Here is a 58,689-nt window from a genome sequence, read left to right as displayed (position 1 = left end):
CTTCCATATAGTAGACTGGTGCAGAAGTTGTGAGAGGTAGACATCCGGTGAGCACAAGTCATGGAAGGAGAGATAAGGACAGAGTCAGGGTCACTGCACTGTCCAAAACGGTAGCCACCAGCCACACGTAGTTATGGAGCCTTTGAAATGTGGCTGGTCAGAATTGAGATGAGCTGTAAGTTTAAAATACACACTGAGTTTCCAAGATGTGGTATGAAAATCAAATATATACAATAGCTCATTAATAATCTTTGTATTGATTATCTATTAAAAATATAATATTTTAGATATATTGGGCTAAATAAAATATATTATTAAAATTATTTGTGGGAGCCTGACCTGTGGTGGCACAGTGGATAAAGCGTCAACCTGGAATGCTGAGGTCGCTGGTTCAAAACCCTGGGCTTACCTGGTTAAGGCACATATGGGAGTTGATACTTCCAGCTCCTCCCCCCTTCTCTCTCTCTCTCTCTGTCTCTCTTCTCTAAAATGAATAAATAAATAAAAATAAAAATAAAAAAATTAGTTGTGCCTTCTTTTTGCTATTTTTAATGTAACTACTGGAAAATTATTTTTTTTCATAGGTACATAGAGCTCACAGTGTATTTCTATTGGACAGCACTGATTTAGAGGGTAGAATAGACAAGGCTTGGTAGTCAATGGACTGTGGGGGTTTGGGAGACCATTGTTCTAATTGCAAGTCTCCTCTCTCTTCCAATTGCTCCTTTGTGCTGACAACATGGTGTAGAGGCAGAAAGAAAGGGCTATGGGGGAAAACTAATAGAATTAGTTTTCAGCTCAACATAAGCACACACAAAAAATTCATATGTTCATAGTAAGAACTATTTAGAAATAGGTTGATATGGCCTGACCTGTGGTGGCGCAGTGGATAAAGCGTTGACCTGGAAATGCTGAGGTCGCCGGTTCGAAACCCTGGGCTTGCCTGGTCAAGGCACATATGGGAGTTGATGCTTCCAGCTCCTCCCCCTCTTCTCTCTCTCTGTCTCTCCTCTCTCTCTCTCTCTCTCCCTCTCCTCTCTAAAATGAATAAATAAAAAAAATTAAAAAAAAAGAAATAGGTTGATAGAATAGGCAATGAGACCTCTGTCTTGGAGATATGTAAGAAGAAACCTGAAGACCATCATTAACCAGGAGAAAGGAAGTTGAACTAATTAGTTATTCTCAAAATGTGGTCCCTGAAGCACCAGCATCAGCAGCACCTTCTAGAAATACAAATTCTCAGGCCCTATCTCAGTCTTGCCGAATCACAAACTTTGAAGGTGAAACCTATAGCCCCCAAGGTGATACTGATACCTGCTCAGCTTTAAGAACTACTGGACTAAATAACACTTCCTACTATATGAAGGTGTCAATGACTAGCACATAGTAAGTGCTCCAAAAATATCAGCTACTACTTCCTGTTGACCTTCTAGTCCCAGTTTAAGATGCTTAAGGTACTTAGCAAATGCAGAGTTTACCTCCTGCAGCACCCGGTTGTATGTGAACTTGGCAAAGGATGAAGGCATAACTCAAGACTTTTCCAATCTCTGCCACAGGCAGATCTCCAGGGTATGACAAAGCTGCCAGAAGCATAAGCGAGGCCCTAGCTCAGCTTCATCCCAAAATGAATTCACTGCTGTGTGTGTGTGCGTGCACGTGTTCACACGTGTGTGGGGTACGGCAGCGGCTGGTAGAGGGTGATTCATAAGACAACTTCCCACTGTCTTGTGGGCACAGCTGACAGCCCTGGGGAGCCAGCTCAGCAGCTGAGCATGGCATCCGGCTTCCCTGCATTCCAGAATTGCCAGTCTGGTGCCCATCTGGCTCAGCAAGCACGTGTGCTTTGGGGAAAACAGACAGCTTGACCTCAGTTCCCACATCAATAAGAATGGGAAGAAGGTAGCCCGTATCTACAATGATATTATCTGTATAAAGTGTTCAGATCAATGCCTGGTCAGTCAGGCCTCACAAGCTTGTCATTCTTGTGATGAGGACACGGGGTCCCCCAGGCCAATGGAAACTCCTCAATGACTTTTTAGGTCTGAGAACTATGCCCTGCAGATGTAAGGGGGAAAGAATATGCACCTCCAAAGAGCGCTCATTTCCTGACAAAGACCTCCTAAAATCCTTGTAATTTACTTAGTTCTTTCTGGGTAACGCAAACCTCTTTTGTTCTAATGAGGTAACTCTTGGTGGGATCTTGGATAGCTCTAGGATGAGAACTGGTCACCAGAAAGACCAAGCCATGATTAGAAACTTGGAACTTTTAGCCTCTAGGCATGGGAGAAAGGCTGGAGATTGAGTTGACATTTATTCACGCCTATGTGATAAAGCTTCCATAAAAATCCCTAAGCTGCGGGGTTCAGAGAGCTTCGAGGTTAGTGAACACATCCATGTGCCAGAAAGGCGGCGCACTGCAACTCCATGGGGACAAAAACTCCTGTACTTGGGGCCCTTCCAGACCTCAGCCTATGCACCTCTTCGTGTGGTTGTTCATCTATATCAGGGGTCCCCAAACTACGGCCCCGCGGGCCACATGCGGCCCCCTGAGGCCATTTATCTGGCCCCCACCACACTTCCGGAAGGGGCACCTCTTTCATTGGCGGTCAGTGAGCAAAAGCGCAGCATCATTCACGTACAGTACTACTTCCGGTGACGTGAGACGCACGCCTCACGTCTCTGGAAGCAAGTCACATCACTTGTTATGGCTAGCAGTGACAAATATGGAACCGGACATTGACCATCTCAGTAGCCAAAAGCAGGCCCATAGTTCCCATTGAAATACTGGTCAGTTTGTTGATTTAAATTTACTTGTCCTTTATTTTAAATTTTGTATTTGTTCCCGTTTTGTTTTTTTTTACTTTAAAATAAGATATGTGCAGTGTGCATAATGATTTGTTTATTGTTTTTTTTTATAGTCCAGCCCTCCAATGGTCTGAGGGACAATGAACTGGCCCCCTGTGTAAAAAGTTTGGGGACCCCTGATCTATATCCTTCATATCTATGTAACAAACCAAACCAATAAACATAAGTAAACATTTTCCGAAGTTCTGTGAGCTTTTCTAGCTAATTATTGAACCTGAGGAGGAGATTATGGGAACCCTTAATTAATAGCAGGTCTGTCAGAAGTATGGGAGGCCCAGACTTGCAATTGGCATCTGAAGTGGATGAAGTGTCACGGAAATACACCCTTAACCTTTGGTGCCTGTGCTAACTATGGGTAGTTAATGTCAGAATTGTTTGGTGTGAGGAAAAAACCCACATATTTTATTTCACACTTAGAATACTAAGATTGAACATGTAAGTACATGTATTGTAGATAGTGAGAGCAAGATTTATCCCTGTTAAAGAAAGAAATTACAAATAAGGAAGGGGGGAGGGGGAAAGCTACAATGAACCCTGTGGTATTGGATTGAAATAAAAAGTATCAGTATGAACTTCCTTGTGGGTTTTATTATAGATACAGCATCTTAGTCCATTAGGGTTGCTGTAACAAAATACCATAGACTGAACAGTTTATAAACAATGGAAATTTATTTCTCACAGTACTGAGGGCTAGGAAATCCAAGATGAAGGCGCTTGTAGATCTAATGTATGGTGAGAGCCTGTTTCCTGGTTCAGGGACAGACAAATTTTCACTGTGTCTTCAAATAGCAGAAGGGGTAAGGGATCTCTCTGGGGTCTCCTTTTGGGGGGAGTCTCTTGTTTAAGGGCATTGATCCCCTTTGTAAGGGCTCCACTCATATGGCATAATTATCTCCTAAAGGCCCACATTTCCTAATACTATCACCTTGGGGGTTAAGATTTTAACATATGATCTGGGGGGACACAAACATTCAGACCACAGCATATAGATATGAATGTATGTATGTGAAGGTATAGATATATATTGTCTATATATATATATATATATGTATGTATATCTCACACCTCTGTCTTTTGAAAGGTCTTAGAAGAAATAACATCCCAGTAGCAATGAACAAACCCAACACCTGGATCTTGGTTTATATAAATGTATTTATTTATTTATTTATTTGAGAGAGAGAGAGAGAGAGGGAGGGATGAAGAGAGAAACATTAATTTGTTGTTCCACTTATTTTTGCATTCATTGATTATTCCTGTTTGTGCTCAGACTGGAGATCAAACAGCAACCTTGGTGTATCAGAATGATGATGCTCTATTAACTGAGCTACCTAGCCCCAGACCTGATTTCTTTTTTCTTTTATTTATTTATTTATTTTTAGTGAGAAAGAGAGAGAGGGACAGACAGGGACAGAAAGAGATGAGAAACATCAACTTTATTGTTGTGGCACCTTAGTTATTCATTGATTGCTTTCTCATACATGCCTTGACCAGGGGGCTCCAACCAAGCCAGTGACCCCTTGCTCAAGCCAGTGACCTTGGGGCTTTGAACCTGGCTCCTCAGCGTCCCAAGTTAATACTCTAACCATTGTGCCACGACCTGGTCAGGCCAGATCTTGGTTTCTAAGCACCATTCTTCAGTAAAAGAAACCAGCACCACTTCTAAAATAGATAGTTATAGGGTTGGGATAGGGAGGATAGAAGATGAGCCTTGAACATCTTTTGGTGCCAGGGAAAAAGGAAGTACTTAGAAAAATATGGAGGCTTGTCAGAAGAACACAAGAACAAACCTGAAAAGGTCCCAATGGCCAAACCTAGGACAATCTGAGCAAATACATAACAATAGTATTAGATTATAACCCATCGTATAAAATGAATACACATGAGACCATGGATATAAATAAATAGTTGGAAAAAACAAATGAGGGAGAAGAGATAGCTCTTCCTTACAGAAGAATGCAAATTAATAAATGTAAAAGGAAAGAGGGAAATAGAAAAACACCACTTGGCAGTAATGATCATAACAGAAAGATCCATTAATGAATGCTAAAATTAGTGGGTGCAAGTTTGAAGAGAAACAGAACATTTGCATAGCCTCAAAGGATCTCCCTCAAGATATTTATTAAGTATAATGGATAACATTTCATAAATTTAATTTTAAATAAATAAAATACAATTTAAATGCAAATTAACAAAATTATAAGTGTTTCTGTGTTCTTCCTTTGGTACACTGTGTCCAGCTAGACATAATTTCCCGGACTCCTGTGCAGTTAGAGTTAGCCATTTGTCTTAAGTCTGGCCAATGGCATGGGACTAGAAGCAATGTCTGGTGCTTAAGACACTGGGTATGAGTTCTTTCACACTCTTTCCCCTTCTGCTGGCTGGAACCCAGATATGCCTCTGATTTTCAGTTTCAATCAAGCAGTTGAGGACAATATCCCAGGAATGGCAGAACAGTAAGTTGGAGGGAGCCTGGGTTCCTGAATACCTAAAGAAAGCAAAGCTGCCTTGTGGGCTTCAGAATTCTTATGAGAGAGAGAAATTCATTTTGTTATTGAAAGCACATATGATTGTGGGCTGCTGGTCATAGGAGGTTTGCCTTTACCCTAATACATTAGCCTCACCCTGGACAAGAACCTCCCATCCCCCACCTCTGATAGTAACAGTTATTCCCCCTACCAATTTTTTTTTATTGTGGTAAAATACACATAACATAAAATTTACTATCTTAACCACTTTTTTTTTTTTTTTTTTGTATTTTTCTGAAGTGAGAAGCAGGGAGGCAGAGAGACAGACTCCTGCATGTGCCTGACCAGGATCCACTCGGCAAGCCCACTAGGGGGCAATGCTCTGCCCATCTGGGGCATTGCTCTGTTGCAACCAGAGCCATTCTAGGGCCTGAGGCAGAGGCCATGGAGCCATCCTCAGTGCCTGGGCCAACTTTGCTCCAATGGAGCCTTGTCTGTGGGAGGCAAAGAGAGAGATAGAAAGGAGAGGAGGAAGGATGGAGAAGCAGATGGGCACTTCTCCTGTGTGCCGTGGCCGGGAATTGAACCTGGGACTTCCACACACTGGGCTGATGCTCTACTACTGAGCAAACCAGCCAGGGCTATCTTAACCACTTTTACAGTTCACTGATATTAAATTCATTTATATTATTGTGCAATCATCACTACCATCTTCATAACTCTTCACCTTGTAAAACTGAAACTCTATACCCATTAAACACTAACTCCCTATTCCTGCTCCCCATCCTGCCAAAGCAACTGCTATTCTACTTTCTGTCTTTTTGAGTTTGACTACTCTAATAACCTTTATAAACTAGAGTCATGCAGTATTTGTCTTGTGACTGTCTTCTTTCACTTAGCATGAATTTCTCAAGTTTCATCCATGTTGTAGCGCATATTAAAAATTTTTTCTAAAGCCAAATAATATTCCCTTGTATGATTAGACCACATTTTGCTTATCCATTCATCTGTTGATGGACGCTTGGGTTGCTTCCACATTTTAGTTATTGTGAACAATGTTGCTATGAACACGGTTATACAAATATCTCTTCAAGACCCTCCTTTCAATTCCTTTGGGTACATACCCAGAAATGGACTTGCTGGATCACATAGTAATTCTATTTTTAATTATTTGAGGAACTGCCAACCGCTTCCACAGTGGTTGTACCATTTTACATTCCCACCCATGGTACATAATCAAATTTCTCTAGAACCTTCCAACACTTGTTATTTTCTGGGGGGGTTTTAACAGTAGCCATCCTAATGGGTATAAGTTTTTTTTTAGTAGCAGTTTTGTTTTTTGTTTTTTTTACAGAGACAGAGAGTGAGTCAGAGAGAGGAATAGACAGGGACAGACAGCCAGGAACAGAGAGATGAGAAGCATCAATCATTAGTTTTTTCATTGCATGTTTCAACACCTTAGTTGTTCATTGATTGCTTTCTCATATGTGCCTTGACCGCGGGCCTTCAGCAGACTGAGTAGCCCCTTGCTGGAGCCAGCGACCTTGGGTTCAAACTGGTGGGCTTTTGCTCAAATCAGATGAGCCCACGCTCAAGCTGGTGACCTCGGGGTCTCGAACCTGGGTCCTCTGCATCCCAGTCCGACGCTCTATCCACTGTGCCACCGCCTGGTCAGGCAGTAGCAGTTATTTTTTGATGTGTTTCAGGTACAGCCCTCTGTCTACTCATCTCAATGACTCCTTCCTATCCTTTAATAAGGAGTAATTTACATACAGGAAGTCTATTTTTCTTAAGAGCACAGCTTGATAAATTTTAACAAATGTATAGTCATGTATTCACCACCATAACAGAGATACAAAACATTCCTATCACCCCAAACAGCTCTCCCAGGCCCTTTTGCACTCAGTCTCTCCTGGCAACTACTGATCTGATTTCTCTCAATATAGTTTTGCCTCTTCTAGACATTTCACATAAATGGAAGCAAATAATATAGAAACTTTTGTGTTTGGCTCCTTTTTTTTTTTTTTTTTTTTTTTTTGTATTTTTCTGAAGCTGGAAACAGGGAGAGACAGTCCGACAGACTCACGCATGCGCCCGACCGGGATCCACCCTGCACGCCCACCAGGGGGCGACGCTCTGCCCACCAGGGGGCGATGCTCTGCCCCTCCGGGGCGTCGCTCTGTTGCGACCAGAGCCACTCCAGCGCCTGGGGCAGAGGCCAAGGAGCCATTCCCAGCGCCCGGGCCATCTTTGTTCCAATGGAGCCTGCTGCAGGAGGGGAAGAGAGACAGTGAGGAAGGAGAGGGGGAGGGGTGGAGAAGCAGATGGGCGCTTCTCCTGTGTGCCCTGGCCGGGAATCGAACCCGGGACTTCTGCACGCCAGGCCGACGCTCTACCACTGAGCCAACCGGCCAGGGCCGTGTTTGGCTCCTTTTACTTAGCATCGTGTCCTTGAGAACTATCGATTTTGTTGTGTGAGTCACCAATTCATTTCTCACCATTGCTGGCTAAAAATTCCATTATACAGATCTGTCACAATTCATTTCTCCATTCTCAAGTTGATGAACATTTGAGTTGTTCCTGGTTTTGGTGACTATAAATAAAGCTACTGTGAACATTTATGTACAAGTGTTAGTACATAAGTGTGAGCATAGGTTTTCATTTTTCTTAGGTAAATACCCATGAGTGGAATTGCTGGGTCATATGACAAGCATACTTTACAAGAAACTGTCCGACTGTTTTCCAAAGTGGTCTTATCATTATTTATTTAATTATTTAATTTATTTATTTTATTATTAATTTTTAAATTTTTTATTAATTTTAATTTATTGTGTTTACATGGATACAAGTTTTTTTTTAAGTGAGAAGAGGGGAGATAGAGAGACAGACTCCTGCATGTACCCCAACTGGGATCCACCCAACAACCCCAGTCTGGGGCCAATGCTTTGCCCATCTGGGGCCCATGCTCCCAACTGAGCTATTTTTAGCACCTGAAGCAGAGGTTCCAGGAATCAATCCTCAGTGCCAGTTGCCTATGCACTCTGTGCTCGAATCAATCAAGCCATGGCTGCAGAAGGGGAAAAGGAAGAGAGAGAGAGAAAAGGGGGAGGGGAGGAGAAGAAGATGGTTGCTTTTTCTGTGTGTCTTGACTGGGAATTGAACGCAGGACTTCTACACACCGGGTCCACACTCTACCACTGAGCCAACTAACCAGGGCTTATTTAATTATTTTTTACTTGTAAATGTATATTCACTGACTTCTAAAATTATTACAAAATATTGTTCAACAGAGAAAAACTTGTTAAACTGCATATTTATTTCATTTCCCTCTTTTTCAATGAGGCATATTTCCATGTAGCAAAGAACAGCTCAATAAATTTTTACCTAAGTATATACTCATAATCATCACTCCAAGACAGAATATTTAGAGCACCCCAAGAAGAGGTTACCTTTGACCCTTCCCAATCAGTTCCCCTGGTAACTACTATTCTGACTTCTTTCATCGTTAGACTAGTTTTGCCTGGTTTTAACTTCACACAAAAGGGACCACACAGTTTACATTCCTGAGTCTGGCTTCTTTTATTCAGTATAACATATCTAAGATTCATTCATGTTATTTTGTGTAGCAGTAGCTTGTTAGTTTCCATTGCTGTGTAGTATTCCATTTTTATGAATATATCATTGTTTGTTTATCCACTCAACTGTTGATGAATACTTGGGTTGTTTCTAATTTTTGGCTATTGTGAATAAAGCTGCTCTAACTAGTCTTTTGCTGAACACATAAGCATTCATACATCTTGAATACACATCTGAGAGTGGAATTGCTTATCTGAGCAGGTCAAGGTAGGTACATGCTTAGTTTTTGTAGATATTGCCAAGCAGTTTTCCAATGTAGTTGTGTCAATTTAAAGCTCTCCCCATAGAAGAGTTTTGTTTTTTCCATATCCTTAATAATACTTAATACTGTCCATCCTTGTACACTTCCATCACTTTAAGTACTGCTCTGTGTGAAGACCTTCCCTCTGTCTCTATCTCCAATGCAGTGCTCTCCCCGATGCAACCAGTGTATACAATTGTCAATATCATATCTCTCCTAGAATGTCTTGTTGGTATCTCCAAACTAACAGGCAAATGCAGAGCTCTCAAGTCCTCCTTCCCCTTAAAGGGTGTTTTTCTCCTGACTTCCTCCTCCCTACTCAGCTACTCCAACTAGAAACCTATAATTCCTCCCTTTTCCTCATCCTACATTCAATTATTCAGCAAAGCTGCTATATTCTATTTCTATATTATATCCAGAGTCTGTCCATTTCTTTCCATCTTCACCCCCTTCCCCTAATGCAAACCCCCATCATTCTTTTCTGCTCAGCAGCCAGGAGGATATTTCTAAAAAAGAAACCAACCAAGACACCTCTTTGCTTAATGCTCTCCAGTGGCTCCCTAGTGCTCTGACATAAAATATTAACTTCTCACCTTGACCTGAAAGGCTGCAACCCACCTCTCTGACTTCACCTCCTCCTTTAAGGGACTGACCACATTCCAACCAATTTTTAAATTAGGTTTGTTGTTACCTCAGGACCTTTGCATTTGCTATTCCTTCTATATGGGAAGCTCTTCCCTCAAATCTTTGCCCAGCTGCCTCTTTTTCATCTGTTTGGGTCTTTTTTTTTTCTGTGACAAAGTCAGAGAGTCAGAGAGAGGGATAGATAGGAACAGACAGACAGGAAGGGAGAGAGATGAGAAGCATCAATTCTTCATTGCGGCTCCTTAGTTGTTAATTGACTGCTTTTTCATATGTGCCTTCTCCAGGGGGCTACAGCAGAGCGAGTGATCCCTTGCTCAAGCCAGTGACCCCCTTGGGCTCAAGCCAGTGACCATGGCTTCATGTCTATGATCCCACGCTCAAGCCAGTTACCCTGTGCTCAAGCTGGTGAGCCTGCACTCAAGCTGGATGAGCCTGCGCTCAAGCCTGCGACCTTGGGGTTTCGAACCTGGGTCTTTTGCATCCCAGTCTGACACTCTATCAACTGTGCCACCATTTGGTCTGGCATCATCTGTTTGGGTCTTAGCCCAACTGTCTCTTCTTCATAAAAGGTCCTCCCTGACTACATTGGCTAAAGCTGGCCCTTCAAACCCAGGTACTTTCTATTCCCTCACCTTCTTCTATTTTATGAATAGATCTTAATTTTCCTTATCTAATCACTTACTTTTTAAATGTTCATGTCCTGCACTAGCATGTAAGGTCTCAAGGGGCAAGGGTTGTGCGTGTCTAGTCACCTGCTCTGTCCCTACTATCCAGAACTGCACTGTCCACTATGGTAGCCATTAGCCACAGGTGGCTAAATTTAAATTAATTAAAAGTAGAATTAAGGCCTGATCTGTGGTGGCACAGTGGATAGAGCGTCGACCTGGAATGCTGAGGTCGCCAGTTCAAGGCCCTGGGCTTGCCCGGTCAAGGCACATATGGGAGTTGATGCTTCCTGCTCCTCCCAGCCTTCTCTCTCTCTCTCTCTCTCTCTCTCTCTCTCTCTCTCTCTCTCTCTCCTCTAAAATGAATAAATAAATAAATAAAAATAATTTAAAAAAGACTAACATTAAAAAAATTAATAATAAAAAAATAAATAAAAGTAGAATTAGGAATTCAGTTCCTCAGCCACACTAGTCACATTCCAAGTGTTCAACAGCTACCTATTGACAATGTAGATGTAGAAAACTTCCAATATTGCAGAAAATTCTGTTGGACAGCACTGCTATAGAACCCAGGTACCCATAATAACAGGTACTCAAAAAGTGTGTTATAAAATAAAGATTCCTTTTATCTCCATCTTATGGTAAGAGAAACATAGGCCAGAGAGGTTGTCTCATTATCCCAAGGCCACACAGCCAGGAAGCAGCCTAGCAAGGATTTGAACCCAGGATCATTTTGCTTCAAAACACATGCCACTCCCTTTCCCAAGAGCCAGCTGCCTCCTGGCTATTTAGAGAGGGCTCTCCTTGTATATCCTTCCAACCTGAGCTTGTACTTAACTGTGGGCAGCTTCATGGAAGAATTATTGCCCAAGACATTAAGGGGGTTGGTGTCAGTTGTAATTCCATCCCAGATTCATTGGATGTGTGACCCTTAGCAAGTCTCTTTGCCTCTCTGGGCCTCAGCTGCATCGTCATTTTATAAAATGAAGAAACTGACCCTGATGGCCTAAGGGTTGTAGATGGTAGGCAGGGGTCCTGCAGTGACTGGGTACACTCTTCAGATCCTGTCTGGTTCTGGGGCAGGCCAGCATGAGGAGTGGGGTGGGGTGGAAGTGCTTTGGTAGGTTTGACCTACAAAGAGCAACTCCTGTTCCTTGAATGCTTACAAAGGAGAAAGCTGAGGCTCAGAGAAGTAAAGTAACCTGGCCAAGGCTACACAAGCAGGGGAAATGGCAGAAGGAGGATTCCAATCTGAGACTGTGATACCATGCCTATGCCACAGAGCAGGGTCGAGGGGCATAGAGGGCTGATCCGGGATCCCGGGAATCATAAGTAATTGTCCCGTGATAACTGGTGACCTCCCCGTCTCTGGGGGGTGTACAAGCCGGTGCTGGGCCGTTCACGGGCAGGGGCTGACGCCGGGGCCGGACCCTCAGGTGAGGCCGCAGAGCCTCTCGGGCCTCCTCCTGCCTTCAGCAGGCGGCGGCGGCAGAGGCTCCAGCACACGGCCGGCGGGCGGGGCGGGCGGGGGCTGCTATTTCTGTCTGTGATCGCAGCCGGTGCGGCGAGGCGGGGCAGGGGGCGCCCGCGCCGCCATATTCCCTCCCGCCGGCCGGCCCGCGGCGCGCAGCCACCATGAGCACCGCCGCCTTTCACATCTCCAGCCTCCTGGAGAAGATGACATCCAGCGACAAGGACTTCAGGTGAGCCCTGCTGCCCCGCCCCGCTCTCCGCCTCCATTGAAACCCCCAGCCTTCCACCGTCCGAGGCGCCGGCCCTGCCCCACGACCCAGCAACCCCTGTCTCTTTTTCCCGCGTTAGGCCCCGCCCCTTCCCGGAGACCACCTCTCCCTCCTGCCTCAACGCCCCCGCGGGAGCTCCAGCCTGGCCTCTCTCCGCATTGCAGCCCTTCCTCTCCCTGACTCTGCCAGCTTCATCTCCAGCCGTGAAAACTTCAGTCCCTGCCTCCTGTTCCCCCATCAAAGCCCCAGCTCCGCCCCACTCCACCTTCCTCGGCCTCTTGCTTCATTTATGCCCAGCCCTCGTTTCGCCCTGCAGGTGATGCGCCCATAGTGAAGCGCAGGACCCCAGCGCTGCCTATTGTTTCCTGCATTGAAACCTAGCTCTTTCCCGGGTTCGACTTTTTCACTGATAACCTCAGCACCCGACGCTCTGCGCTCTCCTCAGAATTACTCCAGGCCTCCTCCCTGCACATCAGGGCACCCTTTACCGTCCTCTCCCCTCCCAGGTTTGCTTTAACAAGCTTGAAAGAGGGAATTAGGCCGAGTGGCTTTGCAGATAGAGCTAGATAATGGTTGGGGTGGGAGTGCTAGATTTTGTATACCTATTCCCCTTCGAGCCACACAGGAAGAGAGCTGAAAGAAATGGAGGAAACCTGTGGCCCAACTTCCTCATCCTCCAGAGGAAACCCAGGAAGGTGAAGGGATGTATGTCCCATGGTCACACAGCCAATTCTGGACCCTCTGAGCTGAAAGGAGCTCGCAGAGACCAAAGTAGCTGCACCAACTTATTGAACATTCTATCACTTTATCCCCATTTTACGAAAACTGAGGCACAGAGGCATGAAGGGCCTAGGTGCAGTCACAGCTAGGACGTGGAGGACTTGGGGTCCAAATCCAGGTCAGTCTAACACAGAGGCTAAGATCTTGGCAATGCCATCTGATTCTTGCCCCCTGACAGGTGAGGAGATTCACCCCTCTGCCTTCTCCTGAAACCCACTCCTCAGTACCCTCAAGAACCTCTAATCCAGCTTTAGTAGAGCCTCTGAGCCACAGTCCTGTGTTCTGGTCCTGCCCCCAGCCACTTACTGGCTGTGTGACCATGGACAGGCTGCTTAACCTCTCATGAGCCTCAACTTCTCTTCCTCTAAGATGGGGATAATAACAACCTACCTCTGCGGGTTGGTGTGAGGATGAGAAATGAGTTAGTTAATCCATGTAGAAAGTTTAGCTTAGCGGCTGGCACCAGGTAAGCACTTAATAAGTGGACACTATTATGGTTCTGTGCACATCAGAAATCAGCCATGCCCTCTCCCCATGCTGGGCCTTTATCTGGAAGTTCTGTGTACCCCCTTCATTTCCTCCTTTCACTTTGCTAGCTCCTACTGAGTTGTCACCTATTTGGGATGCCTCCTGACACCCAGGCAGGGTTAGGCACCTCCTCTGAGTTCCTACCCATGTTTCTGCTGTGTCATATCTTAGCCTTGGGAGATATGCTTCCTTTTTGTGTTACAGAGCCTGTTCTGTGTATACAGTAGGTGCTCAGTGAATGTTTTTGTGCCCCAGGTTTCCTGCTATACTGTGCAATATAATCTCATTCTGTCCACTTATCCACCAGGGTGTTAATGATTGTTCTTTCTGTTCTCCAGAGGCTTGGAGAGGGAAGTAACTTGCCCAAGGTCACACAGCCAAGGGGATTTGCACCACTGCCTCTAGGGCCTTAGGTCTATTCTCCAGGAGAAGGAGTTGGTCCTGCCACCTAGAGCCCAAGAAGCCCTTTCAGCCTGCTCTGTTAGCGGCCTTGAGAACACTTAAAACCACCCAAGCACATGAGAATGGTGTCTATTTTTAAAGTCCAAATGCCAGAGAGGCTGGGTCCTGCTGACCAGCTGTCCAGGCACCCATGTGGCTGACTGGTCTCAGCTGCATCACCTCTAAGGTTTCTCTGGAATGACACTGAGACTGTGTCCTCTGGCTCCTGGAGGAGAGCAGTGACTGAAAATGGAGGTCCCAGGCAGGGTGGAGGAAGTCTTTGATCCCAGTTATTCCTGGGCCCCAACTTGGTGGGTAGGAGGCTACCCTATTGCCACTCAGACTCCAACAATGAAATGGCTAAACTGTGTGTGTGTGTGGGGGGGGAGTGATCTGGCAGGAATTGCCACATCATTTTTTATTTATTTCTTTTATTTTATTTCATTTTACAGACAGATAGTGAGTCAGAGAGAGGGATAGACAGGGACAGACAGACAGGAACGAAGAGAGATGAGAAGCATCAATCATTAGTTTTTCGTTGCGACACCTTAGTTGTTCATTGATTGCTTTCTCATATGTGCCTTGACCGTGGGCCTTCAGCAGACTGAGTGACCCCTTGCTCAAGCCAGTGACCTTGGGTCCAAGCTGGTAAGCTTTGCTCAAACCAGATGAGCCTGTGCTCAAGCTGGTGACCTCGGGGTCTCAAACCTGGGTCCTCCCCATCCCAATCCGACACTCTATCCACTGCGCCACTGCCTGGTCAGGCCCCACATCATTTCTTAAAAACACAGTAACACTGGTTGAGAAACCAGGAGAAATGATTGGTAGACTGATTTTCCTCCTGACTTGCTATATGACACTAGGAAGTTCCTGCAACCTCTCTGAGCCTAGTTTCCTCATCTGCCTCATGCTAAGAACTCATTGTCCTCTTAAAACTTCCCAAGGATGAGCCCTGGCTGGTTGGCTCAGTAGTAGAGCATCAACCCGGTATGTGGATGTCCAGGGTTCGATTCTAGGTCAGGGCACACAGAAGAAGTGCTCATCTGTTTCTCCACCCTCTCTCTTGCTCTCTTTCTCCCCCTCCTGCAGCCATGGCTCAATTGGAGGTAGTTGGCCTCAGGCACTGAGGTTGGCTCCATGGCCTCTGCCTCAGGCTCTAAGAAGAGCTCGGTTGCTAAGCAATGGAGCAATGCCCCAGATGGGCAGAACATTGCCCCCTAGTGGGCTTGCTGGATAGATCCTGGTTGGGATGCATGTGGGAGTCTGTCTTTGCCTTCCCTCCTATCACTGAATTAAAAAATAAATCTCCCCAAGGATGTTATAAAGTAGGGCAAAGAAAATTCCCTGGGACTCCCAGAAGAGTCAGTTGTTCAGGGTCACCCAATTGATAAGTGACAAGACAAGACCAGTGTATTTACTTGAAGCCAAACTTTAGTGTTCAAGCTCTCACTTATCAAATTAAACACTGTTGTACACCGCCACTATCACTACCACACATATATACACAATAGGGCTTTCTTTCTCAGAGAGCTATGAGTTTCCAGGAACTTGGGGGTGTCTGAATTGCTGAGGCATATTTCAGAGGGTTGATTTTGAGTGCAGATTTTCACACAGCTGTTTGGCTCTGAGCCCTGTTAGAGGCTGACTCTAACCTTTCCTCCCTTCCTGCCCTCACCCTGCCACCCCAAGTGCTCTTTAGACCTGTTCTTGGTTGGGCCTGTATGAAACTGGCAAGCCCCTGTCAACTCACAATTTAATGGGTGAGACACATTGGTGACCAAGTGTGCAGGGTAGTGTGAGAAGTGCTATGATCAAGGGGTGCAGAGTTCTCTTAGAGTTCTTGTCCAGAGGGACCCAGTGTGCTGAGAGAGTGTGGGTGGTGGATAGGGCAGGGTAGTCAGAGGATTCATCCCTGAAGCTGATTTGAGCTGGGCCCTTGACAGATGACTAGGCATTCAACAGATGGAGAAGAAAGAAGGGGCAGGAGGCCCATTTTGGACAAAGTAGCACATCTCTTGGGTTGCCAGGCTGCTCTGGGTCCCATGGACTGCAGCAGAAATGCAGCTTAGAGCTCCCGCCTGCCTTCTGAGAATGCCCTCTCAGCTGGACAGACCTAGGAGTGCATGTGCCTAACCCAGGCCTTGCCCTGGCTCAGATTCAAACCTCTTCCTTCACCTTATCTTGGCTGCTTCTCCTGCAGTGGCCAGGCCCATAGGTGGGCACAGTCAGCCCTGCCATGCCTTTCTTCTCTTAGTAGCTTAAGGCTTATCCCAGCTTTTAAAAATAAACAACTATGACATCGATAGGTGTCCTCCTGCTAATAGGGTGGTGTGGGACGCCATGACATCCAGCAGCAGGTCTGAGCCTGCAAAGATTCAGCTGACTGTGACTGATTTTGGGGGGTTGGGTGTGGGGGCTATTAGTTGACTGGCTCAAGCAGGAAAGCAAGGCTGGTTAAGGAGGTTTGATTGCCTGGTGTGTCAGCAAAAGCTGGAAGCTTCCTGGGACCAGCACTCTTTGTCCCGACTTCATGGCATCTCTCCTTGCTGCTCTGTCCTACTTTCTCCTCTAGTCTCTACTCTCAAGCACCTTCAAGAGCCTGTGAACAGGTAGGGTGGGTCTGGTGGGAACCTGGTGACCTGGATAGAGTGTGTCCCTCCTGAGGACAACCACAACTTGACTAGAGCCAGTTATTGTCACCAGGGACTGTAGGCCCAGTTGTATTCACATACTCTTTTTTTCAAGAGAATCTGGAAATAATACTTTTATGTCAACTCTCCCAATTTTAAAATATTGGTAAATAATTCAAAATTTTCAAAAAGCATTTGCAAGGTGGACACAGCTGAGGACTGCTAGTTTAAGATTCTGCCAATCTTGGCAGGAATGGTGTGCCATAGTGCCCCCTGCAGCCCCAATTTTCCATGACTTTCCAGCTCAGACCGCTACTGTGCTTTCAGATAACCAGCACAGGCATTTTATCTTCCATACAACCCCATGAGGCAGGTAATATTCGCATCCCCATTTTTAAGACAGGTAAACTAAGATTCAGCTATGTGAAGTGGCTTGCCCAAGTTCATATTTGTGTAAATGGCAGAAGCAAGAGCCACCGACTTTGAAGCCCTAAGCATTTAGTTAGTATGCTATGCTACTCCTAGTCGGTCACAATGTGGCAGTTGGTGTCTCTCACACACTGCTCTTCTTACAGTAGATTGTGACCACAGCCCAGATAATCTACTTACCCTTGAATCTTTGTGTTAATATCTGCTTCTGGGGGAACTCTAAGATACTTCCCAAATCACTGGGGCCCAGGAGCTGCTTGAAAATCCTCCTCTGCCCTCCCTGCCCAGGTTCATGGCCACCAGTGACCTGATGTCAGAGCTGCAGAAGGACTCCATTCAGCTGGATGAGGACAGTGAGCGCAAGGTGGTAAAGATGCTGCTTAGGCTCCTGGAGGACAAGAATGGCGAGGTGCAGAACCTGGCAGTCAAGTGGTAAGTGTCAGCCTTGGTGGGGACAGGGAGGCACCCTCTGGCGATGCTCCCTTAGTGTGGGAGCTCCCCAGGGGCCCCTGCCCCTTTGGGAAACAGTCTCTGAGAAAAGAATTGCTAAACAGCTCTTGGAGTCTCAGTGGAGTTGGACAGTGACTTGGTCTGGGTTCCAGAATTCAGTTGTAAGTTTATTTGAGAAGTGATCCCAGGAAAATCCAGTACAGGAATAAAGAAGCAAGGCAGGGAAGGAAGAAAGCCAATAAAGGCTGCATTATCAAGCAAGTTACTGCTGTGGGCAAGCAGAGCTCAACCCTACTGGGGGCACCTTAGAGCAGGGGTCCCCAAACTACGGCCCGCGAGCCGCATGCGGCCTCCTGAGGCCATTTATCCGGCCCCCGCCGCACACCCGGAAGGGGCACCTCTTTCATTGGTGGTCAATGAGAGGAGCATAGTTCCCATTGAAATACTGGTCAGTTTGTTGATTTAAATTTACTTGTTCTCTATTTTAAATATTGTATTCATTCCCATTGTTTTTTTACTTTAAAATAAGATATGTGTAGTGTGCACAGGGATTTGTTCATAGTTTTTTTATAGTCCGGCCCTCCAATGGTCTGAGGGACAGTGAACTGGCCCCCTGTGTAAAAAGTTTGGGGACCCCTGCCTTAGAGTGTTCCCACCTGCCAGCTCTGTCAGTCCTTGGCTGAGGGCTGCTCCTGGGGAAGGGTGGAGGGTAATGCGTCCACTGGTACCTGTAGTCAGAGAAAGCCCTCAGGCACAGATTCAGGCGCTGGCACTGCAAGGTCAGTCTGGAATGCAACAGAATGGTGAGAGCTGCAGGGACACAGCAGCCCCAAAAGCCTTTGCCCTTGGCGTCATGAGGCTGTAGCCCTGAGACCTTGGGCACTTACCTCCAAAGCGGAAAAAGCAAGATGGGGTATCCACAGGATGTGTGCGTGTGTGTGTGTGTGTGTGTGTGCGCACACACACACGTGCCAGGGTGGGCAGGGTAGGGCACTGAAGAATGGCTGGGGTCAATAGTCAATAGAGAATTGGGACAATCCCTTCTCTAACAGTACTCTGTGAGTTGGGCCCAGTCATTCTTGGCCATGTTAATGAATTCCAACTTGATCCCAAGAGCAAAGGGAATTCAGCAAAGAGTTTTATGCAGGAAGGTGACAGGGTCAGGTGTATGGTGTGGAGTAGAGATCCAGGGTGCACTGTGCTTTCCCACCAGCACAGCCAACATCCCTGTTTTACAGCAGGTAGTCTGAAATACCCTTTTCCTCTCCTGCAGTGAAATTCACATATATTATAATCTGCCTCTACACAATTTCAAAGCAGTATATATAAAGCCATCAATTGTAATATAAAGGAGAAATAGGAGGAATGTAGTTCATAGTGAAATAGTATGTGTTTCAGTAAGTGCTCAGGCTTGATGACAGCAAAGTGATGAAGTCATAGGAGGCCTGCAGCTCAGTGTGGGCTCACTGTGAGTGCCACAGCAGTGACAGGTGGGGATGTTGAGGACTCAGATACCACAGGCATTGCTCTTAGTGACAAGGTTTTCTGAAATAGTGACTATCTCTTGTAAAGTTTCCCAGAAAACAAAATACAGTCTTCCTTCAATTTACCTGGTAACTACATTCTTGAAACATTTAGGGTATATTAAAATAGTGCAAAAAGTACTTTGTGTTAATATGTAACATGAAATTAGGTTCTGGACTCAGATGATTATAGGAAGGCTTTTTACCTGTATCCAAAGGGATGTTAGAAATATGGGTGGAACCTGGAATGGGACTTGCTGTGCCATATTGTCTTTCTAGCATTCCTGGCCACCTCCTCCCACTGTCAGTAAAAGCCAGAAGTGTTGTCTCATAAGACCATAAAAATTTTTTTTTTGTATTTTTGTATTTTTCTGAAGCTGGAAACAGGGAGGCAGTCAGACAGACTCCCGCATGCGCTCGACCAGGATCCACCTGGCACGCCCACCAGGGGGTGATGCTCTGCCCATCCGGGGCGTCGCTCTGTTGCCACCAGAGCCACTCTAGCGCCTGAGGCAGAGGCCATGGAGCCATCCCCAGCGCCCGGGCCATCTTTGCTCCAATGGAGCCTTGGCTGCGGGAGGGGAAGAGAGAGACAGAGAGGAAGGAGGGGGTGGGGGTGGAGAAGCAAATGGGTGCTTCTCCTGTGTGCCCTGGCCGGGAATTGAACCTGAGACTTCCACACACCAGGCTGACACTCCACCACTGAGCCAACCGGCCAGGGCCAAGACCATAAATTTTTAAAACACTCTTGGGGGCAGGATCACCCTTACTGAGAATCAGTGCTGCAGGAGATAGAGTGGGAGAACCCATGATTGTTTAGATGGAGGAGGTGATGGAGAAAGCAGTCCGGAGAGCCAAGGTTCGCAAACTGGCATGAATTGAAGTCACTTGGGACCCTTGTTAGAACTATGTATTTCCCATCCAGGGGTTCATATTCAGGAGTGGGAAAGGTGGAAGAAGAGAGCTGAGGCGGGCAGGTGAGAATCTGCATTCTAATACACACGAACATCGGGGAAACCCTCATTTGAGTCAGAAACTCTCATATAATATTTGACTACATGTTAGAATCACCTGGGGAATTTTAAAAACACTCATCATTCATGCTATACCTGAACCCAATTACCTCAGATTCTGGGGCCAGCACCCAGGTAACAGTTTCTTAAAGGCCCCAGGCGATGGCAATGCAGTTAAGGCTGAGATCCAGTGCATCTAATGACGCTGTTTGTTTTTTTTTGTTGTTGTTGTTGTTAGCAGTAGAGACAGGGACAGAGACAGAGAGAGGGACAGTTAGGGACAGATGGACAGGAAGAGAGAGATAAGAAGCATCAATTCTTCATTGTGGCATCTTAGTTGTTCATTGATTGCTTTCTCATATGTGCTTTGATGGGGTAGGGAGGCTCCAGCAGAGCCAGTGACTCCTCGCTCAAGCCAGTGACCTTAGGCTTAAGCCAGAGACCATGGGGTCATGTCTATGATCCCACACTCAATCCAGTAACCCTGCGTTCAAGCTGGCGACCTCGAGGATTCGAGCCTGGGTTCTCTATGTCCCAGTCCGACGCTCTATCCATTGAGCCACTGCCTGGTTAGGCTCATTGCTGCTGTTTTTAAACATTTGAATCACTTGGGGACTCTGCTGAAATGCAGCTTCTGGTTCAGCAGCTCTAGGGTAGGACCTGAAGGTCTGCATTTCTGACAAATTCCAAGTGGTGCTGATGATGCTGATCCCGTGACTACACTTTGAGAAGCAAGGCTCTAAGACAGAAGTCCTCAAGTGTGGTCTCAGATCATTAGTGTCAACATCTATTGGGAACTTGCTAGAAATGCAAATTCTCGAGCCCCACCCAGACCTCCTGAATCTGAAAATCTGGGGTGAGACTCAGTGTTTGCATTTAACAAGTCTTCCAGGGGATTCTGGTATGTGCTCCAGTTTGAGAACCAGTCCTCTTGGGCACTCCCTGGTTTCCAGCTGAGGTTACTGGATTTGATGTTTTGGCCATATACTGAGTTGCAAAACCCAGGAGGAGATAAAGGTTTGGGAGTTGCCAGAGGATGCCTCTCCTTCTGGCAAAACAGGGAGTCTCCTGTTGATCTGGGGCTATTCCTCACTGGCTTGAGGGGACATAAGGGGTAGCCTGACTCAAGCTGAGCCTGGGGCTTCTGACCCCTTTCCTCCTTCCCTGCTCAGCCTGGGTCCTCTGGTGGGCAAAGTGAAGGAGTACCAGGTGGAGACCATCGTGGATGCTCTCTGTGCCAACATGCGGTCAGACAAGGAGCAGCTCCGAGATATCGCTGGCATCGGCCTCAAGACTGTCCTGTCAGAGTTACCCCCTGCAGCCACAGGTACCCAGGTCCCAGGGACAAGGTGCCATAATTACTTGTCCCAGTTTATGGTTAAAGAAACTGAGAGAGGTGAAGGGACTTACCTAAGGTCAACCAGCTGGTCAGTAGCAGAGAATTCAGACCCCTATCTGCCTGAGTTCATGGCTCTATGTCAGCAATGCTTTTAGCTGCAAGTTAGAAAATTTAACTCATGGCTGCTTGAAGAAGCAGGGAATCAGCCACTCCATTTTTGCAGTAATTCTTTTAGCAGCTCAATTAGGACAGGATTGAGTATCTGCCTGGGTCTCTTGCCTTTTATAAGGAAAACATATATTTTCTCAGAAGCCCCCAGAAGATATTGACGTATGTTTCCCTGGCCAGAATGGGATCGTCTGGCCCCTCCTATCAGGAAGGGAGTCCATAGAAGGGAGTGCTTAACTTTTCCCTTTGTCCTAGTGGAGGGTGGAAGGAAGGAGGGGTTGGATATGGGGTGAGCCAGCCGGCCTGCTGGACATCAGTTCTAGCTCCCTGAGCTGTCACCTTTAGTTTGGTTGGAACTCTGGGTCAAACCTGGTACCACTCAAGGCCTGGCTTCCCTGGTTCAGTAGAGCAGGAGCCAACCAAAGGTAGAGGTCAGCCGTATACCTCACCAAGCCCACCATGTGCTCTGTGCTGCAGGCTCTGGCCTGGCCACCAATGTGTGCCGGAAGATCACTGGTCAGCTCACCAGTGCCATTGCCCAGCAAGAAGACGTGGCTGTGCAGCTGGAAGCCCTGGACATCCTCTCTGACATGCTGAGCAGGTGCGGGAGGCCACCTCAGGCAAGGAGGAGTGGGGGAGGAGGAGGAACAAAGGGGACAGCAAAGTATTTAAATCCACAGAGCCAGCACCTACTGCACACCAGGCCCTGTGCTTGGGGCTCCTTAATTGTCCCTGTAGCCCTGCAAAGGAGAACTCGTTTATCACAAATTTATAGGCTATGAGAGGTGATGTGGCCTGCCTGAAGTCACAATGTCAGTAAGTGGCAGAATGTAGGATTTTTTTTTTTTTCTGAAGCTGGAAACGGGGAGAGACAGTCAGACAGACTCCCGCATGCGCCCGACCGGGATCCACCCAGCACGCCCATCAGGGGCGATGCTCTGCCCACCAGGGGGTGATGCTCTGCCCCTCCAGGGCGTCGCTCTGCTGCAACCAGAGCCACTCCAGCGCCCGGGGCAGAGGCCAAGGAGCCATCCCCAGCGCCCAGGCCATCCTTGCCCCAATGGAGCCTCGGCTGCGGGAGGGGAAGAGAGAGACAGAGAGGAAGGAGGGGGTGGGGTGGAGAAGCAAATGGGCGCCTCTCCTATGTGCCCCGGCCGGAAATCGAACTTGGGTCCCCCGCACGCCAGGCCGACGCTCTACCGCTGAGCCAACCGGCCAGGGCCAGAATGTAGGATTTTAACTCAGGTCTCTCCATAGCTGAAGCCCTGGTGTGTTCATCCTCTCCCTCTCCCCCTTCTTTTTTTTTCTTTCTTCTTTCAAACTAATATAGATGGGCCTTTGTTTTAAATTGTACTGTACATTTTTAAAGTATTCTTTCATTCATTCATTCAATCCCCCAAGAGTTGAGCACCTACTTTGTGGCCAGATAAATATCAGGTGCTGGACTAGTGCTGGCAATGTGGACTGGGTCAGTCTTGGTCATTCCTAGGAAGGAGCTCACAGACACATCAACTGTGAGTGCAGTAAGAACAACAGTAAGGATAAGAGCAGGGCCTATAGGAGCTCAGAGGAGGAGGCTCGAATCCAGCTGGGGTGTGAGGACCCTTCCTAGAGAGGATCCTGCTAGATGAGCCTTCAAGGATGGTCAGGATTTGGCCAGGCCTGAGTGGGCACAAAGGGGACATTGGAGGAGATTGCCCTTGGCCTAGACGCAGGAGAAGACATGGGGTCTCAGGGGTTATGCAGGGCATTGTGGGCTAAAGTGCACTGTGGAAGGGCTGATGTGGAGTGATGAGGCCCAACCACTGGGCAGAAACCGGGGGTGGATGGCTACTAAGTACACTGAAGGTGTGAGGAGCCCATGGAGGGTTTTTTTTTGATGGGCTGAGGGATGTCAGGTGCATATTTGTGAGTTTTGGACTGATCATCCTATCTTCAGTGTGCATGGTAGATTGGAGGGGGTGGAAGAGGCAGGGAGACTGGTTTGGAGGCTTCTGCAAGCAGGGGAACTCAACTTCTATGTATTCTGGAAGTAGACTCTACAGGGCTTGGAGTGGATGAGAGAAGCAGACACAGAATGATACCCAGGAGTCTGACTTTACTAACTGGGGGTACAGACATAGGGCCATTGCTGTGGTGGGATGCTCTCTGGGAGTGGAAGCAGGTGTGAGGAAGAAGGTGATGGATATAGTTTAGGGCATGTTGAATTATGTTGAAGTTGAGGTGCCTGGGAGGCCTTTACTCAACTGAAAACTGCATTGGGCAGGTTTTGGGGTTTTTTTTAGTGAGAGGAGGGGAGGCAGAGAGACAGACTCCTGCATGCACCCCCACCGGGATCCACCCAGCAGGCCCACTAGAAGTGATGCTTTGTCCAAACAGTGGCTGTTGCTCCATTGCTCAGCAATGGAGCCATTTTTTAGTGTCTGAGGCAGAGGCCACAGAGCCATCCTCAGCGCCCAAGGCCAACTCACTCAAACCAATAGAGGCATGGCTACAGGTAGGGAAGAGAGAGAGAGAGAGAAGGGAGTGGTGGAGAAGCAGATAGTCACTTCTCCTGTGTGCCCTGACCGGGAACCGAACCTGTGACATCCACACACTGGGCCAACACTCTACCACTGAGCCAACTGGCCAGGGCCAGCAAGGGGCAGGTTCCAAAGGCAGTCTGTCTTGCTCACCTGAGCCCCCAGCACAGGCTATCACATAGTAGGTAAACACATAAATAAGTGAAACCCAGAAGAGAGGTCTGGGCTGGGTGGAGAGTTATAGGAGAGTGAGATCAATGTGTTAGTGTAGAGAGAGAGAGAAAAGGTCTTAGGACATGTGTGGGATAGAAAATGCATGGGCCTGGTCTGAAGGTGAGGAGAGAAGCTGCTAAGATGGGCATGGGCTGCCTTCTCCCTGTACTTTCTCTTGTGTTGACTCTTGCCTTGAGCCCAGGGCTCAGCTTTTCTAAAGGGCACTAGGGAGCCATTGAAAGAGATCAAAGAAGATAAGCAAAGGAGTGACCAGATCAGAGATAGATTTTAGACCACTCTGGTCCCAGAGGGAGGGGAGGGGGCAGGTGGATGTTAAAGCAAGGCCCAGACTCCCAGGACATCAGGACAGCCCCACTGTAGCCCCCCACAAGCACTACTATTGGGTTTTCTTACCAAGCTAGAAGCCTGGATACCTGAATTCAAGTTCTGGCCTTGCATTTCTTGGCTAGGTGGCATTGAGAATGTCCCTTCCCCTCCCTGCTTTCTTTGTAATAATAAATAGTCATGCCACAGTTACAAGGAGTCTTAACGTTTACCAAGGGCCACTGGGTTGTCATAATTCCTAGGAGGAGGCCAGGAGAGAATGGGGAAGAGATGAAGTACCTGGCTCAGGGTGCTCTCTTGATGTGCTCGCCTGACTTTCCCTTTTGCTCCCCAGGCTAGGCGCCCCACTGGGTGCCTTCCATGCCAGCCTCCTGCACTGTCTCCTGCCACAGTTGAGCAGTCCGCGCCTGGCTGTGCGCAAGCGGGCCATTGTGGCACTAGGCCACCTGGCGGCCGCTTGCAGCACCGACCTCTTCGTAGAGCTCGCCAATCACCTGCTGGACGGGCTGCCTGGCCCACGCACACCTGCCAGCCCCGCCACTGTCCACACCCTGATCCAGTGCTTGGGCAGTATCGGCCGCCAGGCAGGCCACCGACTGGGTAAGAGAGTGGGGTCCCAGGGCAAGGAGGTGGGGTCTAAGCGAGGAGCTGCTGGGGAGAGGGGCGGGGCCCAGGCAGAAAAGGCGGGGCCTCGAGGCCACCTCTAGAAGTGGGTGGGGATTAAGAACTTGGATGGGGAAGACGGGCCCTGAGAGCCATCTGCTTCTTATCCTCAGATAATTGTAAATCATTCCACCAAACTTAAATAAAATATTTTTTAAATTAAAAAAAAAGAGTAAGTGCTCGCTTTGGCAGCACATATCCTAAAAATTTTTAAATATATACTGCTCACAAAAATTAGGGAATATTTCAAAATGAATATGAAGCAATAAAAAAAAGAAGCATTTGATTTTTATTAAACAAGAATATCAGAAAAGCAAACAATTCAAAGAAAATTGTTTGATTATGCAAATTCGATCCAAAACCAACTTTATTTCATTGGTGAAAATGCACTATGCAAAAGGCTGAAAGTACTGGAGTATCTATATGCATGCTCCCTGACCCCCTAATTTTTGTGAGCAGTATATATTTCCACCCTACTTTGACAAATGTACCTTAATAACAGCCTGTAAACCAGGTTTGAATTTTTTAAAGTTTTTATTGGAAATAATGTATAAACAATAAACCACATTAAAGTGTACAATGCATTGTGTTTCAACCTTTGTGTACACCTATGAAACTACCACAGTCAAGATGTAGAACATTTCCCTTACTCCCAAAAGTTTCCTGAGTCTCTTTGTAGTCCATCTCTTCCTTTGCCCCACCCCAGGCAACCACTGATCTGTTTTCTGTGATCATAGATTAATTTTATGGAAATGGAATCCTTCAATCAGGTTTGAATTTATTCTCAAACACCTTGAAGTTCCAGGCTAGAGAAAAGCAATGTGGGTAGAGTTGGCCATGGTCTGCCCCTCCCTTCCCTATGGCTCTCTCATTGAAAGTGACCTTACAAGCCACACCTGGGGACTCCAGCCTGCAGTTTACATTCTATTTACTTCTCCCACCATTCCTCTTCTCCACCCTCCCATGCCAAACAGCAGCTACCCCATGGCCACTCTTGGGAGCATGGACCTGGGAAAGAGGCCTGCATAGGACCCATACAAAGGTTCAGAGTAATTGGGCAGGAAAGTAGGGAAGGGTGTGGCTGGAGAAGGGCTAGGGTGGAACTCTCTAAAGCCCAGGGGTCAGGCAGGAGCCCCTCTTTTTGGGTAGTACCTGCTTCTCCCCTTTTTCCATCCAGGGCTTGAACTTAGTACAGGAAATAAGGCCAGGACATAATTAATAGTTTCAACAGCAGACGTTACTTACTGAGTGCCTACTCTGTGCCAGGACCTGTGCGAAGCTCTTTATCTGCATCATATTAATCTTCACAAAATCTCTGTCTGCTAGGCATTTTATTCTACTGTGAAGATGAGTAGACTAAGGTCAGAGAAATGCTTTGACATGCCCAATATCCCAAAGCTCATAGGTGGCAGAGCCAGAGCTAGAACCCACATCTGCTTGATCCTGAAACCTCTTGAGTTGAATTTGCAGTGGTCAGGGCTGCAGGTTCAGGGACAGACTGAGCACTGTGGGCTAGGGAAGCCTGGGAAAAGTTCTAGCCTGTCAGTGATCCACCTGGCCTTACAGGGGCCCACCTAGACCGCTTGGTGCCTCTGGTGGAGGAGTTCTGCAACCTGGATGATGATGAGCTCCGGGAGTCCTGCCTCCAGGCCTTCGAAGCCTTCCTGAAGAAGTAGGTGCAGTGGGATTTTGGAAGGTGGAGGCCCCAGAGTTTCTTTGGGAAGTTAGTGGGGACAGGATAAGAGGCAGTATGCTGGCCTTAGAGCAATAAGATCTCAGGACTTGCCACTGGGCCCCACTGCCTACTCTGTCCTGCCTACCTACCTCCACCAGAGCCTCCCTATCTCACCCCACAGGTGCCCCAAGGAGATGAGCCCTCATGTGCCCAGTGTAACCACACTGTGTCTTCAGTACCTGAAGCATGACCCCAACTATAACTACGACAGTGATGGGGATGAGGAGCAGATGGAGACAGAGGATAGTGAATTCAGTGAGCAAGGTGGGTGACCAACTTGTCATTGGTGCTGGAGGGTGGAAAGGAGTGCTGCCTTACTGGGGACCTCCCCCCCAACCAAAGACAGGAGCCATATTTAGTGCCCTTATCCTGATCCCAGCTGTTCTTCAGGCTCCAGCCCTGCCTTCCATAATCTGGATTCTCTAATGTCCCCATCTTTTCTGACTGCACAGTAAGGATGGTAGTAATCACTAACATTTATTGAGCTTCAACTGGTGCCCCAAGCATTCTCTTATATCATGTTCCTCACAGTAACCATAGAAAACCAGTATTTATTGTTATCCTCATATTTCAGAAAAGAAAACTGAGACTTAGAGAACTGGTTTAGCTGAGATAACACAGCTAGGAAGTGGCAAAGCTGGGACTTGGAGCCATGTCCGTCAGGTTCCCTGACCTTTACTCTGCTGTCTCTGCCCTTTTAGTCATGGCTTCCAAGAGCTAATACTTTAACCCAGCACAGGGAAGCTCTAATGGTAGAATGGTAGGCACTGACCCAGGAGATAATCTGGATGGGGAGTGGACTCAATGGCTGAAAGGAAAGCCTTCTGTGCTTGTGGTGGGGTTTGTCACTCGAATGCTCGTGCGTTCTGAAAGCAGGGCATCGATGGAGGCAAGGGATTTATACTCTTATGGGGTACCTGGAACAAGATGGGATGGTGGGAGACGAGATTAGACAGGCATGGCAAGGCCTTAGATGCCACGCCAGGGAGATTGGGCATTTTCTTGTCAGTAACAGGGAGCTATGGATTTTTCTTCGTGGATGGCATAGGGTGGAGGTAACAAATAATGGTCCTTCAGAGGGGACATCTGCTAAGCTGACAGGATGCATCCTTGGGACTACCCATGTAGCCCACTGTGGCTTGTCCAGATGCCAGCTCTGAGAGTCTGAGCTGTCAACAGAGTGGCGTGAGTAAGAACTGGCCTCTGAGCCTGTGATTGGGGTGTCCTAGTTAGGGCCATCCTCCTCAGAGCCTCATGTGTCTCCAAAGGTAATATGGGTGGGCCTAATGGACCCGAATCTCAGCTTTCCTATTCCTTAGCTATGTGTCCTCAGGATAGGCTCTGACCATCTCTGATCTTTATTCTTATCATCTGTTCATCTGTAAAATGAGGCTCAAAACACTTTGTGAGCTTTAGCCTCTTGAGGGAGCTGGGAGAGTGGGAAGTCATGCAAATATAGTATTTTCTGCTTGGAACCTGAGGAATCAAGATCCTTGAGAGGCTGAGTTGGGGTGGGATGGGGCAATCAAAAGGAGGCCTTAATCCCTCCTCCTGCTGAAATTCCAGTAAATGAAACATTACACAACCAGTCCTGAAAACCAAGGATGGGTTTTGTGCCCCAAATGGATTCTCTAGGTCCTCATTGAAGTCTTGAAAGTTTTTTCCCTCATATAGTCAAAACAGCAGAGGCCATGGAGGAAGAAGGAGGACTCTAATTTAATTCTATGTCCCTGCTCATGTAACTTAGGGCCAGTCACTTCCCTCTGAGCCCCAGTTCCCTCATCTCTACAGTGGAGAAATAATCCCTGTCTCACAAGGCTGTTGTAAGGCTAAATGAGGTTGTGGCTTTGAAGTGCTGGGTGCCATCTCCAGCACACAGTAAGTGTTCACTAAATGGTAGGTAACATTCCCAATACAGGGGTGGGCAAAAGTAGTTTTACAGTTCATATGGAAAATACAATAATTAATAAGTAATAATATAAGAATAAACTGTTTCATGTACTCACAACTGTAAACTTACTTTCATCCACCTGTGTAGTGTATAAATAATGATCATCAAAAGATTAATCAGTGGCCCTGGCCAGCTGGCTCACTGGATAGACTATCAGCCAGCATATGGATGTCCCAGGTCCAATTCCTGGTCAGGGCACACAGGAGAAGTGACCATCTGCTTCTCTCTTTTACCTTCTCTCCCTCTTCACCTCCTGCAGCCAGTGACCCAGTCGGTTTGAGTGTTGACCCCAGACGCTGAGGATGGTTTGACCGGCCCCAGGCCAGGTTGCTGGGTGGATCCTGGTCAGAGAGCATGTGGGAGTCCTGTTTCTCTATCTCCCCTCCTCTAAATTTTTTTTAAAAAAGGTGAAACAGAGACTTGGCTCCCTCTTCACGTCTTTGTCCTGGGAGATCACCTGGGTGGGACAGGCAGTTCCCTATCCATCTGCTGTAGAGCACAGGGCTCCATGTGTGTCTGGTTCCTGCCCCAGAGAGTGAGGACGAGTACAGTGACGATGATGACATGAGCTGGAAGGTGCGCCGGGCAGCAGCCAAGTGCATGGCAGCCTTGATCGGCGCTCGGCCTGACCTGCTACACGACTTCCACTGCACCTTGGCACCAGCACTCATCCGTCGCTTTAAGGAACGTGAGGAGAATGTCAAGGCTGATGTCTTTGGGGCCTACATTGTGCTGCTACGGCAAACGCGGCCCCCAAAGGGATGGCTGGAGGCTGTTGAGCCCAGCCAGACTGGCAGCAACCTCCACATGCTGCGAGAACAGGTGGGGACTCCTTCATCTCTCTCGCCCCGCCCCCCACCCCTGCTCACAGCTCAACCTCCCACCTTCTCACAACCCTTCCATCCATCCATTTTCCCACCTATCAACTCACCCCACCATCTATCCACTGAAGTGTGCATTTTGAACACCCACTATGTGTCCAACCCTGTGTATCAGGTGCTGGGGCAAGCAGAGAACAAGACAGATGAAGGCCCTGTCCCTGGACCACACAGTTTGGGGGTCATATTGATAGATTGGATATGGAGGGAGGGACAGGGATGTGGCATGTTAGTTTTAAGCTCTGGCTGAAGTATGGAGCAGTTCCCTTAGGTGGCAGAGTATGAAGAGGGCAATGTCTGGAGTTCTGTTCTGGACATTTGTATTCAAGGTCCTTGAATGTCCAAGTGGAGATGTCAGCCAGGTGGTCTTCACTCAAGTCTGGTGTTGACAGTGTAGATCGGGAGTCACTGCTGTGCTGGCACCTGAAGCTGGGAGAGTGGATGAGCTCATTTGGGAGAACCCAGATGAGGAAGAGAAGGAGCCGATAGGGTGAGAGCCAGACTGCCTATGTAATATTGAGCAAGCTACTTAATCTCTCTGTACCTATTCCCCCATCTGTAAAGCGAACCTAGGAGTAGTACCTACTTCAGAAGGTCTAAGTACAGAATCAGGTGTCTGATACAGAGCTAGTGATGGAAAGCTTGGATGGAGCGATCCTCTCCATGCTAGGGTCCTTGATAGGCACATGCCTGGACAGAGCCCCTCAGGAGTGGGTGGGGTGTGGAAGTTCCCTGGGTGGTCCCTGACCTCCCCTCACCTGCCCACAGGTGCCCCTTGTGATCAAGGCCCTACAGCGGCAACTGAAGGACCGGAGCATCAGGGCCCGCCAGGGATGCTTCAGCCTCCTCACCGAGCTGGCGGGCATCCTCCCCAGCAGCCTGGCAGAGCACATGCCTGTGTTGGTGTCAGGTAGGATGGACTGGAACCTGGTCTCTGCTGTCCTGGGCCTCTTCCAGAACCTGGCTCCCAGTCCTCAAGGGTGCCACCGTTTAGCAACATACAGTGGCTCTCCATTGCCAGCAGTGAGAACAAGAGTGGGATGCAGGCCCTACATCCAGGTTTTAGATGGCCTTGTGTCCCTCAGCTCTGGCCCCAGCCAAGCCCTGACCATTTAGAACCTGCTGCATAGGAGTCCAGGTGCCTGGATCCAGTTCAGATGCCTGTGAGTGTTCTCACACCCACACCCAGGGAGGGCTGTGTTGGGTCAGGGCCTGTGGTCTATAACCTTTGCACCCACTCCACAGGCATTGTCTTCTCACTGGCAGACCGCTCTAGTTCCTCCACTATCCGGATGGATGCCCTGGCCTTCCTGCAGGGGCTGCTGGGCACAGAGCCTGCGGAGGCCTTTCACCCACACCTGCCCACCCTCCTGCCACCTGTAATGGCCTGTGTGTCTGACCCTTTCTATAAGATCGCAGCGGAGGCCTTGCTGGTGCTACAGGAGCTGGTGAGGGCCCTGTGGCCCCTGAACAAACCTCAGATGCTGGACCCTGAACCATATGTTGGTGAAATGTCTGCAGCCATCCTGGCACGGCTCCGTGCCACTGACCTGGACCAGGAGGTGAAGGAGCGGGCCATCTCCTGCATGGGCCATTTTGTGGGCCACCTGGGCGATCGGCTGGGGGATGACCTGCATCCATCGCTATCACTCCTCCTGGACCGCCTGCGGAATGAGATCACCCGGCTGCCCGCTGTCAAGGCCCTGACGCTCGTGGCTGCGTCCCCACTGCGGCTTGATCTGCAGCCCATCCTGGCTGAGTCACTACCCATACTGGCCTCATTCCTGCGCAAGAACCAACGGGCACTGCGACTAGCCACACTGGCTGCCCTGGATGCCCTTGCCCAGGGCCAGGGACCCAGCCTCCCGTCATCTGCTGTGCAGGTTGTGTTGGCCGAGCTGCCTGCCCTGGTCAGCGAGAGCGACATGCACGTGGCCCAGCTGGCTGTGGACTTTCTCACCACAGTGACCCAGGCCCAGCCAACCTCTTTGGCTGAGGTCAGTGGCCCCGTGCTCTCAGAGCTGCTGCGGTTGCTGCGTTCACCCCTTTTGCCAGCAGGTGTGCTGGCAGCTGCCCAAAGCTTCCTGCAGGCTCTGGTGGGGACCCGGCCCCCATGTGTGGACTATGCCAAGCTTATGGACCTGATCACTGCACCTGTTTATGACCAGGCTGTGGACGGTGGGCCAGGCCTGCACAAGCAGGTGTACCACTCGCTGGCTCGGTGTGTGGCAGCCCTCGCAGCTGCCTGTCCACAGGAGGCAGCAGGCACGGCAAACCGCCTGGTCTGTGATGCCAGGTCACCCAACGCCAGCACGGGGGTCAAGGTCCTGGCATTCTTGTCACTGGCTGAGGTGGGCCAGGTGGCCGGGCCTGGTCCCCAGAGGGAGCTGAAGGCAGTGCTCCTGGAAGCCTTAGGGTCGCCCAGTGAGGACGTGAGGGTGGCAGCCTCCTACGCACTCGGCCGTGTAGGTGCTGGGAACCTGCCCGATTTTCTCCCCTTCCTGCTGGGACAGATGGAGGCTGAGCCCCGGAGGCAGTACCTGCTGCTGCACTCACTCAGGGAGGCCCTGGGGGCTGCCCAGCCTGACAGCCTGAAGCCCTACACTGAGGACATCTGGGCCCTGTTGTTCCAGCGCTGCGAGGGTGCCGAGGAGGGCACCCGGGGAGTAGCTGCCGAGTGCCTCGGGAAACTTGTCCTCGTGAACCCTCCATTCCTTCTGCCCCGATTCCGGAAGCAACTTGCTGCAGGTAGGAGTACAGTTATGGGCAGAGGTGGCCCAGATCACTATTTGGCAGTTTGCTCCTGAGCATTTGAGCTCTCCACACAAAGTGAGCTATTTCCCATGACTGGGTCTGAGAGTCATGGTGTGTGTGTATAAGATAAAGGCAGAGGAGCCATTAAAATGGTTCCCTGACATTTATAGGTCTCCTCCTGTGGACCCGTGGGATAGAGGGGACAGAATCCTTGATCTTCAACAATATTTCATGGTGCCACTTTCATAATCTTTGCTGTGGACAGCAGCCTTATGCTCCAGGCAAAGGTTAATAAAAGCAGTTCACTGAGGGGCCAGAAACTGCGGCCTGTGGAGTACAGCTCTTTTGGGCTAGCTTGAGCCAGGAGCAGATGGAAATGTAGACTAAGATTGGATGCTATGCCCTGGGGTTGGGGAGGACTGACTAGGTTGTGTGTGGCCAGATCAGGGCACATCAGGGTTTCATAGCTCAGGGAGGAAGAAATCAGATAGACGTGTCTGTGGGGTTATTTGGACTCCTAAGAACAAAAGGCCTCCAGGCAGCTGGCGGGCTGGTCCCCTGATAGGGTCAGTGGATGTATCAATTTACATAATGCAGGCTCTGTATAGCAGGGGTCAAGAACCTATGGCTCGCCAGCCAGATGTGGCTCTTTTGATGGCTGCATCTGGCTCGCAGGCAAATCTTTAATAAAAATAATAATAATGCTGGCCCTGGCCGGTTGGCTCAGCGGTAGAGCGTCGGCCTGGCGTGCGGGGGACCCGGGTTCGATTCCCAGCCAGGGCACACAGGAGAGGTGCCCATTTGCTTCTCCACCACCACCCCCCTTCCTCTCTGTCTCTGTGTCCCCTCCCGCAGCCAAGGCTCCATTGGAGCAAAGATGGCCCGGGCGCTGGGGATGGCTCCTTGGCCTCTGCCCCAGGCGCTAGAGTGGCTCTGGTCGCTTGCGGCAGAGCGACGCCCCGGAGGGGCAGAGCATCGCCCCCTGGTGGGCAGAGCGTTGCCCCTGGTGGGCGTGCTGGGTGGATCCCGGTCGGGAGCATGCAGGAGTCTGTCTGACTGTCTCTCCCCGTTTCCAGCTTCAGAAAAAAAAATAATAAATAATAATAATAATAATAATAATGCCTGACCTGTGGTGGCGCAGTGGATAAAACGTTGACCTGGAAATGCTGAGGTTGCCAGTTTGAAACCCTGGGCTTGCCTGGTCAAGGCATATGTGGGAGTTGATGCTTCCAGCTTCTCCTTCCCTTCTCTCTCTCTGTCTCTCCTCTCTCTGTCTCTGTCTCTCCCTCTCCTCTCTAAAATGAATATATAAAAATAAAAATAATAATAATAACGTTAAAAATATAAAACATTCTCATATATTACAATCCATTCATTTTCTACCCCTCATGTTCATGGTTGCGGGTGGCTGGAGCCAATCACAGCTGTCCTCCGGGACAACACTAAATTTTTATTGGATAATGCGTAACGTACACGGGTCGTTGTATGGCTCTCGCGGAATTACATTTTAAAATATGTGGTGTTCATGGCTCTCTCAGCCAAAAAGGTTCCCGACCCCTGCTGTACAGTGTGTGGTACCTAATTAACACTGAGTAACTGCTGCTGTTGCTATGTTGGTGATTACGTTAAGCCCTTGCTGGGTTGCTGGGTTTCTGGGTTTATAAGAAGCAACTACATGGCCCTCACCCCTGCATGGATGAGAAGAACATCTCTTGAGGACATTCCTTGTTACTCTCACATGGCTTTTCATGGGGACACTTGAGAGGCCAGTCTCGGGATGAGGAGCAGCCCTGCCTTTTTTTTTTTTTTTTGTATTTTTCTGAAGCTGGAAACAGGGAGAAACAGTCAGACAGACTCCCGCATGCGCCTGACCGGGATCCACCCGGCACGCCCACCAGGGGGCGACGCTCTGCCCACCAGGGGGCGATGCTCTGCCCCTCCGGGGCTTCGCTCTGCTGCAAGCGACCAGAGCCACTCTAGCGCCTGGGGCAGAGGCTAAGGAGCCATCCCCAGCGCCCGGGCCATCTTTGCTCCAATGGAGCCTCGGCTGCAGGAGGGGAAGAGAGAGACAGAGAGGAAGGAGAGGGGGAGGGGTGGAGAAGCAGATGGGCGCTTCTCCTGTGTGCCCTGGCCGGGAATCGAACCCGGGACTTCTGCACGCCAGCCCGACGCTCTACCACTGAGCCAACCGGCCAGGGCCAGCCCTGCCTTTTTAAAGCTCTGATTTGTTTCTGCCTCATGTATACTGCTGAACCAGCTAACTAGTCATATGTCTTTTTTTTACCTCTGACTTTGGGAAAGTTAGCTTAGAGCCGAACTGTTGGCCTGCTTTGGGCGAGTTCATGGGACTTCCCAGTTGCCTCTATCTGTACGCCCCTCACTCTATTCTCCATCTCACTTCCTTGCCTTTGTCTTTTTTTTTCTTATTTTAAATTCACTTAATCCTATTCTATTTGTATATCTTCATCAGCCACCTTGAGTATTCTTAGGAACCAGTCAGGATGAAAAGAGAAAGAGGAAACAACAAAAAGTCTGAATTTGTAACTCTTACACACATCCAAGCACCAAATTGTAAACTTTCTCCTGAATCTCAAATATAAAGTTTGTGATGGAAACAGACTTAACCCATTTATTGTTATATGCTGGGGGGTAATGGGTGGATAGAGGCAAACACTTAATAGTTATTTGTTTAACTTCCAGTTTTATTGAGCTATAATTGACATATAACATATTTGTTTAAGGAGTACAACATAATGATGATAAATCATATGTTCTGAAATTATTACTGCAGTAAGTTTAGTTAACATCCATCAACTATCATAGTTACACATTTTTTCTTTGTGATGAGAACTTTTAAGATTTACTCTCTTAGCAACTTTCAAATATACAAAACAGTATATTGTTAGCTATAGTCATTATGTTGTGCATTACAGTACCAGAAACTAGTTATCTTATATCTGGAAGTTTGTGCCTTTTTGACCACCTTCATCCATTTTGCCCACCCCAACCTCCCTCTGGCAACCACAAATCTGATCTGTTTCTATGAGTTTGTGGGGTTTTTTAGGTTACACATATAATGAGACCATATATTATTTGTCATTCTCTTATTTCACATAGCATAATGCCCTCAAGACACATCCATGTTGTGGCAAATAACAGGCTTTTCTTCTTTTTTGTGACTAAATAATATTCCTCTGTGTGTGTGTGTATCACATTTTCTTCATCCATTCATTTGTCTATGGACAGTTAGGTTGTTTCCATGTCTTGTAGTGTTATTGCTGAAGTGAACATGGGAGTACAAATAGCTCTTTGAGAGAGTGATTTCAGCCCTGGCCGTATATCTTGTTTGGTTAGAGTAGGGGTAGTCAACCTTTTTATACCTACTGCCCACTTTTGTATCTCTGTTAGTAGTAAAATTTTCTAATTGCCCACTGCTTCCACAGTAATGGTGATTTATAAAGTAGGGAAGTAACTTTACTTTATAAAATTTATAAAGCAGAGTTACAGCAAGTTAAAGCATATAATAATAATTACTTATCAAGTACTTGATGTCGGATTTTCGCTAGGATTGGCAGACTAAATCTTTATAAAACAATTTACTATAGTTAAATCTATCTTTTTATTTATACTTTAGTTGCTCCACTACCGCCCACCATGAAAGCTGGAACACCCACTAGGGGGCGGTAGGGACCAGGTTGACTCCCACTGGGTTAGAGTATTGTCCTGAAGCGCAGAGGTTGCCAGTTTGATGCCTGGTTGGTGCACATACAGGAACAGGTCGATGTTCCTGTATCTCTCTCTCTCTCCCTCCCTCCCTTCCTCTCGCTCAAAAAAAAATCAATGAATTTAAAAAAGAGAGAGAGAGATTGTGATTTAATTTCCTTCAGATATATACCCAAAAGTGGGATTGCTGGATGATATGGTAGTTCAATTTTTAACTTTTTTGAGCAACCTCCAAAGTGTTTTCTATAGTGGCTGCACTAATTTACATTCCCACCAACAATGTTCAAGGGTTCCCTTTTCTCCACGTCCTTAACCTTTTTTGTATTTCTGATGACAGCCATTCCAGCAGCTGTGAGGTGGTAACACGTTGTGGTTTCAATTTGCATTTCCCTGATGATTAGTGATATTGAGTACCTTTTCAGGTATCTGTTGGCCTTTTGAGATCTTCTTTGAAAAAAAGTCTATTCAGATCCTTTGCCCATTTTTAAATTGGATTATTTATTATTTGCTCTTTATATGTTTTTGGATATTAACCTCTATCACAGTATGTAAATTTTTTTTTCCATTTCATAGGTTGTCTTCACTTTGTTGATGGTTTCTTTAGCCGTACAGAAGTTTTATAGTTTGATATAGTCCCACGTGTTTATTTTTTTTATTTTTTTGCATGTGTTTTAGATGTCATATCCAAAAAATCGTTACCAAGACCCATGTCAAGGAGCTTTATTCCTATGTTTTCTTTTAGGAGTTTTATGGTTTCAGTTCTTACATTTAAGTCTTTAATACATTTTGAATTAATTTTTGTGAGTGGTGTCAGTTAGGGGTCTAGTTTCATTCTTTTATATGTGAATATCCAGCTATATATTGAAGAGACTGTCTTCTCCCCAATGAATATTCTTGACTCCCTTGTTGAATATTAGTTGACCATATATATGCCTGTGTTATTATCTGGGCTCTCAATTCTGTCCTGTTGTCCTATGTGTCTATTTTTAATGCCAGTACCATGCTGTTTTAATGACTATAGCTTAATACTGTAGCTTGAAATCAGGAAATGTGATGCCTTCTGCAATGTTATTTCCCAGGATAGTTTTGTCTATTTGAGGTCTTTTGTGGTTCAATATAAATTTTAGGATTTTCTTTTACTGTTTCTGAAAAACATGACAATAGAGTGTGAGCAGTTTAGAGAGGATATTGAGCCTGACCAGGCGGTGGCGCAGTGGATGGAGCGTTGGACTGGAATGTGGAAGACCCAGGTTCGAGACCCTGAGGTCACCAGCTTGAGTGCGAGCTCATCTGGCTTGAGCAAAAAAAAAAAAAAAAGAAGCTCACCAGCTTGGATCCAAGGTCGCTAGCTTGAGCAAGGGGTCACTCAGTCTGCTGAAGGCCCGTGGTCACAGCACATATGGGAGGGCAATCGATGAATAACTAAGATGTCGCAACGAAAAACTGATGATTGATGTTCTCATCTCTCTCCATTTCTGTCTGTCTGTCCCTATCTATCCCTCTCTCTGACTCTTTCTCTGTCCCTGTAAAAAAAAAAAAAGAAATAAATAAAAAAATAGAGAGAATATTGAGCATGTAGGGCAGCTGCTGATTTATATCATTCACCCAATGGAAAACATATTTTCATCTTCTCCACTCAGAAAGCAAGCAGAAAAGCAAAACTAAGTGAGTTCTTTATTCCCAGACTTTGGAGATGCATTGAATGCTGTTGGATTCCCCTTGGTCTTTAGCCTGCCTGCAGTACAACTGCCCCCTGCTTGGGGAATGCAGGGCTGAGTAGGAGAGCCCCGCCAAGGCTCAGAATCAGCTGTTAAACTCTGGGTTTTCTGGGTGGCCTTACATGTGGACTTAACTTTTCTGGGTTCTCTTTCCTCATCTATAACATAGAGATTAATGATTTTATTCATTATTTTAATTACTATATCATATATTATTATCAACCAATTAATTGGACAGTTCTGAGGATTAATTGAAATAATGTGTCTGAAAAATAGAATGCAGTCCCAAGGCCTGAGTAAAGATCTTTCTTTGCATTGGGTTCTTAGTTCTTTTTTTTTTTAATGTATTCATTTTGAGAGAGGGAGAGAGACAGAGAGAGAGAGAGAGGAGCAGGAAGCATCAACTCCCACATGTGCCTTGACTGAGCAAGCCCGGGTTTTCGGACCGGCGACCTCAGCTTTCCAGGTCGACGCTTTATGCCACCACAGGTCAGGTGGGTTTTCTTTTTTTTTCTTTTTTTTTTTTTTAAAGATTTTATTTATTCATTATAGAGAGGAGAGAGAGAAAGAGAAGGGGGGAGGAGCAGGAAGCATCAACTCCCATATGTGCCTTGACCAGGCAAGCCCCGGGTTTTGAACCGGCAACCTCAGTGTTTCCAGGTTGACGCTTGATCCACTGCGCCACCACAGGTCAGGCATCAGGTGGGTTTTTAGTTCTTGAGTTCTTAGTTCTCCATTTGTACCTTGCAGTGTGGTTACCTGCAAATTGACAGTTTTCCTCACTTAGCCGCAGCAGGAAGAACTCAGGGAAGGTTCTAGGCTGCTAAGGGTAATGGTAGCATTGGCTTCTCCACAGATTGAGGGGGAGTTTCAAATGGGGAGGGAGTACATTTCTGTCTTCCATTGAGGCAGAGGGGAGCCATGGCACCTTCTGACCTATGGATATCCAGGATTTGCTCCACTTCTCACCAAGCCACTGCCTGTTGTCCTGCAGGTCAGCCACACACCCGGAGCACTGTCATCACAGCGGTCAAGTTCCTTATCTCGGACCAGCCCCATCCTATTGACCCCCTCCTGAAGAGCTTCATTGGTGAGCATAGTATTCCCACTTCCCCAGCCCCATTCAGTCCCCTCCACAGACCTTGAACTTGGGCTGATTTTTCTAACACACTAACTGAAATAAGTTGGAGATTCAGATGGCCACCTCACCCCTATGACAACAGCGGGGCCTGGGTTCCAATCCTTGTGCTGTCACTGAGTTGCTGGGTGAGCCCAGCATGCCTCTTCTGACCTCTGAGCCTCAGTTTCCTCATCTGTAACATGGCGACACAAAATTTGTATTTATAAGGTTTTGGAGACCCCATGTATAATTGGGGGGAAGGTGCTCCATGAACATACAAGCTCTTCAAAGTGGAAAACTACCAACTGCTCAAACGCATTGGCCTCGGTGGCCCCCAGCTTGGCAGGGCTGCACTGGGGAAAGGGAGAGCAGCTCCTTGACTTGTTACTGTCTGAGGGACCTCTGGCCTAAGGAGTCCAAGTAGCCTTCATTGGGAGGAGCCTTAGCCCTCCTCCCTTTGGGCCTCTGCAGGACCAGGCTCACTTCTTCAGAGCTCCAAGCCTGTGGACCTTTAAATGAATAAGCACCAAGGTCTGGCCCTCCCTGTGCAGGCAGGGCAGCCTATGGGACTGTGGAAAGGTTTTGGAATCTGCCAACCTTGGGTTCAAATCCTGGCTCCGCCACTCCCTGGCTGTGTGAGTGTGGATGGATCATCTTATCCTCAGACATAAAATTGGGGTGCTGATCTCCACCTGCTGGGGCACCATTGTGAGAAATCAAGGGATCAGCAGATATGACCACTCTGAATAGGAGAACATGTCTAGAAGCTATAGCAATATCATCAGCGGTGACTTCGTCCTGTATTCTGACCCAGCATGCACACACTGCCCCAGCCCTGTTTTTCTACATCTTGCCTGAGCTGCTCATGACTGGAACCCCCAGGGACCTCTATCTGGGTGGTTGGTTTTTGTTGTGTGTGTTTTTTGTTTGTTTGTTTTGTTTTTTAATTTTTTTTTTAGATTTTATTTATTCATTTTTAGAGAGAGACAGTAAAGAGAAAGAGAGAGAGAAGGGGGAGGAGCAGGAACCATCAACTCCTGTATGTGCCTTGACCAGGCAAGCCCAGGGTTTCAAACTGGCAACCTCAGCGTTCCAGGTCGATGCTTTATTCACTGCACCACCACAGGTCAGGCTGTTGTGTGTATTAACCACTCTTTTTGAGCTTTCACTGTGTATCAGGTACACCACACTAGGTCCTTGAATACAGTGTTTTTCAACCACCAACATTAAGAAATTTAGTGCTGGTCTGCGATAGAGTTAACCACCCTGATGCTATGTGAAGATTATAGAGTCTATAATCATTGGGTCTATAATGTTCACACAGAATCAGGGTGGTTAACTCTTTCATGGACTGGATATTGAAAAACACTGCTTTAATATATCTCATCACAGTTAATTCTCAAAGCCCCCTGTGTGGAATATAAAACTGGCCCCATTTCACAGATGAAGAAACTAAGGCTTAGAGAGTAGATCGAACATGCTAAGCTATGTTCTCACAGAGAGTGGGGATCCTAGTAGCCAGCATAGCACAATTGAAGGGCCCCAAGGCTGCTGGCCCTGGGTTGTAATCCCACTCTGCTGGGAGACTTTGTCCTCCCCAGTGTGACATCAGGAGGTATGTGATGGCAGTTTGTCTGTGTCTAGTGATGGTAACTCTGATCACCTTGTTAAGGTGGAGACTTCTGTCCCTGGCCAGTGGCTCAGTAACGAGAGCATCAGCCCAGTGTATGGATGTCCCAGTTTCGATTTCTCAGGGCACATAGGAGAAGTGACCATCTGCTTCTCTCCTCTTCCCACTCCCCCTTCTGTCCCTCTTCCCCTCCTGTAGGCAGTGACTCGGTTGGTTCCAGTGACGGCCCTGGCCACGGAGGATAGGCTGGTTGGTCCGAGTGCTGTCAGTCTCAGGCATTAAAAATAGCTCAGTACTCGAGCATTGGCTCCAGATGGGGTTGCTGGGTGGATCCTGGTCAGTGCAAATGCAGGAATCTGCCTCACTGTCTCCTCTCCTCTCACCTAAAAAAAAGAAGAAAAAAAAAGGTGTAGACTTCCAGGATTCTTCTTTCTAAAGTTACTATTTTTAGTTTGGAATAAGTACTTTTTAGTCTATCAAAATATCCTTTTCCTTACCAATTTTTTGCCCACTATGTTTTGCATTTATTGTGGTTTCTTGCCTGAATCAGTGATTACTGACAGTTGCCAAACATCAACTTTCTAATTCCAGCATGCCTTCTATATGTATTAGTTTGCATTCTATTCTCAGGAAGAACTTTTTCTTTTTTGTCATTTATTTATTCATTCATTCATTCATATCATTATAGACTCATAGAGTCCTATTTCATTTAGTGAGTTATAATCTATTACTGTCAATTCATTTTGATTCTCAAGATTGTCACAGATTTGGCTGGCTCCCATGTTCATTGACATGTTTCCATTATTCTTTGAGCATATCCTTACTTTTTCACACAATAACACCTTCTAGTTTTATCATTTCTACTCTAGCCCTAGAATCAGCCATTTATCAATGGAACCCATATTCCTTTCAGTGCAGAATGGTATTTAGAATCCAAGATCTGGATACTGTATATGCTCATTGCTTCTGGGGTACCATTGCTTCTAGGCCCTCTCAGCAGACAGTAGGTCCTATGAAATATATGAAGGTATAAATGTATAGATATATACAGACACACATATATCTGCGTGTTAGCTCCTATTCCTGTCCAGCACCACAGGGTTCATTCTAGCCTTTTTTCTTTCAAAATACCCTTCTCTTACAGGGAGAAACCCAGATCCTGTTATCTACAAGGTATTTGTTTACTTAATTTTGTAATGCACAGAAAGTAGTCTGAGAATTGCTAACCTTTATCTCTGTGAAAAGTCAATATTTGTTTATAGTTCTTTTGTCTTTAGCCTGAGAGCATGTAATCAAAATTCTTTGTCTGGAAGTTACTTGGGTGAATTGTTTTCTTCTTCATAACCCAGGTGGTTATGTTAGGTTTTTTTTTTTTTAAGATTTTATTTATTGATTTTAGAGAGAGGAGAGAGAGAGGGGGGTGGGGTGTAGGGAAGAATGGGAAACATCAACTTATGTTCCCGTATGTGCTTGACCAGGCGAGCCCAGGGTTTCAAACCAGTGACCTCAGGATCCCAGGTGGATGCTCTATTCACTGTGCCACCATAGGTAAGGCCATCATTTGAAATACAGTTAGGTTTTTTGGTGTTTTTTTTTAGGGATCCCCCAATTCTTGATTTTATTTATTAAATATATAAAACATTAACAGAATTATTAAGAAGTCTAGGGAATTCTGGGCAAGAGGGCAGTGTAGGTAAATGAGGTACTTGCCTCCTCCCACAACCACATCAATATTACAACTAAACTACAGAACAACCATCATTCAGAACCACCTGAATTCTGGCTGAATGGAAGTCCTCCAAGTAGGGAATTAAAGAATAAGCCACTTGAGATTGGTAGGAGGAGCAGAGACATGGAACGACTGGTCCTATATCCACGTATGGCAGATAAAAATTGAGAGGGAGCCTGACCAGGCAGTGGTGTGGATAGAGCGTTGTTGGACTGGGACGTGGAGGACCCAGGTTTGAAACCCCAAGGTTGCCAGCTTGACTGCAGACTCAGCTGGCTTGAGCATAGGCTCACCAGCTTGAGCGCAGAGTCATTGGCTTGAGCATGAGATCATAGACATGACCCCATGATCACTGGCTTGAGCCCAAAGGTCACTGTCCTGAAGCCCAAAGTCGCTGGCTTGAGCAAGGGGTCACTTGCTCTGCTGTAGCGCCCCGGAGAAGGCACATATGAGAAAGCAACCAATGAACAACTAAGGTGCTGCAACAAAGAGTTGATGCTTCTCATCTCACTCCTTTCCTGTCTGTCTATTTCTATCTGTCCCTCTCTCTGATTCTCTCTCTGTCAAAAAAAAAAAAAAAAAAAAAATTGGGAAGGATATCTCAGCTTCAGAGATCCCCCCTGAGGAGCAAGGGTTCCCAGCCCTATACCAGGCTCCCTCTCCCAGGGTTCCAGTGCCAGGAAGAGAAGTCCCCATAATTTCTGGCTGTAAAAACCAGCAGGGATTGAGAATGAGGGAGATGGAAGGCTGCTAGAGTCCCAGGCAGTTCCTCTTAAAGGACCTGCACCTGTACAGACTCACTTGGGCACTGTCCATCTTATCTCCAGCACTGGGGCAGCATCTTTTTTTTTTTTTAATTTTTTTTTTTTTTTGTACTTTTCTGAAGCTGGAAACGGGGAGAGACAGTCAGACAGACTCCCGCATGCGCCCCACCGGGATCCACCCGGCACGCCCACCAGGGGGCGACGCTCTGCCCACCAGGGGGCAATGCTCTGCCCCTCCGGAGTGTCGCTCTGCTGCGAGCAGAGCCATCCCCAGCGCCTGGGCCATCCTTGCTCCAATGGAGCCTCGGCTGCGGGAGGGGAAGAGAGAGACAGAGAGGAAGGAGACGGGGAAGGGTGGAGAAGCAGATGGGCGCTTCTCCTGTGTGCCCTGGCCGGGAATCGAACCCGGGACTTCTGCACGCCAGGCCGACGCTCTACCACTGAGCCAACCGGCCAGGGCCTGGGGCAGCATCTTAAAAGGCACCAGAGACATATGGGAAGAACTGAATGGTCTGGCAACAGTTTGAGAGCTGGGGGGGCGGTAACATTCTCCCAGACAGAAGCGCTAGAAGAGGTCATTGTTCCTTTGATGAGCCCTACCCCCACAGAGCCAACAGGCAGGCTCTATATCTGAGACTCCATCAACCTGTCTCACACTATCTGCCCCTCTCTGGTGATTCCCTGAGGCCTTACCCCACCCAACTTTCAGGCCCACCCAAATGGTTTCCAGTGGCTTTTCTGTACAAATGGCCTGTCTTGGTTCATGCTTCAGATTTTTCTATAATCTCTCAAACAACATCTGGCTTCAACATGCCCTGTACCTCTCACTAAGTAGCCTCAGCCCCAGCATAGCAGCAGCTGGCCTTGGTTCGCAACTTGGCCTCTCCTGGGCACCTCCAAGCCCAGCACTAGTAGTAGGCATCTGAAGATTACTTTGTAGCTCATGGTGGGCGGCCCCAGGCAGATCACAGGTGGTGACTGACCTTGCCCTGCTCCTTCAAGGAGGCCCCAGAGCCAGTGTACCCAGTGGACAGCTTCAGACCACGTTAAAGCATCACTATCTAACCATCTCCACAAGTGACACACTCATGGGACAAACAGCCAGCACCAGAGTCCTGCTCCCGTGGGGTGGGCCCTTGCACAGCTGGTCCTCCATGGTGGTCAGTGGTCACAGCCAGTCTTTGTAGCTGATCAGCCTGGAGGCAAATCCCTCCCATTGATGTGCTAACGGCAATCAAGATGACTCAGCTACAGAGGAGAGTATATACAGCTCACACTGAGGGTGTACCTCGAGGACATACCAGCTTGGATGATTGGGGAGGCTGTGCCACTGGACCCTACAGAATACCTACTACATTACTGCACTCTACCAAGCCAGAGAGACATAGCAGATCTACCTAACCATAGGAACAAATGCAGGGAGGCTGCCAAAATGATGGAACAAAGAAACAAGTCCCAAATGAAAGAATAAAACAAAACTCCAGAAAAAGACTTAAACAAGACTGACTGGTGATGGCACAGTGGATAGAGCATCAACCTGGGATGCTGAGGATGCAAGTTTGAAACTCCAAGGGCACCGGCTTGAGCGTAGGCTCATTTGGTTTGAGTGCAGGCTCACTAGCTTGAGCAAGGAGTCACTGGCTTGAGTGTAGGATCATTGATATGATCCCATGGTTGCTATCTTGAGTCCAAAGGTCATTGGCTTGAAGCCCAAGGTCATTGGGTTGAGCCTAAGGTTTCTGGCTTGAGTAAGGGGCCCCAGGCTCTGCTGGAGCTCCCTAGTCAAGGCACATATGAGAAAGCAATCAATGAACAACTAAGGTGTCACAAATACAAGTTGATACATCTCATCTTTTCTCCTTCCTGCCTGCCTGTCTGTCTCTCTTGCTCACTAAACAAACAAACAAACAAAAACAAAAAGGAGACAATCTACTACAGGGGTAGTCAACCTTTTTATACCTACCGCCCACTTTTGTATCTCTGTTAGTAGTAAAATTTTCTAACCGCCCACCGGTTCCACAGTAATGGTCATTTATAAAGTAGAGAAGTAACTTTACTTTATAAAATTTATAAAGCAGAGTTACAGCAAGTTAAAGCATATAATAATAATTACTTACCAAGTACTTTATGTCGGATTTTCACTAAGTTTGGCAGACTAAATCTTTATAAAACAACTTACTATAGTTAAATCTATCTTTTTATTTATACTTTGGTTGCTCCACTACCGCCCACCATGAAAACTGGAACACCCACTAGTGGGCAGTAGGGATCAGGTTGACTAGATGTAGAGTTAGAAACACTTGTTCTAAGGATGCTCAGTGAACTTAGTAAGGACCTCAACAGCATAATAAAGGACACACTAACTGAAATGAAGAATAATTTACAGGGAATCAACAGAAAAGTAGATGAAGCAGAAGATCAGATACATGATTTGGAAGATAAGGAAGCTAAAATCACCCAGTCAGAACAGTAAAAAGAAAAAAGAATAAAAAAAAATGAGGATAGTGTAAGGAACCTCTGGACATCTCCAAGCACACCAACATTTGCATTGGGGGTGCTGGAAGGGGTAGAGAAAGAGCAAGAAACTGAAAACCTATTTTAAAAAGTAACTGCAGCCTGACTAGGCAGTGGCACAGTGGATAGAGCGTCAGATTGGGACGCAGAGGACCCAGGTTCAAAACCCCAAGGTCGCCAGCTTGAGCGCAGGCTCATCTGGCTTGAGTGGGGGCTCACCAGCTTGAGCATGGAGTCGCTGGCTTGAGCATGGGATCATAGACATGACCCCATGGTGGCTGGCTTGAGCCCAAGGTCACTGGCTTGAGCAAGGGGTCACTCATTCTGCTGTAGCCCCCCAGTCAAAGGCACATATGAGAAAGCAGTCAATGAACAACTTAGGAGCCGCAATAAAGAATTGATGCTTCTCATCTCTCTTCCTTTTCATCTATCCCTATCTGTCCCCCTCTCTCTGCTCTGTCTCTCACACACACACACACACACACACACACAAAGTAATTACAGAAAACTTCTCTAACCTCTTAAAGGAAATAGACATTCAAGTTCAGGAAGCACAGAGTTCCAAACAAGATGAACTCAAAGAGGCCCACACCAAGACACATCATAATTAAAATGCAAAATGTTAAGCCTGACCAGACGGTGGCACAGTGGATAGAGCATCAGACTGGGATGCAGAGGACCCAGGTTCGAGACCCCGAGGTTGCCAGCTTGAGCGCAGGCTCATCTGGTTTGAGCAAAAGCTTACCAGCTTGGACCCAAGGTCGCTGGCTCGAGCAAGGGGTTACTCGGTTTGCTGAAGGCCTGCGGTCAAGGCACATATGAGAAAGCAATCAATGAACAAGTAAGGTGTCACAACGAAAAACTGATAATTGATGCTTCTCATCTCTCTCCGTTCCTGTCTGTCTGTCCCTGTCTGTCCCTCTCTCTGACTCTCTCTCTGTCCCTGTAAAAAAAAAAAAAAAAAAGTTAAAGACAAAGAGAGAATCTTAATAGTACCAAGAGAAAAGCAGTTAATTACCTACAGGTAAGCTCCCTATAAGACTATCAGCTGATATCTCAACAGAAACTTTGCAGGCCAGAACAGATTGGCAAGAAATATTAAAAGGGATGAAAAGCAAGAACCTACAACCAAGATGATCCTACCTAGCAAATCTACTATCATTTAAAATTGAAGGACAGATAAAGAGCTTCCCAGGCAAGGAAAACTGGAGTTCATCACTGCCAAATCAGTATTACATGAAATGTTAAAGAATCTTCTAGAAGAAGAGAAAGAAAAAAAAATTCAAAAATATGAACAATAAAGTGGCAACACATCATATCTATCAACAATTAAATCTAAAAAAACAAGAGAAATGAACAAGCGGAACAGAAACAGACTCATAGATACGGAGAACATTTCGACAGTTGCCAAGTGGGAAGAGGATTGTGGGGAGGGTGAAAAGGTGAAGGGATTTAGAAGTACAGATGGATTGTTACAGAACAGTCATGGGCATATAAAGTGCAACATAGGGAATATAGTCAATAATGTTCTAATAACGATGGTGTCAGATGGGTGCAAGATATAGTGGAATGATCACGTAGTAAGTTATGTAATGTCTAATCACTGGGGTACTGTAATTGAAAAATAAAAATAATTTTAAAATGGAAAGAAAGCCTGACCTGTGGTGGCACAGTGGATAAAACATGGGCCTGCAATGCTCAGGTTACTGGTTTGAAACCCTGGGCTTGCCAGATCAAGGCACATACGTAACAACAACAGGAATTGATGCTTGCTGCTCCTCCCCTCGCCTCTCTCCTCTATCTAAAATCAATCAATAAAATATTTTTTTAATGGGAAAAAAAATAGAAATATAAACTAGACAAGAAGGTATACTCAGAGAAGTGCTGTGTGACTTTGTGTAAATTTCTTCACCTCGGATCTTCAGGAGCCTCATCTGTAATAATACCAAGTTAACATTTGTAGGATCTTTGCTTTGTGCCAGGCCCTCTGCTATGATATTAAATCATAAACAGTGCTATAGGATAGATACTGTTATTACGCCCATTTTACAAGGCTCCCCAAGGTCCCAGCGTTAGGAAGTGGTAGAATTTGGATTTGAATCCAGGCCAGACTTGATTCTTTTCTGGACTTTGAAGTCTTATTGTGCATAGTACAAAGTAGATGCTCAGAACATGCTCATCCTCATTCAGCCAGGTATACATGACACATGAACTATACAACCGAGGGGGGGATAGAGGTGGTTTGTGTCTTGACTGTGTTGCCTCTCACACCCTGTCTCATCATTCTGCCAGGAGAGTTCATGGAAAGCCTGCAGGACCCAGACTTGAATGTGCGCCGGGCCACTCTGACTTTCTTCAACTCAGCTGTGCACAACAAGCCCTCATTGATCCGGGACCGGCTGGATGACATCCTGCCCCTCCTCTACCAGGAGACAAAGATCCGCCGTGACCTTATCCGAGAGGTGAGGCTTGGGAGGGCTGAGTGGGAGCCCTCGGGCCTGACTGGTGGAGCTGTGATGAGAATTAGGGTCCAGCTCATCAGATGAACAGACTCTATGGCCTGGGTCAAGTCCTGCCCCTCCACTTCCAGGGCAACCCAATCATTCTGCGCCTCCGTTTCTCCTCATAGACAAAATGAGCAAAATAACCATGTTTGCATCATAGGGTTGTTGAGAAGATTCAATGAGTTAAGTCCTGCCAGTGCTCAGAACTGCTCCTGGCTCATGGTGGGCACTCAATCAATGTTGGTCACTCTTGTTATCACTCAACATTCAGCAGGTGTTCATGGGGTGCCAGCTCTGTGTCTGGGGGCCAGGATTCAGAGCTGGGCCAGACATAGTTTCTGCATCAGGGAGCTCATGGCCTCCTGAAGGAGAGACACACCCACTCTGCTGATTATTTAACTTACTATATATTTAGAGCAGCGGTTCTCAACCTGTGGGTTACGACCCTGGTGGGGGTCGAATGACCAAAACACAGGGGTCGCCTATTTCCAATGGCTTTAGGCGACCCCTGTGTTTTGGTCGTTCGATCCCCGCCAGGATCGCGACCCTCAGGTTGAGAACCGCTGATTTAGAGCCTGGTTGTCAAAGTAAGGATGTAAAGAGCAGAGATTAAAGGTGATTTTTATCACATTTATCACACAATATCATAAAAGGTCTGAACCACCTGCATCATTGAGGAGGAACTAACTGTCTAAAGGGGTTAGAAAAGTTCCCCAAAAGGGGAGACACTTGATCTGGAGTGAGAGGAGTTTACCATTAAGAGCAGAGAGAGCCTCATGGTTAAAAACTTCAGAAAGACCTGGTTCAGCCACTTATTAGTTATATATCCTTGGGCAACTTAATTTCTCTTAGCCTTAGTTTCCTCATGTGGTAAAAGGGGTTAATAATAACATTGGCTTCCTAGAGCTATTGTGAGACTTGAGTAAAATGTCATCTGTCAAGCACTCAGCACAATGCGTGATATATCATAACTGCTCAGTAGATTATCATAATGATCATTCTTATTGTTTTCATCATCAAACGGCATTGCAGACTGAGAAAAGGCATGTTGACTTGAAAGTATAAGTCAGGAGACACGGTACTGGACAACAGATGTGGGGTATGCAGCAGGAACAAGAGTTCCTACACCTCAGGATCACATCCCCTTCTCTGTCATCCTTCCCTCCTGCAGGTGGAGATGGGCCCTTTTAAGCACACAGTGGATGATGGGCTAGATGTGCGGAAGGCAGCCTTCGAGTGCATGTACTCACTGCTCGAGAGCTGTCTGAGCCAGCTAGACATCTGTGAGTTCCTGAACCACGTGGAGGATGGCCTGAAGGACCACTATGATATCCGGGTAGGATGAACCCCTGGCCAGACCCGTACCCACTGGGCCCATTGCTTGTTTTACCCCACCCCTTGCTCCAGGAACCCCCTTGAAAATAGCTGTTTTGGGTTTTTTTACTCAGTGAGAGTAGGGGAGGCAGAGGGACAGACTCCTGCATGTACCCTGCCCAGGATCCACCTAGCAAGCCCACTAGGGGGTGATGTTCTGCCCATCTGGGGCATTGCTCTGTTGCTCAGCAACCAAGCTCTTAGCGCCTGCAGTGGAGGCCATGGAGCCATCCTCAGCACTGGGGCCAACTCACTCCAATCGAGCCATGGCTGCAGGAGGGGAAGAGAGAGAGAAAGAGAGAAAAGGGAGATGGATAGGTGGAGAAGCAGATGGGCGCTTCTCCTGTGTGCCTTGACCGGGAATTGAACGCAGGACATCCACACACTGGGATGATGCTCTACCACTGAGCAAATCAGCCAGGGCCTGTTTTTTTCTGATAAGAAAAAGAACCCATGTCTCAAACACCTTTGGTGGGAGTCTACATTGGCAAGCTCTTTGGAGGATGGTTTGGCAATAACTAGAAAAATTTATAATTCTCAGATACATCCTTTGACTCAGCGATTCCATGTCCATGAACCTCTCTGGACTGACTCCTGCCCACATTCAGAGTTTTATGTTCAAGATTCTTCTTCACCGATTTCTGGGAATTGGGGAAATCTGGCAGCTACCTAAATGTGCATTTATGGAGAATTGGCTCCATAAACTGAGTACCTCCATTCATGGATCTTAGCAGCATTAAAAAGAATGAGCTGTATCTCTGTGTACTGATGTGAGAGATGGCTAAGACCCACTGAATGATAAAAAATTAGCTTTTGTTCTTTTTAAGTGAAAGGAGGGGAGATAGACTCCTACATGTGCCCCGGCCAGGATCCACCCAGCAGCCCTGTCTGGGGCTGATGCTTGAATTAACCGAGCTACCCTCAGTAATTAGGGCTCATGTTTGAACCAATGGAGCCACTGGCTGCAGGAAGAGAAGAGGGAGAGAAAGGGGAAAGGGAGGGGCAGAGAAGCAGATGTTCACTTCTTTTTCTTTCTTTTTTTTTTTTTTGATGTTCACTTCTCTTGTGTGCCCTGACTGGGAATCAAACCTGGGATGTCCATATGCTGGGCTAACACTAAAGTGAGCTATTTTTAATGTTTTTTTTTCCTGTGCTTGAGCAAGTCTTTCTGTTCTTCTCCCTCTTTCTCTGGCCAATGCTCTTCTTGCCTGCCCTCCAAGGAGCACAGGAGAAAGCCTGAGCTGATTTTAAAAGTCCAAAAACAAACAAAAAAATAGTGTGAGCCAACTGAACACATCTACAGCCTGGATTCAGCCTGGAGAATAATGGTGACCTCTTCTGAAAACGGTAAATTCCCTAAAATGGTACACAGCATAAAGGGCGGTCATTTGAAATCCATATTCCCTGCCCATCCCCAGCAGCTATCTACCCTGCCCTGATCCCCAGGGACTTGCCCCCCAGCAAAGGAGGAAGACTAGGGCAGAGCAGCAAAAAGGATGATATTAGACATCGGAAGCCGTGTCTGAGCCCGCTTGGTTCTGAGGAGGGTAGATGGGACATCTGTTGAGCACCCTGCGGTTATCTCATCAAGCCTTCACATTAACCTTTGGAGACTGTTTAGATGCCAAGTTTACAGGGGAGAAACCAGATACCTGGCTAGTTCAAGGGCACAAAGCAGGAAGTGGAGGAGCTTATGATGTGTAATGCCGTGCTCTTTGCTGCTCAGCCTGTCTTCTTCCGTTGGTGGGGGGGGGGGGGGCGTGTGGGGATCAGGGCAGGGTCAATAGCTGCTGGGGATGGGTAGGGAATAATGATTTCAAACAACCATCCTTTATACTATCTGTCATTTATAGGGACTTTACCAGTTTCAAAAGAGGTCGCTATTATTCCCCAGCAGGTTGAATCCAGGCCTATAAACATGTTTAGTTGGCTCACATAGTTTTTTGTTTGTTTTTGTTTAAATTAGGTGCCAACATTTAAACATTGAGAGCTTAGCCCTGGCTGGATGGCTCGGTTGGTTAGAGCATTGTCCCAAAGCCCAGAGGTTGCCAGTTCGGTCCCTGATTATGGCACATACAGGAACAGCTCGATGTTCCTGGTTTTCTCTTTCCCTCCCTCTCTTGCTGAAATTAAAAAAAAAAAAATCCCTGGCTGTGATGGTTCAGTGGATAGAGTGTCAACTTGGGGTGCTGAGGTCGCTAGTTCGAAACCCTGGGCTTGCCTGGTCAAGGAACATATGACAAGTAAGCAATGAACAACTAAAGTGAAGCAAGTAGGAGTTGATAATTCTCACTCCCCCTCTCCTCTCTCTGTAAAATCAATAAATAAAAATTTTAAACAAAAACAAGTAAAATAAAAATTGAGAGCCTTTAGATGAAAATCGGGGTTTCTTTTGAAAATAATCCGTCAAGTGTGGGCCACATTCCCACCTAGCCACAATTGGCTGGAACTGAGTAGCTGCTGTCTGAAGTATAGACTCCTATTCCTTCCCAGTTCCCATTGGGCCCCTCATGGACAGTGCCTTCCTGGCCCACTGGGCATCTGAGCTTGAGAACTGTCCCCTCTCAGTGTCTCTTCTGATCTGATTCCCTTCAGGACAGCCAAGTGTAGTTGGCATAGTTAGTGTTACCTGGGGCCTGAGCAGGAATTAGTGCTGAAGTTTGGACTTGAGCTCCAGGTTGTTGGGCCCAGAATCTCTGCTTTTCTTTTGGTCTTGGACCACTTAACCAAGAACTGTCTCCTTCTCCTGGGCAGATGCTGACCTTCATCATGCTCGCACGATTGGCTACCCTGTGTCCTGTGCCTGTCCTGCAAAGAGTGGACCGGCTCATTGAGCCACTCAGGGCCACCTGCATTGCCAAAGTAAGTCCCCTGCCCAGCTCTTTGCACACCTGTGGGCCCTCTGCAGATCGTTCACAGTTACCATTTCCCAAGAACAACCTGCAGTATATGTGGTGTGGGACATGCTTATTTTAATCATCATCATCATCATCCTATAAAGTACTTCTTGTTACTTCTTAGTCTTACCGTTGTATACACAGCGGAACAGAGGCTTGGAAAGGTGAAGTGTTGGCCATGTCTACACGGCTAAGTAAATTATAGAGCTGGGATTCAAACCCAGTTCTGTCATTCATTAAATATTCCCTGGGTGCTGGGACTTGTGCAAAGAACTAGAGATACAACATTGAACATGATGGGCTCCCTTGTCTCACATCCTAGTTGGGAAACCAAGGCAGGCTCTTAGAAATCACTGAGTAACTGATTGAAATGGGCAGAGTTGCTGCTAGACTAGAGGGTCTCCAGGTTCAAGGGGAGGGATCTGAGACAGAAGAACTCATGAAAAGCTGCAGTGTTGAGATAAGCACCTGGCACACACACCTAAAGGGTACCCAGTAAATACTTGTTGAATGAAAAAACTAATTTGGGTTTTGGAAAGGTAAAAAAATTAGTCAAAAAGAGGGAAGGGGCCCTGGCCGGTTGGCTCAGCGCTAGAGTGTCGGCCTGGCGTGCAGGAGTCCCGGGTTCGATTCCCGGCCAGGGCACACAGGAGAGGCGCCCATTTGCTTCTCCACCCCTCCCCCTCTCCTTCCTCTCTGTCTCTCTCTTCCCCTCCCGCAGCGAGGCTCCATTGCAGCAAAGATGGCCCGGGCGCTGGGGATGGCTCTCTGGCCTCTGCCTCAGGCACTAGAATGGCTCTGGACGCAACAGAGCGACGCCCCAGAGGGGCAAAGCATCGCCCCCTGGTGGGCATGCCGGGTGGATCCCGGTCGGGTGCATGCGGGAGTCTGTCTGACTGCCTCCCCGTTTCCAGCTTCGGAAAAATGAAAAAAAAAAAAAAAAGAGGGAAGGGTATTTTAGATTGGAGCTTAAAGAGGAGAGATACCCATAGAGCAATAATTTTCAAGTAGCAAAATCTTTTCCAGAAAGAAAAACAAAATCTTATGTGGATAAAACAGGTAAAATTGGTAATTTATTAATAGAAACTTGCATTGTAAATTTCTATTTTTTAACATATGCTTAGTATGAAGTCAAAGAAAACAGTGGTTCTGCAGGGCCATCAAACTCTTGACAGTCTCAGTGTCTTTTTTAATGTTTATTTTATTGATTTTAGAGAAGAAGGGAAAGAAAGAGACAGGAACACTGATCTGGTCCTGTATGTGCCTTGACCAGGAACGAACCCACAATTCCTGTGCTTTGGGAAAATGCTCCAACCAACCAAGCCATCCTACCAGGACAGTGGCCAAATATTTCCAGTTTTCTTTGAACAGTACAGCATAGAGAAAAATTCCAGTTCACAGGAAGTGCTGCAAATGGCATTGCAGTATCCAGACACTCTTCACTCACTTTCATCTGAGGCCCACACAAAAGTCACTCAGTCTAGCTGCTCAGAGGATGCTATTTAATGAGAATTTGTCACATCCTTGTCCTCAATCTCTCATCCACAGTTTTGAATACTATGAAGCTCTGGAAACTAAAAGATTTTAGTACTTCTTTGGCACCAAAACTTAACTTGAACTGTCACAAGGCTTTTTATGACCTTATTTCCCTCTTTGTGATATTCATAATATTCTTACATTTTCCATAAACTTAGTGGGTGAAATATTAGTGTATTTGATTACAGGGTATTGTACCAAACCCACATTATCTGCACATTATCACCTTTTTATCACCCTAAAACTCCTGAATTCCAAAAACACATCTGGCCCCAAGGGTTTCAGGGAAGGGGTGTGGACCTGTGTAATCATTTAATCCTCATAGCAGCCCTATAAGAGGAGTCTCTCTCTCTCTCTCTCTATCTCTCTCTGTCTCTCTCTCTCTTTCTTTTTAAGTGAGAGGAGGAGAAATAATGAGACAGACTCCCACATGTGCCCCGACCGGGATCCACCTGGCAAACTCCATTTGGGACCAATGCTTGAATCAACTGAGCTATTTTTAGCACCTGAGGCTGACACACTCAAACTAACCAAGCCATCCTCAGCATCCAGGATGACACTTGAACCAATTGAGCCACTGGCTGTGGGAGGAGAAGAGGAAGAGAAGAGGGAGAGGAAGGAGGAGAGAAACAAATGGTCGATTCTCCTGTGTACCCTGACCAGGAATTGAACCTGAGACATCTATATGCTGGGCTGACACTCTATCCACAGATCCACTGGCCAGGGCTAAGGAGGCTCTTATAGTTGGGGAAGTGAGGGACAAAACGGTAATGACCTGAAGTCACAGCTGTCACAGGAAGGAGCTATTTGAACCAGGACTGTCCAACTAATACTAAGTTCTTAACCATCACAGATTCTGGGTTTTTTGTTGTTGTTTTTTACAGAAACAGACAGAGAGTCAGAGAGATGGATAGATAAGGACAGACAGACAGGAATGGAGAGAGATGAGAAGCATCATCATTAGTTTTTCATTGCAACACCTTAGTTGTTCATTGATTGCTTTCTCATATGTGCCTTGACCAAGGGGCTACAGCAGACTGAGAAACCCCTTGCTTGAGCTAGCGACCTTGGGTCCAAGCTGGTGAGCTTTTGCTCAAACCAGATGAGCCCGAGCTCAAGCTGGTGACTTCGGGGTCTCGAACCTGGGTCCTCCACACCCCAGTCTGACACTCTATCCACTGCACCACAGCCTGGTCAGGCAGATTCTTTTTTTTAAGTAGGGGAGATATGGAGACAGACTCCTACATGTGCCCTGACTGGGATCCACCGGGCAACCCCCATCTGGGGCCAATGCATTGCCCATCTGGTGACACTCGCAATCAAGCCATTTTTAGCACCTGAGGCAGATGCTCAACACAGCCATCCTCAGCACCCAGGGTCAACACACTCGAATCAATCAAGCCATGGCTGCAGGAGGGGAGAGAGAGAGAGAGAGAGAGAGAGAGAGAGAGAGAAGAGAGGGAGAGGGAGAGGGAAGGGGGGAGAAGAAGATGGTCACATCTTCTGTGTGCCCTGACTGGGAATTGAACCCAGAACTTCCACACACTAGGTCGATGCTCTACCACTGAACCAACCGGCCAGGGCCATATCACAGATTCTTTAGGAGGAAGAGACTAGTATAGTCTGGGCTGAGTCACACTGTCTAGGCTAAGTCATGGAGGGCCTTTATAAGCAGTGGGAGAAGGTGGGGGATGAGGAAATAGAAAGCAGGTAAGGCACTCTTGGATGTTTACTCTCTGGCTGCATCTGCAGAATGGACAGATCACTATCTATAAGACTCCCAGTAATCCATTCAGTGAAGTCTTATGGTACCAAGAGTCTGCTTTAAGCACAGTGAAGAGATAACCCAATACTTCTTGTCAGGGGATAGAAATTAAGTGAACACTTTACAGAATAGTCACTAAAATTTTTTTTTAAGTGATAGGGGGAAGGCTGAGGCAGACTCCAGCCAGCAAACACCCTACAAGGAGATGCTCAGCCCATCTGGGCCCGCTGTTGTTGCTTGGCTACTGAGCTATTTTAGTGCCTAAGGCGAGGCCATGGAGCCATCCTCAGTGCCCAGGGCCAACTTTGTTTGAACCATTCGATCATGGCTGTGGGAGGGGAAGAGAGAGAGAGATGGTGGGAGGGAGGGGTAGAGAAGCAGATGATTGCTTCTCCTGTGTGCCCTGACTGGGAATCAAACTCGGGACTTCTACATGCTGAGCCCATGCTCTACCACTGAGCCAACTGGCCAGGGCCACCAATTCATTATCAAAAATAAAGGTGCATAATATAAATTGGCTGCTCAAATGCCCTGTAGGTGACCTTGAGACTGATTTGAATGACAAAGAAATGGTTTCTTGGGAAACCAGCCAGTGTTAAGGTCCAGAGGAGAAGAGACTGCCAGGCTGAAACCAGAGGAGATTGTGAAGCAGGGTTGTGTGCCATAGGTGGTCGAGAGTAAAACAAAGATGTGATGCAAGGACAGGCTCAATAAAGGATGATCCATTGTTGTTTCCCACTTTAGGTCAAAGCTGGTTCTGTGAAGCAAGAGTTTGAGAAGCAAGATGAACTGAAGCGCTCTGCAATGAGGGCAGTGGCTGCCTTGCTAACCATCCCAGAAGTGGGGAAAAGCCCCATTATGGCTGACTTTTCTTCCCAAATCAGATCCAACCCTGAACTTGCTGCCCTCTTTGAAAGCATCCAGAAGGATTCTGCTTCAACCCCCAGCACAGACTCAATGGAACTCAGCTAGCCCTACCCAACCTAATCCCTAGATGGGCCCTTACTCAAAGCGGGATCCACCCAGTCCTGAGGCCTCAGCCTCCTTCTGCCACCCCAAGCCTTTACCTCTCCCTTTCATCTCAGTGGGGTCCTTGTTCTCTTTGGGGTTTACAGTGCCTTCTCCAAGGATCCCAACTCAAAGACCCCCAATCTGAAGCTGTAAGGCTGCCAACGTTGGGCCCTTAAACTCAGAACAGTCATTCAAAGCAACAGGGTGGAACGTTCCAAGCCTTTCACATAGGTTGATATGACTTCACACTGGTCTGGTTCCTTCAAGCTGATGAGGCCCTGCCTCACAAAATACCACTTAGTATTTAGATCTACTTATGCTCACAGCTGAGAGGTTAGGAGGCAGTAGGCTGGCCTTTCTTCCCACTAGTGTCCCAGATTTGTCCCACCATTCTCATTTTTCCAATTCACTCAATCTATTGATATACCAAAAATTAGTGCTTTGGCTGGGCATCTTAAAAACTCAAGATACTTCCGAGTTACACTTTAGAATTAAAAAGCTTTCGGCCTGACCTGTGGTGGCGCAGTGGATAAAGCATCGACCTGGAAATGCTGAGGTCGCTGGTTCGAAACCCTGGGCTTGCCTGGTCAAGGCACATATGGGAGTTGATGCTTCCAGCTCCTCCCCCCTCTCTCTCTCCTTTCTCTCTCTCTCTCTCTCCTCTCTAAAATGAATAAATTAAAAATAAAATAAAATAAAATAAAACTTAAAAAAAAAAAAAAAAAAAAAGAATTAAAAAGCTTTCTAATTGGCAATAACCAATCAGAAATGTATTCTGTGGGGTGTGGGAGAGTGTGGGTAGTGAGTTACAGCTGATGTTTTCTAATTTCAAAACTCTCACTCAGCCAACTGGGAAACAGTAAAGCATGAAAGTATAAACAATCTTTCACGTCACCCCACGTAGGCATTTCCAGGTTTGTGTCTTTCTGAGGAAGGTTTTGAACATGTCCTTTTTACTATCAAGGACACAGAATTAAGTGACAGGCCAAGGAATTTTCTGTGCTATCCCAAGTTAATAAAGGAGAGAGGATAACTTACAACTATTTTCTCTGCACAATTCCTCCAGTCATTACTTACACCACATATCAGTATGTCTCAAGTACAGCCCACCTCAGTGCCAGCAGCCAGGGGCAGAGGCCAGGCAATGGTTCAGGGCCACGGTTTGCTCTGGCATGGGGCTCAAGTCAATTTAAAGAAATGAAAATGACCAATAATTTACTTAAATATTTCATGTTAGTATTTGAACAGGAGGCAACCTGTAAGACATTTACTAACTGAAACAGCCTTAAATCCAGCCATGACTAGCACACCAAGAAAATTATAACCAGTGTATTATTTCTGGCTCAGTTGACCAGAATGGTGATAAAGAAAAAAAACAACAAAAACCCAACCCAACTCTTATACCAGAACAGCAATATTCAACCGGTGTGCCACAAGAATTTTTTAAACATACTTGCCCTAGCTGGTTAGCTCAGTTGGTTAGAGCACTGACCTAAATCGCCAAGGTTGCAGTTCAATACCCGGTCAGGGCACATATAATCAACTCATGAGTGCATAAATAAGTGGAACAAACTGATGTTTTTTTTGGTTTCTTTATTTATTTATTCATTCATTTTAGAGAGGAGAAAGGAGGGGGGAGAGCAGGAAGCATCAACTCTCATATGTGCCTTGACCCAGGCAAGTGCAGGGTTTCGAACCAGCGACCTCAGCGTTCCAGGTCAATGCTTTATCCACTGCGCCACCACAGGTCAGGCCAAACTGATGTTTTTAAAATAAAAAACAT

General features: G+C 47.0%; 1 protein-coding gene across 2 annotated transcripts; it reads left to right on the top strand.

The window, feature by feature from the left end:
• The first annotated feature begins 12,089 nt into the window (after positions 1-12,089).
• On the top strand, positions 12,090-57,403 carry CAND2 (cullin associated and neddylation dissociated 2 (putative)). 2 transcript variants are annotated; one of them, XM_066245529.1, is made up of 15 exons: positions 12,090-12,220; positions 17,356-17,499; positions 21,226-21,380; positions 22,038-22,161; positions 24,975-25,240; positions 26,870-26,975; positions 27,160-27,302; positions 29,522-29,811; positions 30,636-30,777; positions 31,113-32,615; positions 39,057-39,152; positions 48,112-48,281; positions 49,495-49,659; positions 52,452-52,559; positions 56,640-57,403. In XM_066245529.1, the coding sequence occupies exons 1-15, from the start codon at positions 12,153-12,155 to the stop codon at positions 56,865-56,867; spliced, it is 3,708 nt and encodes a 1,235-aa protein (XP_066101626.1). In that variant the 5' UTR covers positions 12,090-12,152; the 3' UTR covers positions 56,868-57,403. The 2 variants fall into 2 exon arrangements, with proteins under 2 accessions (XP_066101626.1, XP_066101627.1); XM_066245530.1 differs by lacking the exon at positions 12,090-12,220 and adding an exon at positions 12,642-12,765.
• The last annotated feature ends 1,286 nt before the right edge of the window (positions 57,404-58,689 follow it).

This window comes from Saccopteryx bilineata, chromosome 10 (genome assembly GCF_036850765.1).
Source record: "Saccopteryx bilineata isolate mSacBil1 chromosome 10, mSacBil1_pri_phased_curated, whole genome shotgun sequence".
Lineage (NCBI taxonomy): Eukaryota > Metazoa > Chordata > Mammalia > Chiroptera > Emballonuridae > Saccopteryx > Saccopteryx bilineata.
This window is presented reverse-complemented; position numbering and strand designations above follow the sequence as displayed.

What these genes read in the sequence shown, in the direction of transcription:
- CAND2 (XM_066245529.1), top strand. Translation starts at nt 12,153, where the DNA reads ATGAGCACCGCCGCCTTTCACATCTCCAGCCTCCTGGAGAAGATGACA. An exon ending in CAGAACCTGGCAGTCAAGTG is followed by an intron (nt 17,500 to 21,225) that starts GTAAGTGTCAGC and finishes TTCCCTGCTCAG; the next exon opens with CCTGGGTCCTCTGGTGGGCA. An exon ending in GGGCCACCTGCATTGCCAAA is followed by an intron (nt 52,560 to 56,639) that starts GTAAGTCCCCTG and finishes TTCCCACTTTAG; the next exon opens with GTCAAAGCTGGTTCTGTGAA.